Source organism: Struthio camelus, chromosome Z, assembly GCF_040807025.1.
Source record: "Struthio camelus isolate bStrCam1 chromosome Z, bStrCam1.hap1, whole genome shotgun sequence".
NCBI classification, from domain to species: Eukaryota; Metazoa; Chordata; class Aves; order Struthioniformes; family Struthionidae; genus Struthio; species Struthio camelus.
Window position 1 is genome coordinate 1388693 of NC_090982.1, and position 72089 is coordinate 1460781.

Genomic DNA, 72089 nt, shown 5'->3' on the forward strand with positions numbered 1-72089 from the left:
GGAACTGGTATCAACACATAGAAAGGTCACATGCAGAGTCTGGTAGGGCTTCATGTGAGTTGTCCCTTCAGGCCATGACAGTGGCATGAGCTGAAAAGATGGTACATCCACCCCAACCACTTGTCTGCTGCTCTACACAACCATGTAGCACTTCCCGTGCTGCCCAGCAAAACAGAAAAGTTTCCATTATTACAGTGAATGGTAGGTAAACTGTGATTTGTAGCTACAATAGGTCAGGCTGGTTATCAAGCACTTGGCTGAATAACTTCACTTACAAAGCTCAGTCTGCTGTGAACAAAGCTGCCCTACAGCCTCACCCAGGAAACGCCAGCCTCAGCTCTCCCACTGAGAAAATGAGACTACCCTTTGCCTGAAATACTTGCTCTCAAAGTTAACCTTTGGTATGTGTTTCATCACTGAGCTAGAGGGAAATCAGACGTCCCTCCTTCAGCCTTGAAGGGTGACAGAGCAGGAGCCTGATCAGAGGGAAAAATCAGGTTCTGGCCACTGTCCCTTTATTTCGCTGTCCCCTTGTGATAGTAGCTTATGACAGGCATCCTCAGACACAAAAGGAGGACCCAGAGCCTGATTTAGACTAAGGGTGGCTCCTGCAGGAGAAGTGCTTCAGTACTGGGGACATTCTAACGCCACATGTCTTATTATTATATTTTTGTGTTACCGTTTGCCCTGTAACAGGAATCACAGAATGTTTTAGGTTGGAAGTATGGAATTTAGAATGGAAGTATGACAGCCCTCATAGCAAGAGCACTAAGGTGGACTCCCTCTGCACTCCCCTTCTGCTGTCTGTAATGGCCTGCAAGAGTGTTGAGTGATTACAGTTAACAATACCACCTTTAACTTTGTGATTCTTCACTGAAAGCACCTCTGCAGCATCAAAACATTAATTTTTTTTTGCCAGCAAGCAGTGTGAAGCTTGCTACTCCACTTGTAGCCAAGGGTTCCTCCAAATTAGTGATGACTCATTTGCTAAAGCACACAAAGGTCTTGTTCATCTGTTGCTTTGCAGAAAAACATCAGTGTTTACTCAGTAGAGCTCCCCTCAACTTTGGATGCAAGCTGAAGGGATCTCCTAGGGAATATGCAAACAGCAGTTGTACTGCTCAGGCACAAATGTGCTTTACTGCACACTGATTGCACAGATGAGCCATGATTATAAAAGAAGAGCTGGACTAGGCCACTGCTTTACTGCATTACTGCATTACTGCATTACTGGTGTTTAAGACAGAAATATTCCTCTGAGTTTCTACAGAGTACTGATTACAATTCTATATTGTTATCAGAAGTAATATTGAGTTTTGTACTTCTTTTTATCTTAAAGCATTGCTTTAAGTAATTCTGAAAAAATCTGTGGAAGGTCCACAGACACTTCTCTATCTCCACTTCGCTCTCCCCACAGATGTGCATGTAGGAGCTACTCCCAGTACTAACCTGTCTTTCTGCGTCACGCCAGTCAGCTCCTGCAAAAAGATTTCCTGCAGTTTCCTTCTGTATGAATGACAGCATGTCCAGCTGATGATGTTCACTGACTGCACCTTCTTCATACCTGTGATAAATTGTGCCATTCAGAAATTACAAAGGGAAGCTAGCCTAGGATGAAATGTAGGCAACAATAGATTGGCGTAATATGTAGCCCAGGCACAGATGTGATATTGCTGCTAACGATGATGTCCTGAAGCCTGTCTAGCAGAGCCAATCCAGGCCTCTGAGCTGGGAGGAAGAGATTAGTCCCTCTAGCCCTGGCAACATAGCTTCTCTCCACTCTGTGGTGTTGAAATAATGCAGAAATGGCACAAAGCGTTATCTACTCTTTGCTTGGTGGAAGAGTTGATTTTATTTCTGGGTTCTGTCCAAACTATCCTTCTTGGGTGAAAGGGTGATGGAGGATGTTTTTCACATTGGAAATATCCATGTCACCAAATTCATTTTATCATTGCTGTGCCAGGCAACCTGTGAAGGAACGTGGACCATGAACTCTCACAGTTTAGCAAAAGAGTGGGGCACTTACAGACTTCAACAAATACACCTTTTTTTAACAAATGTTATTGGGCATTTGAAGTCATCACAAAGAAATGAAGAACAATTGCCAATTCACTTCTACCCACAGCCCTAGAAAGGGATCAGGGTTAACACTTCTCAAAGAGAGCCCTGGGAAAGCTTGGGTCTTCCAGGTGTAAAATCCTCGAGGCAGGAGAAGGAGGAAAAGAGTCTGGGCTTCTTTCCACTACAGCAGACCCACTCTGTAGAAGCACACAAGAAAGTAAAGGACATTTGTCTTCCAGATCAGACACAGCCTCACCAGCTGCAGCATGTATACCTAAGGGTTATGCAAAGAGCATCTACATGTCTCCCTCCTATTTATTAGTCTGAACTCTGATCCCTTCATTCATCCCACTACTCCAGATACTGAAGAGTTGCCTAGCATGAGAGAGCTTGCTTGAGGAAGTCTTCTTTGCATTGCACCTGGATGTAAAAAAAGAAAACAGAAAGACCAAATTCAGCCATTTTGTATTTCATTTTTTCCTATATGAAACTCTTAACACAAAATGTTAACAGTTTAACCTCTTTATTCAAGGAACTCTTTCTTTTATATTTCTCCAACTTAGTAGAAACCATCTTCAAAATGAGGCTGACCCAGCTTTGCCTGACTCAGCAGGGGTGGTAGGGTTTTTATTGCATACAAAACAAATAATAAAGCATCCAAAGTGGTTTTATCAGCTCTTTGTGATGATGTCCTTTTGCAGGCTTGGGTGAGGGGTCACATCATCGCCCTTTGCCCTGTGCTGGCTTTTACTTAATATTCCCTCAATCTTTCTTTTGCTGAGGGGGATGCTGCTTCAGGGCAGTGTGAAGGGAGAGGAGGAAGAGGTTCCAAGTCACCATACCTGCGGTCACCATACCTGACAGCAACACTGATGCAAACAACTTCTCTCTCATCTGGCAAACCAAGAACAAAACCTAGAAGCTGGAATTGGATACAGTGAAACCAGAGGCAAGGTGCATGTCTGTCACCTTGCAAGGGATTAATCCCGTGGGAGGACTTCATCAGGAATTGAAGTGTCATCCCCAACACATGTCGCTTCTGGATCTTGTTGTACCAGCTGTCAAAACTGGACAGCTGTAACCAGCTCTCTCACAACAGGAAGGCTGGTCATGGGTTTCAGCTTGTGCTATGCAAACAGGCCAACCAGGTGATCACAGCACACCATTTCTGGACTTCAGATCTGGAGGACGTGGCAGGAGGAGGGAATTACCAAGATCACAGGGAATTAGTGTTCCTAAGTTACACGTAAGAAAGATAAGAATGCACTGGGGTCAGAGCAAGTCCTCCCAGGCAAGGACCTACAAACAAATTAAAAGCACGAAAAACATTGGCCTTCCCCAGGCAAATACCATATAATCCTCCTCTTTGCCGACGATGTTTCTCCTTGGACATCAGCTCTCTGTAGTACAACAACTTCAATTCTTTCCTCTCAAAAGAAAAAAGTATTTGTCCCTAAACAGTATGTAAAGTTACAGCAGAGCTGCTTCAGTGCTCTAGCTAATAAATTCCAATTTTAGAGCAGGAAAAGTCATTTTATATTTCCTTGAACTTTTTCCACTAATGGTCTTTTGCCTCCTGCACAGCAATAAGAGATGATCTTTGCTGGGCAGGTGGGAGACAGAAAGAACTGTGGATCCAAATAAACCTAGAAATCAAGATTATTTCTTTGTTTCTACGTAGGTCTTTCCGCCCACCTCCACCCCACTAATTTCAAATACTGCTTCGCCATAGCCAAGTGGTTTTAAATCTGTACTGCCAGCTACACCACTGGTTATGTGTTTGTGCAGATCCTCTTCTTTGCTGGCGAGTTTTTGAATGCCATCCACTCTGCTGTTTCCTGCTTGATTGTTTGCTTTTACATCAGTATTTGTGCTGGGGTTTACCAGGTAGGGAAGGAGCTCATGTTGGAGCACTGGTGTTGGCCCTTTTGGAGTTTAAGTTCCTAAAGTTCCTCATGCATTTTAAAACTAACAGCCTATTGACACTAGAATGCAAAGGGTCAAGGTTTGAGCTAGCCAGAGAATTCCTGGGCTGCAAAAGGGAGGAGCGAGACTATCACTCCCCCCCCACTGCTTGAAGGGCGACCCTTCCGAGAGTGAGAAACAACAGACAGCACAGCAGCTCCTGCATGAATTCCTGAAATGAGGTTCTCTTACACGTAGGAATTTTCACACTCTATTTTTCATGCATCTTCAGAAAAAATCCTGTAACGTGCAACTCTAGCACTGCCCAGTGTTTTTGACTTTTTGGTGGAGCAAGACACACCTCCTGTGTTTTACATCTGTTCTGTCTGCACTGGACACTCGTAGCGCAGCTATGAGCATGGGAGTAACACCAGGAGAAGAGCAGATTAACACCCATACCCACACCAGGGGTCCTGGCGTTCATCACGTCTTGCTACCACCTCCCTGCATTTTGGTCTAAAGCCAGGGCTACAGGGTAATGCAAAAGGTGGGAGTACAGCAGTCACTTTGCATTCTTGTCCCACCTGGAGACCTCGTTCTGTTCCCCTTGAGAAGATGTAGCCCAGCCTGGGCACACTTTTTGAGTCACAGGCCTTTACTCCAGGAGTTTGGCACACCTTACATTAACTGCAAACTAGCCCATGGAAAGGGAACCACAGAATAGCTTTGTGACTGCCTCTTACAGAAAGGCACTGGGGGAAAGCAGTGATATGGCATTTAGACCAGGATGCAGGGACTAGCTAGAAACACTCCTAGACTGCTAATAGCATGACAGACTGGATAGCTGACCTAAATTTCAGTGGTGGAAACTCTGAGAAAAAAAAATGAATTAAAGGAAGTATTTCCAAGACGTTAAGGTTATGCTTAAATGACAGGAGGAGGAATATGTACAGTTTGGATCTGGTATACCTATTCTCTGTGCGTTTGCAATACAGAAAGAAGCATACTCATTTATAAGAGAAATTCATAGTGAGATACCTCTTAACAGATGAAGTCAGTGGAAGATGCTGCAAGTAGCAAATGCCTCCTTAGCAGAGTACATGCATTTTCCAAAAGGCATTGGTTAATAGTCCCTCTACTCTGTTGTGCTCTGGACGAGGAAGTTCTTACAGAAATAGCAGGTTTTCATTTTACATTGCCTTTTCTTCAAATTTAAAAACAAGAGACTACAATAAAAAGGAGAGAAGAGGTATAACTGAAGTGCAGCCAACAGGAATCCCAGATCACCACCTTTATTCAGACAATAAATCACTTTCACTTCTCCAACCTCTGATTCCCCCACCCTGTACAAGTAAAAGCAATGGTCAACCATAGAAAATGAAGGGCAGCCAAAATGCTTTCCCCTTGTCTTCAGGGGCTTTGGGCAAGACCTAGTACCATTTCATGGGCAGAATATGAGACTGAGTTCCTATATTTGCAAAAAAGCAATTATGCTGTAATCAGTTTGCCATGGCCTCCGGTACTCTGTCTCAAATGTGGGGCCAGGTTTGCACAGCAAGCCATAAAAAACACAAGTGTTTCAAATGGGACTGCTATCCAGGCTCAGAAGCTGGGAGATCAGGAGACATTCTGGCATCCTATTTTCATCTTCTTCTTTTAGAAAGAAATGTCTCCAATACCATCTCTGTAGCTGCCAGAAATCAGCAAAATATTCCAAGTAAAAAAAAAGTAATAATAAAGCAAGTCAATACCCAGCTGATATGAAAGAGCAGACTTCAGTCTGAATACATTGGGTAAACCACCTCACAGAGTGCCCTCCACAGCTGGTGACATTTATATTTCATCACACATGCACAAAGACTTATTGATTCTGAACAGATGAGATAGAAATGGACATGACTCCAGCGAAAGAGACAGGGAAGGGGGGAGAGCCTGATACTCCCTCAGGGACCTGATGGAGCAGAGACCTCTCCTTCGGAAAGAGTAAAGCAGAAGGGTGGCCGTGCAGAAAACCAGGCCTCCGTCAGTGCTGTCCTACACCAGTGACAGGACCTCCTGGGGGCCATTGAAGGAGCACTAGGAGATGCCCTGCTGATAAATCCCCATGAGGGAGGATACCTGCCTGTTCCACAGGACGCGCCTGCCTCCCAATCCCTAAGAGACCACAGGTCCTGCATGCACAAGAAAGCAGCTCCATAATACTGGAGGGAAAGGAGGGGAAATAAACAGCTTTAAGTTGTGGAGTTCCCTGCCCAGACAGTCTGCTGGTATACATTAGCAAGAAGTTTCCATTGGTCTGTCCTTCACCCATAAAGCAAGAAGCATATCAAGTAGTCAAGAGCAGCTTCCTCCTTTTAACAAGCTTCACCTCACTGGCCTTTATGCTCTCCCTTCTCTTCATTATAAGTTCTGCATTTCAGCTTGGGCACCTGGAACTGGATGCGATTTACATGCGTGTTATCCTCACAGCCAGGTACTGATGCAAGCAGCACAGCAGCCCTGGAGCTCTGTACAAAGCTAATCCCTCTACAGCCTGCAGGCAATTGTTGGGATGCTGCAGGATGAAGCATTAATTATCCTATTTCTATGGGCTAGAGCTCTGAGGCAAGACAGCCCTTCTAGGCATATGAAACAGCAATTTAGGATGCCGAAAGGGTCCAGACCAACAGCTTACTCCAAGAGAGTGATGTATGTCTTTGTCAGGCTGAGTCCATCAAAATATTCATATTTATCACTGAAGTTGCTAGGGACTCAGCTGCAGTAAACACCAAGCAAAGATAAAAAATGAGTCTAGTATTGGCATTTTCAGTGCTTTAGGGCTGACTTCAGACTCTCCCATGGCAATTGGAGCAGCCCCAAGGCTTTCCGCTGGCTTGCTGGGAGAGCAGAAAAAGTCCTCAGAAGCATGAAAATGTCCAATATGGCCCATGTTAGCAGCTACTGTGAAGAGTAACCAGGTTTATCAGCCCTCTTAATCTCAGGATAAATGTCTGCAGTAGAGTGTGACCTATTTCGGCAACTGAGGAAGAACAGAGGAAGCCACTGAACATGGATTAGGGCCCAAAATGATCTTTAGATGGGAATAAGAGGCTGGACAACTCTACACTACCACTCCAGACACTCTGCAGACTATGATCTGGGGATTACGAGGCTGCTGGAGAAAGGTGAACGTTGTAAGGAAGTGGATCTGCTGATGGGAAGAGGTGCGGGATAAAACCCTCTGCATTAGCAGGCCTTAACAACAAGAGCAAGGCATCAGAACTTGTTTGGAGCACAGGCTCTCAAAAAAGATGTAGCTCATTTGGTGAAAACCCATAAAAAGGTATCAAGCACAGTCCAATACGTCAGGAAAAGAGGAGACTAAAGAGGAGACTAAAGGGAGCAAGTAAAACAGACTGCAAGCTTGGCATAGAGGAACGGAATAACACTGTTTCTCTGCAGAGAGCTCAAGAAAACCTGCACTATGCCAGAAAAGATTCATACTACACAGGAGAAAAGCCTTTTCTAGCAGTGAGGATAGTCAAAGGCCAGAACAGTCTTCTTGCGGAGGATGCAGATACACCATCGTCACAAGTTTTCCCAAATGGGCTAGTCACACCTCTGTCATGGCTGGTTTACGTGCAGTAGGTCCTGCTCTGGGGCCGCAGGCGGTAAAGCCCTGCACATGGGGCAGAACCTGCACTGATGGAAGTGGTGTAGGAACCAGCTGCAGGCTCCTCTGGGGTTGCTCTGGGCTAATGCACCTTGGCTCTTTTGTTGTCCTGACTTCTCAGACTGCTTCTTACCCCTAAACAGCTCCTGACCTGTGTTCCATACAGAAAATATTGTAAGCAGACAAAAAGCAGCAAAAATAAGATACCTCTTATACAGAGATCTCCTTATAAATCCATGCCTAAAGATACTGCTACACAAAGGAGAGTTTGAAGACTGTAAGATGATAAAAACAGCCCTAGTCATTCTGTATCACAAAGCCTCTGAACTATAGGGTTTTACCAGTGGAGTTATCCTCACAGGACGAATCTTTTTGTGCTTTTCAGTCCATACCTCAGTACAAATAAGATGTGTCAACCATCTTCTGCGTTCTTTCAATTGCTGGAGTAGAGTGCTTAGGCTTTTTTTACACGAAGGCTCAAGATGAAACAATAACCCTTAACATTCCTCTTCCCTTCCAGCCAGGAGAAAGCTGATGCTTTGGGAGCCAGCTTACACTGGAGACCCACATAGCTCAGCTCCTTTGGCAAACCAGTGGGACCTTGCAGGCAGAACTGATCTCCCATCTAAGCCCTTGGTCTGATGAGCACACCCAGCGATGTCAGTCATAGGAACAGCAAAACCATCTGTCTCCACTCAGTTGCCCTCTCTGCTCTGAAATACACTCTTAAATATTTACCTGAAACAAATATTTACATGAGCAGCAAGCTCATGTAAGTAGGTTGCTTATTAACTTTTCAAAACAGTCTTGTCTGTCAGAAAAGAAAGGATTGGCGGAGAGGAACCTCCTGAAGTTCAACAAAGGCAAGTGCAGGGTCCTGCACCTAGGGAGAAATAATCCCATGCACCAGGACAGGCTGGGGGTTGACCTGCTGGAAAGTAGCTCTGCCGAGAAGGACCTGGGAGTGCTGGTGGACAACAAGTTGACCATGAGGCAGCAGTGTGCCCTTGTGGCCAAGAAGGCCAATGGTCTCCCGGGGTGCATTAGGCAGAGTGTTGCCAGCAGGTGGAGGGAGGTGATCCTGCCCCTCTGCTCAGCCCTGGGGAGGCCTCACCTGGAGCGCTGTGTCCAATTGTGGGCTCCCCAGTCCAAGAGAGATATGGCGCTACTGGGGAGAGTCCAGCGGAGGGCTACCAAGATGATTAGAGGGCTCGAGCACCTCTCCTATGAAGAAAGACTGCGAGAGCTGGGCCTGTTCAGCCTGGAGAAGAGAAGACTGAGAGAGGCGATCTCATTAATGTCTACAAGTATCTGAAGGGAGGGTTTCAAGAGGATGGGGTCAGTCTCTTCTCCGTGGTGCCCAGCAACAGGACAAGAGGCAACGGGCATAAACTGAACCACAGGAAGTTCCACCTAAACCTGAGAAAAAACTTCTTGACTGTGAGGGTGACAGAGCATTGGAACAGGTTGCCCAGAGAGGTAGTGGAGTCTCCTTCGCTGGAGATATTCAAAACCCTCCTGGATGTGATCCTGGGCAATATGTTTTAGGTGACCCTGCTTGAGCAGGGAGGTTGGACTAGATGATCTCCAGAGGTCCCCTCCAACCTAAACGATTCTGTGATTCTGTGATTCTGTGACTGGCCTCTAGAGATATTCAAATGCTGTTATGAGTAACTAACTCTCTTCATTGTCATTTTCTTATCTGATGAGCATCCAATAACGTTTTTCAGTCTCACTTTGATTTTTCAGTATTTTTACATTAAAAACATTAATTATTATTAACATCATATTCCCACAGTTTCAAAATTTTATCTTGGTCTGGATTACTTTTCTCACTTTCATAGCAACGTGCTACAGCCTACTAAGCAAGGAAAGCTGCACTGGAACAAGTAACTTGGATATATGACACTATCAGACTGCCGAACAGCTTCCAGCATGGATGATGCAATATTGGCAAAGGTGGTTACTCTCATATAATAAAATCACTCTTGAAATTAACTAAACTGAACTTATAAAAGTTTCACTTAATTCTGCAGCAGTGACTCCATGTTCAACTTATCAACAAGTCAAATTACCTATTCACATACGGACTTAACCCAGCTGTAGGCCAAGGTGTTTTAACCTGTCTGTTAATGCGTAAATTAAGAAAGATAACAGAAGGAACTTTCTAATCAAAATTAGGATACTGATCTAAACCCAGCATCTCCCTCTGTATTCACATGGCAAGGGAATCAAACTTATGTAAAAGTGCAGATTAGATAGAAAAGGTGTTAGTCTTCACAATGTATAAGATATGTACTCCAAGATGGGAAATATATTTCACTTTTACTTGTAATTTTTATTTCAATTAATTGATTACAATTATGATATCTACTATTTCAATTTTAATGAAAATGTATTTTTCCAAGTCATTGCATTTTTAAGACTATTTAAACTAGCATAAAATTTCTGACTTTTCTCTCTTACTCAGGGTATTTTTTTAATGTTGGCACTATTTATGAAATTGAAAGTGGCCATCATAGGTTGTGTCAGTGAACATTTAAGAGAAATCAGCTACTTACACAATAATAAGTCCAACAGCATAGTCAGTCTGTGGCAGGCAGCACAAAAAAGGACGAATCTGTATCAAGGATGTTCCTCAACTAGCATTTTTTAAATTCTTTTTGAACTTATAAATGCATTTAATTTAAAATTTGTGTTTGTTTGTAAATGGAAATGTCAGCCCTGAATCTCATTTTTTCACAAAAATAAAAACATTGAAAATCTGAAAAAAAAAAAATCTCTTTTTCACCACTTTTCCTCTCTTACAGGAAAAGGATAAAAGCACAGAGACATAAGAACCACTCAGAAAAAGTGCTCAAAGCAGAATACACCGAAAGGTGCCAGGGCAAAGCAACAAGCATTTTTATTATGTTCCTCAGAACTGTGCATGTTCTGGCCAGGAAGCATTCACAAAAAACCTTTGACCTATGATACAGCTAGTGTCATACGCTAGGTTCAAACGCTCTGGTCCTGCAGAGCTGTTTGAAGGCTCTCTCAGCTCTAAAGTCCATGACAGCTGGAGCAGGCTAGCAGTCTTCAGAGTTGACATAGGTGTGAGGACATGGAACAGCTCCATAGGAAAGTAAGCAGTCCTACAGCAGCTCACCACCACTTTGAGGAGGAACTGTGGTCCAGAAGAGGAAGGCAGCAAGACCCAAGACTGAAATGAGCATAAGGAGAAGGCTCTTCCTCTGGTTGAGCTGGTAGTACTTCTTACCAAAAGATACAGATGTTTGAAGTTTACCTGCTTAAAGTTTCAACTGGGAATAGACTGGAGAAGCACTTGGGAGAGAAGTTATTGAACAGGCAGAAACAATGCCTGGCTGAGAAAATCACCTAATCTGAAAGCTGCTGGAGGCTGGCAAGTTCTCAGGGAAACTACCATATCTGTTTACCCTGTTCTCATTCTTCTCCAGGCGATTTTATAGCCTCTGTGGGCTTTTTTTGTTGTCACTGTTTTTTAAACTTCAGAAATACTTCCTATTTGTCAACAGAACTGTCACAAACTGCTCCCATCGACCACATGTGCAAGGCTGAAGCCTCGGCACCTTGTTATGAAGCAGGGAGATTTCCAATGCACACACTACTGCTTGGAAAGGCTGAACTAAAGAAGACCTATACTGTCATTCCCAAGGCTTGAACAGGGGAGAGCTGGCAGATTCACACACTGTAGTTCAAGGGCAGCCCTTCGTATCAAAGGAAGGTGGAAAAGCAAGGCTAGCATTCAGGGCATCCTGGGAATATGCTGAGCAGCAGATAAGACCAAGACAACTCAGTACAGAGCTGCCAGTTAAGGGGGCTTAGCTAGGAACACACTATGGCAGAAAACAAAAAGCCTGATGGTGGCGTGCAGAACTGCACAGCAGAGAGGTTTGTTCCCTTTAGAAGCTTGGCATCCCCGTCTGTCCTGCAACCAAGGGTGTTCAGCAGCTGCCAATCAGACAACTCCCAAATCTAAGAGAGCTGCATCTCCCTCTGCACATGGTCAATATAATGTGTTCCTCTAAACACACAGAGGGTATGTTTTAAAAGTTGCTGGAGAAATGCAGGGCATTTAGCTGAGACATTAAATAATTTGGAAACATAGCACTGCATATGCGGTGACTGTCACAAAACAGCCCAGCCAGGCCAGTTCTATACAGTTAAACTGCTAAAGCTGCTGGCACCACACAGCTAAGCTGTACCATCCCATATTTCCTCTGCACTGAAGACTCTTCCAGCTCAGAACATCCTGTTTCTGTTTCCAGTCTTTGCTCTCCAGGTAAGTGAATGGTTAAAGTTCATTCCTAAGGACTTGTGAATCTCCTGTATATAACATTTGTCACTACTTTTTCTTCTGTGAATATAGCCAGAAAACTACTGAGCCCAGCAAGCTCCTTTGAGTATTTTAGAGACAGATATTTCTCACTTTTCTCTAGGCTTCCCAGTTATTCATATTTACTATTTTTGAAGCCCAGGTCTTCCATTACAATGCAATCTTCTCCTGAGAGGGTCCAGCACTGACTGTCTGCAAGTGACAAAATGAGTTGGGGAAGCAAAAAGAGCCAGCAGAAGCTTTGCAGTCAACAGAGAATGACCCTGGAAGACAATTGCTCATAAGCAGCTCAAGTAGCTGAAGAAAAAAATGCAGAATATTTCTGGAGCCTAGATCTGTCAATGAGTGCAGAAACCGCCAGGTGCAGGGGAAAGCTGTTGCAGTTCTGCACAACAGATCTAACCTAGCTCCAGATTCCCAGCTAATCAACCTGCAGAAGACGGGGTTTTAACCCTGACAAGGCTAAAAGGCAAAAGTTGAGTGCTAAAGAAGACAGACCAAACTGTCAGAAAATCAGCATATTTAAGGCACCTGAAAAGAGCTATTCCAGAATAGTAGTACGCAAAATCACTCATCCTCTCTGTAGAACACTATCGGCATATCCTGCTGATTTACGCCTATAGCTCCATGGAAAAAAAGGCAAGTGCTGAAGCTGTGAATGTAACCGTGTGATTCTGGTTTGCATTTCAGTAGATGTCTAAAGCCTTCTTTACAGGGCTCGGTGTTGTGCAGAGGAGGAGATGCTCTTGCCCAAAAGTGGTGACCTTTTAAAGGAATAAAACACAAAACGGAGGCAGAGAGAGGAGCACACAGGAAAAATATGCCATTACTGGACAGAAGGGCACATTCGTGAAACACTGATAAAAGCCATCACACTGCTGGATCAATGTTTGAACAAACCACACATTTTGCTGTTAAATTCAGGGGGAAAAGAGCAACCTACAAAATCTGCATGTGATATGAAGGACTTCACTGTGGTTGTAGCTGATTTACCATGATCATTAAAAGTCTAAATTCTGGGGCTCAGGAGACGCAGGCTCAGGTCACTGCTCTGCTACAGGTGCCAGTGTGTGACGCAGAAAGTCTGCTCACTCCTTCTAGCTCCTTCATCTGCAGCACCGAAAGAACACCTCTCCCCTCCTTCGCAAAGGCAATACGAGCAAAAATACTCTGTGGATCTCTATAGACAGCTGCAGTAATGCAAGGAAACTAAAGCAGGAGGAGAATGAAGCAGCAGTTACTTGTTCTTACATTGTGTTCCCATCCACTTTTTTTTCCTTTTTTTCTTTTTCCGAGGCTAGGATTGTGGATAACTCTCCAAGGACATAGACTTCAGACTGGTATTTCTAATGCAGCTTTATCAGCAGCTGACACACAAAACCATAGATTCAGTACAGGTTTTACTCTATAGCATTCTTCTCAGGCTATATTTTATTCAACAGCCATGCATTACTGGCCTGGTAGGGGTCAGATGAAGGAAGCGGTACTTGTGTTAAACACCCAGACCAGTCACTTATTAGCTATCGTGATGGAATTCCGGTAAAAAACACCTAAATAACTTTTTAACTAAAGATATTTAGAAGCTTACCACTAGTTAAAGCACAAGCACACACACCAGTGATGTCAGTTACTGAATAGAGCTTGAAGCCCAGTTAAAAAAAGTCACTGATGGAAAAAGCACTAGTTGATCAAGGGCAAAAAAGCAGACGTGTCTTCTGCAGAGCTAATCATTCACAGATGCAGGAAGATGGCACAGGTCTGACAGCACTGGAGAATATGGGAATGTCTGAGCAGGAAAACTCCCTGTTTGTGTTTGTTCCTTTTTTTTTTTTCATGGAAATAGGAATTGTATTCAAAAAATTAAAGGCACATGGATTAGACCCTGGCTCTTTCCACTAATTTCTGTGCAATCTGCAAGGGCTCTGTCACCAGCTGCTAGCTTAGGCCAAAGCAGAAATCTCACCTGGACTTCTGGCAGCAGGATAACCTCTTTCTCCCACAGGCTCACCAAGCATCCTCATACAGCTTGCCTATTTTCTGCAGACTTTCTATGAGTCATTTCTCACTCAGTTCTTGGTAGGCTCCCTGTTGGCCAGGGAGATTGTGTAGGCTACCTAAGGTTTATTGTTTATGCTTGAAAAATATCTGTGCAGCAACACTGCTCTGCAGAGCTTTGTACTTTCAGATAACGCAGGAATTCTCCTTATGACATTTCTTTGAATAAACAAATGCTGAATCATGGAAAAATAATCATGAAGGTTTTCCTTGACAAAAAAAATGAAAAGTCTCCACGAACTACAGGCATCCTTCCCTTCAATTTCTCTCTCTTTGGAGAAGGACAATAGTATGCTTGCCAACCTTTGGGAAATATATGATTTCCAGTTGTACTGTTATTGGTAGTTTATTTCTGAGACATCTGCAGTCCCAGTTAACATTAACTCATAGAACTGCTAGGTAGGCAAAACTACAAGGCCCTCGCAATCAGTTGATTATAACCTAAATTTATACTGTTAGCAGCATGTCATCTAGTTTACATCTAAACTGCAATGGGAACCAGCAAGTATCAATGACCATGCATTTGCTATCTATCTTACTCCATCTGCTGGGACATGCAGCTCTCTGCAGAAGCAAAGCAGAGGACGCAAAATTTAGACATACTTATGACATCACTGAACACTCGGCCACCTTTAAGCGAAGCCAAACAAGAAATCCTGTAGCCCTCATGAAGCTGTCAGACAGCAGATCAGTGCTGCAGCTGCCAAATGCCTCCACAATCCAGATGGGAAGCAAAGCCAGTCTTTTTGTAAGCACAAGGAAATGAGGCTGCAAGAGAGCAAGTGAGGTGAACAGATCTTAAGAAAAACAAGGCGAATGCTAACACTTGGGAAACTGCCAGAAACAGGTGGTAAACATTCAGTTTTGGCCTCTACTTGGAGAGTAACACTCACACAGCAACACACACATCCATCGGTACAGCATGGGAACACGGAATGCACTTTTCCACCACTCTTCAGATACCCAGCATCTTACAACGGGACCCAGGATCCTGTCTGAGACTGGGCTTTGTGTGGCAGAAGCTGTATTGGCACATACAGAGCTTGTCAGCTCTCTTCTCGCGACACTCCTCCTGCCCCTTCCCAGTCAAGGCAGCCACTATGCAAGAATAGTATAAGAGCTAACTGCTCCCCTGAGCTTGTGCAAGGTGCTGGTGTTGCAGGACATCCGGGGGTGTAGCTGAGGATATGTTTTGATATATCCTGTAATATAAAACAGATCCTGCTGTGAAGGGCTTTCAGTCTAAAATGTCAGAAGACGTGGAAGAAAGGAAGGTCACTGTCCTTATTTAGCAGACAGATAGCTGACCTTGGAGTCATACCTTCTGAATTCCGGAGTATAGAGATTCTGCACACACGCGCCTCACCAGGGCATCTGAAAGGCTGCCAAGAAAGCAGAAGGTATTATGACTCATAGTTGCCATTAATGCTGGAAATAGGGCACATCTTTGCACGCATCTTGCTAAATTGCTCTGCTCACAAGCTTGCCGTGTAACAACGCAAATAACAACATCTAGCACCACCATCAGGCTAGTGTGCCTTCTCCCTCCAAATTCACATCCAGGGGGGTGCCAAGTTCTGACAGAGCCTGTGCTTGTTTTTTCTTGTACCATTGCAAATACAGAAGCCATTCCAATACCACGCTCACACCAGGCCACAAGTCCTCTCAGACAGAGTACTAGAACTTTTCAGAAATATGGCATTACCTTTCAGATTCTGCTGTTTCATCCCATCTCATTCTAATCTACAGGAATTCTCTTTAGGGATCTGAAAAATCCTGATATTGTGTGGAAACAAACAAAGCAGACGTACAAACACATTCACAAACCGAAAGGTCAAGTTTTAGGCAATGTGTTCGACTGGTAGAGAATATAATCAGAAAATCACTGTTGAACAAGCCGCTTCCTAAATCTATCGAGTTATTATTCTCCTAAAGACTGCAGAGGAGTCTGCATGATTCAAAGGTGTTAAGGTATTTTGATGATATTTGCTAAATTATGAAATCTACAGAAAACAATCTAAATTCATGTCAAAGCAGCTTACCTGTAAAATCGCCCACACCCTGCCAAATATTCCACATAATTTCACAGACAGGCTTATTAGGCACTTTACAGCCATTTCCCTTATCTCAGAGATGGAAGAGGTCAAGGAAGGTTCATTTATTTTCTGTTTACAGAAACTTGTCCTCAGAACATCATGGAAATGAGTGACCCAGGAGAGAGAGATGGAAAAGTATTATCAAAATACTGCTTGCATAGTGATACAAGTAGGACAAAAATTGTCAGGCAACAGCTGCCATCTCAGTTTATGGCATACCCGGTGCTGGTTAGCAGAAGTAAGTTATCAAATAATTCCTCATCTGAAATTGCCCACTTTTTGTACCCCTTTACAAAAATCCACTATCAGCCACTTCTAAGAAAGAAGAATAACCCAAAAAAACAGGCCATTGGAATGATCTGCATTTGGGACTCTGTCATCCCTGCATTTGATGGAAAGGATAAGCAGGATTCTCCTTCTGTCGTAATGATTTGAGGCGCTTCAAGCCAAGCCTGGGATGTGGCACCAAACTGAAGTATAAGGAGACACAAATCAGCAACTTGGAAAGAGATGGGGACAACACAGGTTGGAATGCATTCCTTGCCTGGAAAAGTGGCTTGAACAGAAAAGTGTTTGATTTTTGCCATTGTGACAGAATCCAGAAAAAAATCACCTGCCCTGGTTTACTCCGGCCAGACACAGGCCAGCCCTGAGGAAGAGAGGAAGACCCTTCTTCCACAGGATCTTCCAGACTGCAGGAACTGAGCATCCTCAGAGAGCAGGCAAATATTCTTTGAGCATGAATGTTATAGCCCAGGTTCCTGACCCTGTGTGCCCACTTTGCTCTGAGCACTTCAACAGGACAGAAGACATAAATCAGCCAGGTAGTACACTACCGAGCACTGCAAGACAGCAAATATTATAAAAGAGGTTCTATCCATTACATTTCAAGTCATATGTCAAATATTTTAGCCATTGCACTAAGCAGACTGCAAGACGCCACAACCTCTGTAATGAAATATTTTTGTGTTACATGAAGCCTCCCACAACCAAAACAACAAATTCCACACTAGAAGCAGTTACTTTCAGCAGTAGCAATGGCACTGCTGCAGCTACAGTAACTCATCACAGCATAGTCCAGACTCCCTGAGAGAGAACAGCACAGACTCCACAGTCTGTGCTGTCTTCATATGCCCCAGGCAAGCTTGGCTCTACCTGCAAAGTCCCAGTGATAAATTACTCCCTCACTCACAGATCAAACGGATCAACCAGGCACTGCAGACCACCAGCCCTTTTTGATGAGGGACAGCTAATGCGCAGGAGTGTTGGTATCCCCTTCTAGGGCTAGCAGAGCTAGATACAGATGGCACGCATAAGAAAAACGCAGATCAGAGACAAATAAATGTATAACTATAAGAAAAGACTTCCTTACTCTCACGGTGGTTGAACAATGGAAGAGGTTGCCCAGAAAGGTTGTAGAGTCTCCACTCTTGAAGATATTCAGACCCTAAATGGATATGGCCCTGAGCAACCTGCTCTAGTTGATCCTGCTTTGAGCAGCGGTATTGGACTGGGTGATCTGCAGAAGTCCCTGCCAACCTCAGCCATTCTGGGATTCTGTGAAACAAGCATGTCTCAATGTCATAAGCCAATGTGGAGAGGGTACTATGTATCAGGTGCGGGCTGCACCATCATGCAGATTCCAGGCAGCCCTGCAACCATTACAGAGCCATGCAGATGCTAAATTGCACAAGGGACCTGTGTGGATTTCATAGCAGCTCAAGATCAAGGAGGGCACAAGTGTGAATTAAAGCTGCACAGAGGTGTCCATTGTGCCCTAAACCCCAGGAGGTGATTTCAGACCTCCCACGAGAATCTCCGCTGCACGCACTTTTCTAAAATCCTGGATTTAAGCCTAGCTTAAAAATGCTTTCAGATAAAATTTCCTGATATCACAGACGCTGGTTTCAGATCTTTCTGACTATCCTGAACCAGACCTTTACCTAGATATCTTGAAGAACAACCAAGCAAACATACTCTTCCATTGGAAGGTTCTCTAGGACACTCCAGCTAGAATCATTCTGCTAGCAAGCACTGAAGTACTGCATCTCTCCTGAACTCTGTGACTGATCCATTTTGCATTCAGTACCTGTAATCTGTGTGCTCTTACCACAGCACTAAAAGGATTTCCCTGGCTTTTCGTTCATGTAATTCTATGCCCAGAAGCAATTCAATTCCTCCCTGGTGCTGTGCAAGATGACTCACTCTCGTCTTTTAAGAATTCCATTACCAGCAAGTGGTGACTCATCACAAGCAGATTAGCAATGATGAGCTTTTGTGCTTCTGGCCGCTTCTCAGGGCTCATCTTCTGAATACCTGAAATCTTGCACGCTTACAGGGCATGGGGATTTGGAGCAGAGTGTTTGCACGTATGGAGCTGTTTGCTTTCACTTGCCAGTAAGCATAGGCACTTGCACTCATTATGTGGCTACCCAGCTCCTAACAAACACGCCTGAGCTAATCATTTCTAAGGGTGGAGAGGAACATCTGGCAGATAGCTGAGTGGGGCTAGAGGTTAATGCCCACCCATCCATCCATCTGTTCTACCCTCGCCACAGTTTGGACCCTACCACTCCTGTTAAATCTGCCAGCTGAGATATTTATATGGCTTCAGCCAAAATATGCCGGGTGAACTTAAACATTTTAAAACAGTATGCTTCCTCATGTGATCTGGCCCAAAAGCAGCAGAAAAGTAATCTCTTTCTGCAGCATAGCTTTCCTGTAAATGTGCTATACTGGTAATCTTGGAAGGAATATTGTTATTCCCGAAGATTTTCTCAGGATTTTTTAATCTCACTTGTCAAGAATAACTTCAGTGTTTGCTTTGTAAATCCTCAGGTTATTAGTATAGGATGTTTCATGCCACGCTACTAGAACAAATGTAGCATTAGCCATTTGGATGTAACTTCCTTCATGCAGGGTTGACATGAGGGAAAAAAGAGGACAAAGCCTGTGAGTGCTACTTCTTACAGCTGCTACACCTTCTCTACAGCAAAGCTGAGCACTGCCCATCCCGTTTACACACCCACTGAAAGAAAATTGGGCTTTTTATGAGACACAACACTTCAGCTCCAAACCTTTTGTTTCATGCCATAGCAATAAATCTGCTAAACAGACAGTTTTCAGAGGCTAAAGAGAGGTACTTTGGTGACCATCTGCCTTTTGCACATGCGTATTGGTTTCCCGAAGCAGGTCATTGCTGTTTGAGTAGCAGAGCACTTTGAACCACGCTCAGGATTTCAGTAATTGCTGACACACAGTGCTGAAGTGATGCAGTTGAACTGACCTGTACCTTTATCATTAATAGCATAACAACAAGGCACACAGAGCTAGGGAAAAAATAGGGGTTTTGTTTCCACAAGTAAAATGATTTTGGACTACTGGAAGATGTCTAACCTCATTTTTTAGGTTAATTAGCTCATATTATGCATACACTGTAACCAGAGGCAAGCAGGTAATTCTGGAACAGAATTGACGAGTTAAGATAGGATATGTGACCTTCCTAACGCCCTCTGGATTCAAATGTGAGGTCCTGAGGTCTTATTCATTTCTCAGCAGTGAGGACTCCTGGACCAACCCTACTAGCAACATTGAATAGCTAATCGCATCAAGATGAGATAAAAAAGTCAATCCTCTCTTTCTTAAAGAGAAACAGATTGAAATGAAAATAAGACAATTTCTAAGCAGCCATATGTGATGTGACTTTAGTCCCAGCTGCATTTCTAGATGAAAATCCGTTTTCAAGACAAAAGGGCAAAGGGAAGGGGATTTTTACTGCATTCTTATTATTTAAATGCAAAAGGCCCCTATGCTACAGTTTTTCACCATTTTGGCAAACTACTTTGGACTCCTGTTCAAAAGTGCTTTGGTTATTATATTAAGATGATGAGAAAATAAATTAGAATCTCTCTTTACTTTCATCTTTTGGCTGAAGTTTCCTGCCATTATGGTAGTTTATCTTTGCCCGTAGAGTAAGCAATGTTGTTAACGGTTATTTGTCTGTTTTATTCACAGTGCTCAAACAGAACATAAGTTATATACTAACTCCCAGCACCAATTTTTTTCTCCTCCAAAGGCAAGAGAACACCAATAGGACATCTCTGTAATCCTCTGAGGCTCAATCACCCCCGAGGACAGTGCTCAGCCAGTACTAACAGGACAGCACCTAGACACTAGGAGATAAGCTGAAACTGGAAAACAGAAATTTTTCTTTGGGAAGATTTTTTTCTTCTTTGCATATATTAAAATGTAAATCATTAAGACTTCAGTCTCCTCCTCAGGATTAAAATTACTTGGTAATTTTAGAGCTGTAACTAAACAGCCACATCTTTGTTCCTTCTCATTCAGTGCTACTACAATTCTTACTGCTCTCTCTGGTGGAAATTTTCATTTTAGAACAAAGCTGCCACTGTATTAGGCACAGAACTAGAGGACATACCCTGCCACCAAAACCTTACAGTAAGAAGAAACAAAGTAGCTTGAAATGGTGCCAAGCAAGTTACGCAGGGCATAATGTAAATCACTATGATAGATGACTTACAAAGCATCAGCAGCGTAATGCAGAAATCAAGTTTTGTGGGCGTCTTGGCAAAGCTGAACATTCAAGAGCGGTGTACAGAGGACAAATGAGATAGATAGATAGCTTTGAAGATGCTCACAAGGAATCCTTTATCCATCCTAGCACATGACCGGCTAGTAGAAAGCCCACCAGTGGCTGGACTGAAAAATCTATGCAGGCTGGTATTGCTGATGAAACAGAGGCTAAGTTGACCTCTTAATATTTAATAAAGAGGAATATGCCTTGGTAGGCCTTGAAGAGGTTGTAGGTAGCCCACGTTTACACTAGAGAGAAGGGAGGCTCAGTCCAGGTGCTGAAGTCGGTACAAGTGTATGCTTTTATACATGCTCAGCCTGATTCACTCATTCATACCCTGGGCCTAACAAATAACAACTGCTAGGCAATTAGAGACCTCTTACTGGTTCACAACACTCCACTGTCCAGAAGGCTACAATGGGAGTCTGGGCTTGTTTCTGCCAGGCAGTAGGATGTAATAATACCTTTCTAGCAAGATCATGAAAACTTTATCATGGTCTTTCCTGAGACAAATAGCTCCTGCTGTCGAGGACTTCAGGTATTATACTTGTCATTCCCCAGCAGCACTTGCTATTTTAAAAGAAACTGAACATGTTACCATATGTAATTAGTATTCCTTGGTGTTTGGTGTCTTCAGTTTTCTTGAATTTATTAAGAGAAAATGATGACCCAACTGTGTAGTTCTACAGATCACTTGTGCCTTTCAAATTGCCAGTCTTAGACAATATGACTTTCTTTTCGTTAGTAAATGCAAGCTAATAATTGAAAAATTTGTACCTGGGGGATTTTTTTAGTTGCCAGCATTATTTCCAACTTTACTTTCTGTTCTTCGTACATATCTTCTGCTTTTTTCATTGGATTTTCCTGTCTTGCTTCCTTTTCTAACGACACTTTGCAAAAAAATTCTGCTGTACGGTCAGAGCATTTCTTGAGATTATTAATTATGATTTATTTCCTTTTGTCATAGATCACTGGATGTTGTTATGATAATGCAGAACTTTCTGTAATTCTCAATGTTTTCTCACTCCTGGCCATTTGCACAATAAAGGAATCACATTTCATTTAAGCTCTAGCAAATTGCATGGCAATTTTCATTAAAATACACTTATATTTCTACCTCTTATTCCAGAAATGTTGTATTCTTACAGTCAAACGTGGCACATCAATGCTTATGCCATATTAATTAACTTCAGCAATTTTGCTGCAGAGCAGGAGGCTGAATAGCCAAAGGAAGGAACTAATTTAATTACTATAACTCAAACTGATTCAGGTGTGCTTGCAGTGAAACCAGTTTAAATTTAACAGTGAAAATCATTCTGCATTGATGGCTGTTTATCCAAAAGAATCAGAAATGGGGGGCAATTTGTTCAGGATCACAAAAGGATGTTTCCTCCCTAGTAAAGGGTAGAAATTAAAAAAAGGCTGAAAAGACCGGACCATGGTCAGCCTGCTAATGTAAGTACAGTCTGCTAAGAGGATACGGTATTAAGATAGGTGATAGAACACATCATGGAATACCACCAACACAACAACGCGGCTTTGGCTCCAGGGAACAATGCAAAGATCGTGATGGAGTGACATTTAACAGCTTGCTCTGACACGAAGCACTCTGGAAACGCAGCTCATGGTCACACAAAGTGAACATCCAGGGAAGGCGGACGCGTCTGAGCATCCGAGCATGTCCAGCTTGTGATACCAGCTGGACAGTGCTGCCAGGAACCAGCAGCTACATCTGCTCTGCAGCTTTCAGGGCCTGGAGGGCCAGCAGCCCTTGATGTTCCTGACCACCCCCCAAGTCCAGAACCATTGATTCCTGTCCTGCGACATTGTAGGGCCCTGCCCTGCTGGCACGGGAAGCCCCTGCTGTCTCCCACTCCCAGGATTCCTAGCCTTCGTGGTGCCCTGATAGTATATTTTGGGGCTCTCTTTTCACTGTTACTCTACTGTGATAGAGGGTGGGTTGCAACAAGATGGGCACACCTGCTGAGGGGCTCTGCCCTGTGATCTAGCTCACACAACCACAACAGCAGCAGCGAGGACATCCCCAGAAAAGACAGTGAACCCCAGGAGGCAGCAGGGCAAATACCTCTTCTCCTGGTGGGACATGGATATCTCACCTGGAGTAAAGATGTCAACTGCAACCCTGCACCTGGACCCCAGTGAAGAGAGGCCCCACTTGGAGAGGAAAGAACCCTAACCGACTGCACTGCTATCTGAGGCAGACTTATCTAACCCTAACTGGAACATGGCAAAGTCTGCTTAGTTCTTTGAGACACCACACTCTAAAGACAGCAAATTTGCCTAGTTCTAATGAAGTGAGATCTTGTTTTACACAGCTCCTGGGTCTCCCATATCTCCTCCAGAGTAGCCTCTGCCTATGGTAAAGAAGGGCTGAACAAGCACCTCTCACGTTTCTTCCCAACCAGGAAACTCCAAGAGGGTGAGATGAAGAGCATGAGCAACAATTCCTGGAAACTGACAGGGAAAGAATGAAGGTCTTGGACAGGGTATGGAAATGAACTTAACAGCTGTGATCCTTGAGCTTAGTAAATACAGCAGTTCCTCATGCCCTTGCAAAGGGCTAAGCAGGAGGTGGGGGAATCCATGTTTTCTTCTCATACTACCTACAAGCTCCCTTCTTAGCAAAGCAGTTGTTCTCTCTGCATTCCTACTTCCATCCAAGGTCAGCAAACCCAAGGCTAAGCTGATCTGGGTGTAGGATAGAGAAAGAAGCCAAAGATTCTTGACACTGCATGGATCCTGGCTCAAAACTGAGCTACTTGCCAGACAAAGCAACTGGTGAGCTCTTCCAAGACCGTAGCCAGGACAGCAGAAATGATGTTTCTCTACACAGAGCTTGGGAAGAACTAATAAAGGAGAGAAGACACATTGCAGGGAATCTGAGTCATAATTCGGTTATCAAGAAAGCTGAGATCCCAAACACAAAAGGCAGAAGAGTGGAAGAATAAAACCCTTTTTTTGACAAGTCTGTAAGGCAAGTGAGACGCTACACTAAAGCTACCCAGTTATTCATCTACTTTCTGGAGAACAGATAGAGTATAAGGACAGGTGGAACGACACTGAAGCACTTACCAAACAGACAGGGAGAAGTGGTCACTAAGGCAAAGTAAGAAGAAGATGAAAGAATATGTTTTTACATATTCCAGATTTCTCATTTCACTTTCAGAGGAGATAATCACACTTCCTTACTGTGCAAGAGATGAATTTAAATTTAAATCTAGCCTGAACTGTTTTGCTTGCACTATGGAAAGAATTTACCAAGCAAAGATGGAGAAGCAAGAAGGTTTTACTGACTCCATCAGGGTTAAAGTATTACAAGGCAAGTCAAAAACTGAATTAATTTTAGAGAACAATTCTCCTTGGATGGGTGGGTTATCTAGAAAGCGTACAATGGGCACATGCCAACAGAACATCGTATTTGATTTTTCTTGATTTAATCATAAGTGTGAAAAATACCCAGATTAAAACTGCAGCATCATGAAAAGCAGAGGGAATGCAATTGCATAAGTTGAAAAAGCAGAAGCAGCCATTCTGCCAGTAAATATAAAGTATGCATCACTCTATATATAGTGAAATAGCCTAACCTTACGATCTTGGACTGAAATTTGAAAAAGAAAACAACCAGACGCTGTTGAGAGCTTTGCAGAAGAAAATGAAAAAAAAAAAAAAAAAAAAGAAATGGTATCTAACAGAGAAGCACAATCAAAAGAGGTGCTTAAAGTAGGATGAAAGCTATGAGTGTGGCAAAAGCACAAGAAAAGCAGAAATATTGACCAGTTTCCTGCTGCCACATGGGTGTCATTCTGACCAGAATTTTTATCACTGTTAGACCAAGAAGAAAGAAGACCAAGGGCAGTCAAGGTAGGAGAAGGACTGTATGACTTTCCAGCTTCCTCCCTGCCCTGTTTTTTTTTTCCATACTCAGCTCAGATGGAGTTCAGGAGGGGTCTTCCAAGGAAAAGGCTTCAAAGGCAACCTTAGCACTCATGGAAACTATCAGCTGCGGCTTTAGGAGCCAGCCCATGGTTCTCCTCCTCTCTGACCTGTAGCAATCAGGATAGCACTGCTTAGGCACACCCTTTTTGTAATGGATCACTGGTACAGTGATTTTTTTTCCCTCATTCTTCAGTTTGTCTTTCAGGTACCACATATACCCCAACAATGAGGAGAAAGTGTGCTGAGCAGCAACATGCAGGTGGATAGGCAGAGTGGCAGGTACAGCTCTGCAGAGGACATTGGCATAGAGCTACATGCAGTCACTGTTCTTCGGAGGACTAATGGAAATATGCTTGGAGCTTGTTCACAGATGGTAGCTACCACCCCAGGCAGAAGCAGCAACAAGACGTTACTGCAGATGCCCCAGGAGCAGTGTCATGCCCAATAGCCTGTTGGACAGTAGCACAGCCAGCAGTGGAGGCAGATGAGAAGCAGGTTGTGGGCTGCATCAGCAGAGATGCAGTGGGTTGTCTTCTCTTTACAGACCATGCTGGAGGTTTGGTTTCCCAAAATCCTGTGGCACGCCTGCAGAGAGCCTGCAGGGAAGTCAGTCAGATTTGCTAAATAGGTAAACAGGCAAGCAACCAACTGAAAAAATAAAATGTGGCAACTTGCAAATCCCCTGTACCAGATCCCCACTGCTTCAGCCTGGCCTTACTGCAATAATATAACCCTGGTTTTGGGTGCAGAGGATAGCTCTTTTCCATCCACATGTGCCTAGTCTTGCCAGCATTGTTGCAGTCATCTCCTGGTGACGCACACAAACACACACAGACAGGAACACTGCAGCATTTACAAAAGCTTCTGTGAGTTTCTTTGCTGTGATAGAGCTCTACAGAGCAGCCAGGCTCCAGCTACAGACCCGATGCCGAGGGGGTACCCTGTGAATCAGTGTGCTGGGAAGTGCCCAGGAACAGCTGTTACTGACTGCAGTATTCCTCAGTCAGCGCAATGTACCAACAGGCAGGCACAAGGGAGGCAGGAGCAACAGCCCTGCTGGAAGCAGGATTAATCAGCAATGAAAAGAGGAGGAATCTAGTCCAGCGTTGCAGATCTTGCTTAAGTGCAAGATAGTTTGGCTTTGTAGAAGTTAGCTTCCTTTGGTGAGCCTCCCCGCTTGCAAAAACTGCAGAGCTCCAGGTTCATCTTAAGTTTTGGAGGCCTTATTTGTTTGTTTCTAAGAGAAACTGAAAAGACGCTTTTGTATTTCCACCGTCACTGCTTGGCTTTCTTGCTGGAAAGAAATTTATTGTTGAAATAGCCTCCTTCAGACTTGAATTTATCAAACTTCAGAGAGTAATTTCGGGATGTGCTGGCTCTCTAGCTGGCATTTTTGCAAAGAAAGAGATATTTGTGCTGAATCAGCAATGGGAGGGAGTCTGGGAGGGAGTCTGTGTGGGAATCACCAAGGAGGGTCACCTTGAAATCTGTCCTCTTTCTGATCAGTAGCTAAGTAAGCCATGGATGTAAGAGAACTGGGAAGCTACTAGAAAGTGAGGGAAGCCAGAGAGAGGATGTGTGCCTGTTGGTGCTGTTAATTATGAACATGAGCGAGTGCTCTGCAGAAACTACACTCAGCTCCTCCCCTCCACTCTGTGTGACACCAAACAAATTTGAAATGCTGCCCTCTTAAATAGCCTGGGAATAAAGTGCCCACTGAGAAATGAGGACACATTTAAGCCTATACACATTGACATTTAGGATCAGGCAGGCATGAAAAGATGTCAAAACATCATTTTTTTCTCCCGCCTCTGCAGCATGAGCTCCATGCAGAGTACTGAAGGATGCTACAGTTTAGAAGATACTTTAATTAAACAGAAGCCCCCACGAAACCCCCAATCTACTATCATGCAAATTAAAAGTGAAGATATTTCTTTTCCTTACTTTCATTCCCATTCTGAGAGGTGGGAGAGGTCTGTTTCAATTAACCGGACAAGACATTGAAGCTGCACTCTAACCGATGAAAGTAGCATAAAGCAGGCACAGAGAAAGGGTTAACGAAGAAGAAAACTGTTAAAGAGAAGCACTTTGCAGCAGGTGCTTCAGGAAGATGACACCATTCTCAGATGTGAAAATTGTTGCCGGGAGGCAGACTCTGCTGAACTTCGCCCGGCCCTCCATGGGCTGAGGACAGCTCGCTAGACTGTGCTCATGTTCTGGGGAGTGCTGCACATGTCTGATGCTTGGCTTTGTGCAAACAGCTGTCTGCATCCAGAGGAAAACAGCAAATAAATGCATGCCTGTCACCCAGGTGACCACATGGTATCTCTTGTCTGCACAGGGAAAGGGAAAAAGTGCAATAGAGTTTCAGGGACATTGGTGCACAGGAGTGGCTGTGGGCAACTGTGGACTCTGAGGGAGCCATGTTCACTCACCACCAGCTACCCGGGGACAAACAGGCAGGCGAGTCCTCCTGCTGCAGCAACTATAGGAGAACAGCTCCGGTCCTGTAGCCCAAGTACAGTAGAGAAGTCAGGTCTTCTCTTTTTCGCCTCTTGTTCTTCAGGCCACCACTGTCCTTTGCTGACTGCATTTCACTCCATCCATGGACTGTGCTAAGGTCCTGAAGTTAAAGGCATAAGCTGACCTCACTGCAATTCACTCCAGCCATCCCAGAAATGGCATGCTGGAGCCACCTGCTTTGCCTAACAGTGCAATCTAAAAACCTCTGCTTCCTCTTTCTTCCTCTGTTAGCACTGCAGAGAGGATCTCTGATCCTCTCACTGTACAGCTGGGGATCTTCTGACTCCTCTGTGACCCAGCTGATGGAGAGCAGCACCAGCGTGCAGGGGCAGAGCTGGCAGACTCTTCCTCTGCTTCCCCCTGGGCAGAAACTTGGAAAAATCTCTCCTAAGTAACGCACACCAAACCAGAGAAGAACTTCCTTATTTTACCTAGGATGCCCCTTAAGCAGCTTTGGAGATGTCGTGCAGCCGAAAGCAAGCAGCCTGCGTGTCCTCGTGAAAAGGCAGACAGGCAGAGCTTTTAGTCAGGCAGAGGGAAAACAGGCCCATTCCCTCATGGCCAAAAAGCATCAGTCTGCTGGAGGCACTTAAGGCCTGAATGGAAATGGGAGAGCAAAGGGATTACAATCCAGACAAGAAAGCACAGCTCAGTGAGGGGAGCACTGCATATGTCAGAGAAGTTGCAGATATAGCCAGAAAACTTGGAGGTGAAAGGGAAAGCAGTCCATTGTTATTTGCCATAGCAGTTCAGCAAAACGTTAAAGGCAACAGAAGCTGTTTTTTTGTTTGGGGTTTTTTTGTGGCTCTTTGAGGTTGCGGAAGACTCTGAGTCATGACAGGGCTTAACCTATAAAGCTTTCCTATTTCCAAAAGGTGCACCAGTCCCTCAGAATATGAAAAAAAGGAACATTGTGAAGGAACTTCAACCCAGACACAAATCCGCTACCCTGACTTAAGCCGAAGGGCAACAAAACAAAAGACAGACGGCTGAATGAGATAGAAGACATTAGTGAAATATTAGATCAGTTCCAGTGACAGAAGACATGTCTAGATGCTCCTGTGTACACCAGCAGAAGATCACGGTTTTCCCCGAGGGCCCTGTAGTTGCAGATCAAACAACAAAGTCCTCACGGTGGCAATGAGGCAGAGTGAGTCTGTGATTCTCCTTGACACCTTTGGCAGTGTTGAGTCTGCTCTGAGCATGAGAATGAAATAAATAATTTCATGAGACCTCCTGACTTCTCCATGTAACTCTGTCCTGACCTTCTCATTTTAATTACCTCTCTATGCTGTTAGCTCAGAGAAGCCTGGCATGAAGCTGTGCTTCTTGTTAGCGCTCCAGTTCCCTCGGCCTGAAACCGTCCAAAAGGACCACAGCACAATCAGGTCCTACTGAAAAGGCTGATGACTTTAAAAACAGGGAAAACCAGCCTCTGTTTGCTCATGCTCAGTGATTCAGGAGCAGACAAATACGGTCCTGTTTATCCAGTGCAACAGGTGACTCATTAAAGCCTGCCAAGCTCTGACTCGAGCCTGCACCCTCTTCAGCCTACCTCAAACAAAGCCCAACAACCCAAGGTAATCATGCTGAAAACCAGAGAATATTTCTTGACACCAAGTTAAAGTGCCTTTCAGGCTCGATCGAGACCTTGCAGTCATCAACCCACTACCCTCAGTTTAAGATCTCAAAGAGAAAAGGGAGAAAATGAGGAAAATCTTGGTTCAAATGCAGCATCTAAGATGCTTGCCGGAATTTTCCTATTCCTCTTTTATCCCTTAAGACTAAAATGCTTGCAAAAATTGACAGCAGCCCCAAATCTGGTTCAGCTAATTTTAAAACTATACCTAACCCCTGTAGGCAACACCCAGCTGCTATATTTAGAAAAGGATTTCCAACTATTATTAGAAATTGGACTAGTAGGCCTTGAGTAGTCACCTCATCCATCCTGCCTAAGATGAGAGAACTACATTGAAATTTAACTGTAACTCTTCTGAAATGAAGAGCCTAAACTAACCTGCATGCTTTTCTAGCTGGTCCCCTGCTGGGTTTAATTGAATAGGAACCATGCTGAAGACGCACTTAATTCTGAAAAATGCAGTCAATTCACAAATGAGTAAAGTTTTGAAGGGGTTAAGTGTTTCTTAAAGTCTTTGTATACACTCATTTAAAAAAAAAAAAATCACATTATAACATCTTAAATAATTTTTCCCTAGCAGCTAAATGTCAAGCCTGAACAGAACCAGGAAAGAATGATCACTGAAATACTACTGTAATTATCTAGAGGGAAACTGGCTGCTGGAAAGGTTTAGTTCTCTTCCTCCTACACTACATTTAAAATAAAAGCTTTTAAAGATATAAGTTTAGATTTAAAAAAAATTTTTGATCTTTAAAGTAAATGGTTTTCCTTTGTCTAAATGCAAAAGAGTTCAGTATTATGGAGTTAAAGTGGAATAAGGCTGCCCTGAATGCCACAGAAGTGTATTTTATCTTTTCTTTTCAGAATCATAGCTCTCACTTAGAAATCCTTTTCTGTTCCTGTGGACAACTGTCACGGGACAACTGACTACCTTACAGTCCAGGACCGTGTGGGTTTCGTGTGGGGCGAGGGAGGGGAGGAGGGGGAGAAGAAGATTTACTGCATGACTCCCCCACTTATTTCAAAAATCAAAATTTTCTCCACAATTTACAATGGTACAAAGCAACAGTTCTTATTAACAGAAACTTAGCTCAACTGGAGTACTTATTTTCTAGTTATACTAAAAATTATGCTAATGATAACTACTTAGTAAACAAAACTAGTTAATTTATACTGATTGTATTTGGGTAATTACCCAAACAAATGAACTAGGCAAGCCAATTCTGGTTGATCTTACCGACCGTTACCTCAGCGGCCAACGTACACTCAATGCCAGGGAAGTAACTGGGGAGGGCATCCCTGTCCCGAGGGGCTCCACAAGTTGGCAGACCCACTGTCACCCACAAAGAGCCAGAGGTGGACTCCAGGGCCAACCTGTTTATACCCTTCAGGAGAAGGTGGAGGTAGAGTCGCTAGGGCAGATGCAGTTCTCTTCACGCAGTCACAGTCCTTAGCTTTTGGCTCCTGAAGGGTTCAACTCTCCTCCATCTTTTTTGTGATGATTGCACCTATGGTCATGGTGGGGGTGGGGTGGCCGAGCACTCTTCAGGAATATGACTGACTGCAAATAACTGCTTTACTCTTACAGTGGTGAAGAAGTTTATTCCAGTCCACAACGATTAACGCTGCCCCAGCAGTGAAAGCAGGTGTTGTCTCTCAGGGTCCTGAGGAGGAGGAGATAACTCTAGAGCGTATTAATTCTCACTGCCACAGCAGTAATAGGAGGCTTTTTTTCTCAGCAGACCTTATCTCAAAGACTTGACATCCTCCCCTTTCCAGTGTGAGGAAAGGAGGAGTGCAGACTGCTTGTAACTGGCACCAGACTTGGGGGTGGGGGGAAGCTGGGAGCATCCCTCCACAGCAATAAAAAAGAATAAAGAAATGCACTCAGGTGATTTACACAGCACCAGAATGTCTAGCCAAATATGCCTGCCTAAATTCTCATCCACGCAATACACTTTACGGATATTTGAATAGAGCAAAAAAAGGCTACAGAACAACAGATTATTGGTTGCTGTTTAATAATTCACAAAGATTTGGATAAACTGAGTGGGCCAGAATACCAGATCCATGTGTCCTGTCCTTTTTAAGCCATGTTTCCACCTGCTGCTAAGCCATGTATTTTCCCAAATCATGTGGCAGGCTGTTGACCACTGCCTCTCCGCCTGGTAAAATTTAGTGAAAAAAGGTCAGGTACAGAAGATGCGTTCCCTGTTGCATTTCTGCATCCAAGCACAAAACAGGAACAAAAGCATACCTTCCTCTAGGATCTGGTCTGTTTTTAGCAGTGATGGGACTAACACTGCAGTGCCTTCACCTTGTTCTCCCAAACTGCAAGACTTAAAAAAGAGGAGAATCTAAGAATTAACAGGTATTCCAAGGACCTGAGTCAGACCGAATGGGAAAGAGAATGTGCAAAGAGCAGGAAAAGTAAAGAGATCTGATACAAAACCACAGCTAAGCAGGCTGGAAAAAGGATGCGGGTACTTCTGCTTGGGCCACTATATGTGGTAGGGAGGCATGTTGTTGTTTTATAAAGTAAATTAAGATGGGAAAGCCTAGAGCTTTTTTTCCCACCTAGGTTAATTGCAAGCTTCCACTGGGGAAAACAGTCCTTTTTCCCCAGCAAGCCTACTTCTGAATGAAATCAGCCTTCTTGTGGTGGTGCTCCACAAACACATTTTTAGCAAAGGCAGTTCACTGCATGTGAAGAAGAAGTGGCAGGTGGGGTAATTCCTACGCTCAGAGGCATGAACACTGGCACATGGAAAAGGGTTCCAGCACTGGCAACGTGGAGCCAGGGATGCAAATATGAAGTTGTGAAAGGTGACAAACCAGGCAGAAAGGTCAGTTGCTGCTTCCCAGGGCAGGCCTCTGGGATCATTGCTGGGCCTCTGGCCAGCTCTCTGTCAACTTTTCTGGACCTTCCTGCAGTTTTGTTTTACTTAGTTTTGCTTTGACAGCAATGTCTCTAATTGACCAGATGTCTCTGGCTAATCTGTTTTACTTTTGATTATCTTTGTGTGGCACAACCACAGTTTTTTACAGCTGGCTGTAACAAGCAGCTGTTCTATGCAGAACAAACCTGGGCGTTGTTAGCAGTAACAAAGAGGACAAAGAAATACTATCTGACATATAGGAAAGGCATTGTCTCTAGTAAATCTGTAGGCAACGTGGAGCTGTAGACCAATGAAGAAAGAGAAGGGTGTAAAAGTATGTCAGAAAATATATGAAAATTACTCCAAGGGGATCCTAGAGGAAGAGAGAAGAAGTTAGCAACACGGTCATTCCTTATGGTGAAGGACTCCAGATGCTGATGAGTTGCTGTGACATCCCCTCGTTACCTCCACCAGAGTGACACCACTATCCCTCAGAGCAGGGGAAGGGTGAGCATCACTGGAAAAAGGGGGTGGAAACTAAGAAATGTGCATAGAACAATCTAAACTACATTATTAGTCTCTCATTTTTCTGTAACAGTTAGATCTGGATTAATAATGATTATACTCTTAAGATTTCAGTTATGCTAACAATAAATTTCTGGCTTTACTTACACTTAAGGTGTGCTCCCTCCTTGCTCATAAACAAGATTTTGAGTGTAACACCTGACAAAAAGCAGTGCAGAAGCCATCAGTGTCCTGCCCACGCACAAGGCCTTGCAAGGGGCTGTGCCCTGTTGATCCTTGTCTCAGCAGTGAGGAAAAAGAGGAGGTCTGACTTTTTTCACTACATCCTATTGGTCCTGCTGTCCTGTCAATGCACTGGCAGTTCTGCCTGTCCTGGGTTGATGTTTGCCCAAGCAGAAAAATGTACCTGGAGATAGTTCTGTTATCCATTTGATACCTTTCTTAGATGAGATTTTCTGAAAACAGCAAAATGTTACTCTCCTGCCGACAAAAAAAGCAAAGACACAAGAAGGGCTTTGTGATATCAAGCATGCAACTGCTTCGTTATTTTCATGGTCTGTAAAACAGAGATTATCTCTGTTTTAGACTGCCAATTATTCTCAATATATGCATTGCTAGGTCCATTTATAGGTTTTCAGATCCCTGCTGAGCGTTTAGGGGACATTTTCAGAGAGGAAGCACCAGCTACAGATGTGCTTACAGTCACAAGCCACAGGAATGGCTTGAAGCTGCCTTATCCCTCCCCTCTTCCCTTTCGCTGAACTGCACATAGCACTGCAGTGAACTTCAACTTTATGCAACGCAAAGCAACTTGCTTGCACAGGTAAGTCACCCACCAGCTAGCTGTCCCTGCCGCCCTATCAGAAGCAGTTCTCCCTGCAAAACGTGCTGCCAGGGAAATTTTCCAAGAAGCCTGGAAATTACAATGTCCCTTCCCAATCTAACTTCAGAAATCCTGACAGATAGTTGAGTTTCTCCATCTTCCTTCTTCTCCTAGTGCCTCCTGCTATCCTGATAGGTGCTTCCAGCAGGGAAAAAGATTAGCCCCGGGGGAGGACTAATACTTCAAAACAAGACATAAGACCCATCTTGACAACGGTGAGTTACCAGCCCTGGATACAGAGGGGAGATGAGGAGAAGGAGAGAAGCAAATTCTTCTGCTGCCTTTACAAATTCCACAAACTTAGTCTTCTTTCAAAAGTCAATAAGCATTAGGTCTCCATGAGGGACTGTGCAATGTAGATAGGGAATAAGCCTAATTTCACAATTAAAAAAAAAAAAAAGAAATCACCTCAAAACACATCTTCATCACTTCTGTCATTCCCCTGCTCTCTACACTGCGCTGCTACCTATCAGACTGTCAGCAGAGATCAGAGGAGCTTTTTGGACTTGGTTGAAAGTACAGCAGGAATGAATTTATATGATAAGCACATTGTTTATAGACTGGTAGGTCTGGAGATAAAATTTTGCTTCCAAATAGGAACAACTACCCTTCATGTGTCTTTACTCACAGACAGAGAGCAGTATGGAGGCAGCACAGCCCGAGTACCGCCAGAACAACAGGGGACTCTCTCTGGAAGTCTTTCTCCAAAGAAGTAGTGACATCTCACTAGTAGTTCCTCAAAATTTCCCCCTAGGGTTTTCATTTTAATCTCCTGTGAATAAGTCATAGTTTTACATCAATTTGTCAGCTTAGTTTTTCCTTCACTAAAACTATGGCAAAAGTGCTACCGTGCCCTCATCAATCCCTGCAAAAAGAAGGCCCTGCTTAAATCTCAGTAGGTTACATTTACATCATGTCACGTCCCACTAGGCCATTTATGGTGAGTGTTGCCATTACAAAACTTTGCTGTCCCATCTCATAGCATCATAGCCACTCATGATGCAGCATGACGTAATGTCGCACAGCCTCTGGTAATGATGCCCCCATAAATCAAACTGCTATCTGGGCAACAATCAGAGCAGAGAGTTCTTTTCTGTGAGCCTTAATATTCCCACAAGTGAGTCAGATAAATCATTCTCCCAGATAAAGACATACACCTCCTACATAGCACAATCAATCAATGGAAAAGAGTTTCACAGATGCAAGATTACCCTGCCCCTCACTCTGTATTTCCATGTCAGTCTGATGGTGTTTTCCCTCTGCCGTTGAGGCATTCACCTGTGCCTACAGCAGTTACAACCAAACAGATGGGAATTGCTTGAGATTATATGGCTAGGACAAACAAAGCTCAAATGCAAACTGTCCCCCTGATGGGTCATGCTATGCATTACGTAGGACACTAAGCACCCGCACACCTCTTTAGCGTGCACTAGGACCTCAAAGGGAAAGGGCTACCCTATCACAGCCTAAATCACTGCTGAATTCAAGAAGAAGCAAAAAAAAGAGAGAGGTTTTGGTGGAGAACTGGAAAGAGAAGGAGCCACTCCAGCTGCACAGTCAGGCCCCCATGGGACGCTGCTGGCCATCTAATAAAAGCCATCTACCTTACAGAAACTCAACACAGTTGTATAAGCAAACAAACAAACATATATAAGGATCACTCATCACAAGAAATGTCCTCAGCATCATGAATTTGGCTATATATAGGTACCTGAATCATCAGCCAAGTTGGAGAGATACTGTTGTATCTGTATCTCATGTAACATTCAGGCAGTGGTTTCATCTCCAACGCTCTACCTGTAAGTGTGTGTGTGTGTGTGTCCCTACCTGCAGTTTACTGTTTATTTTGCATTTAAATATCAATGATGTGGTACAGGTGGAGCTTCCACTGTGGCATCATTCTGTCCTGCAGAAATACGCTCCAGCTCCTCCTGAAGGGTTGCTATGGCTCTCCTGGGCAGACCCTGTGGAAAGAATGCATGGCAGGCACATTGCTGGAACAGCAATAGGAAAGTAAGAGCTGCCAGCAGCACTTCCTGCTTCACCACAAATCTGACATCACTCATTTGCCAAAATTTTCTCTTGCAGCAGCTGTGCCAAAACACTCGTACATCATCCCTCCCCAAAATCTGCTGTTCCTGGATGTCAGCAAAAAACTATTCTGAGAGGACTCCCAGAAGTCTGTCACAGACAGCGCTCCCAACGTGAATGTGCCATGCCAGTGTCCCCCGAGGTGACAAGGCGTCAGGGCAAGTGGAGTTTCCATTACTGCCAGGTTAGCAGCTCAGCACAGGTTCCCTGATAACCCAGTAATGCCAGTTCCCAGAGCCTTAGAGATACTCCTTCACACCAGCCTGCGGAGGAGCTTGGAGTGAGTCATAGCTGGAAGAGTTGTGGTAGGACCCAGCTTTCTGAGCATAGTGCCACATCCCAGCAGCAAGCTCTAACATAACCATAAAGTACCCACTTTACTGCTTGCACATCCTTCTCTCTTTAGCCAGTGATGAAGAGCATTACTAGGCTGGCAGTGACATTCAATTAGCAGAAACCTTTCAAACAAGCCATATTAAGCCTTTTGTATCTCTCTGAGTAGAACGGATTAAAACTGCAGTAAACAGCAACTGCCTACCCACACACATTTTTCCTCTTAATTAAGTAGAAAGATTAATTTTTCAATCATTTCAGTCTTTGTTGGACTGCTCTAGCTTAAATTCCAGGCTTGATTATTTCATTGTGAACTCTTCATGTATGAACACAAAGTGGAAAAAGTAGCACAAAGGAGAACCTGTAGGGCGAATGAAACACAGTGTGCAGCAGGGCCATCAAACTATTTCAGGGAACATGCAAGAGGTTTAATGAGGTTAAGCGTACTACTTTGTAGACCATAGGATGGGAAAGAAACATGAAAACACTGAGCAGGACAACATGCTCCTGCCCCTTCTCATCACCCAAACTGGAATACATTCACCTTGATGTGTTTCAATATCGAATACCTATATGTCTTAGGCAATATCTGTCTGCAGATGCTGTTCGTGTCTGTAGATGGGATTAAGGCCAGAGGAATTGTAAAAAAGTAGGCAGATAGAGGCTAACAGGAAGAATTATCCTTATCGTTAAAATTTTGAACCACTGTCACTAAAGAGTTATGTCCAGCATAAGAAGGGCGAGGAAAAATTGTCAGGTGGTGCTGCCTGTCCCCCAGATGGCCCCTCATTTCCTTAGAAATGCAGGATTTTAAAAAGCACAGACAAATCTCACAGCCACACTTGTGCTTTTCCAAGACTTTTCTGGATATGCTCGACATGCAGGTGCCAGCCTGTATTTGAAAACAGTCCATTTCGAAAGCTTCACAGGGGTTACCTAAGAGTCAGGTTTTACTCTGTGTGACTTGGCCATCTGCTCATTGAAGAAACACCTCCAGCATACACAGCCTACACACAATTGCAGTGTCAGCCTTCATTGCTGCTTCTGCATCTCCACACCCTTGGAAAGGGTACTTGTCTTCTCCCCGCTGTGCCTTGCTTGTCCCCACACCAGCCGGCCTGGTTTCTCTACCTGTCTTGAGACTAGACCATTTTTTATCTTGTATCTACACAGCACCAAGTGAAATAGGGCCCTGACTGTATCACAGGCTCTCAGAGCAGACATAATGACCACATACAGAAGACTGAAGTAAGTCCACCTGTAGCTAGCTCCTGTTAACTTCAGCTTCCAGGGGTTGTCTCAACTTTAAATTTAGCATCCAACAAAAAACTACCTCTGAAGAATGGGTGGTTCAGGCCTCTGGTTTGCACAAAGCGATTCTCCCAGAGGAGCTACTCACATTACACAGTGTAATTTCCTGCCAGACGTTGCCCTCAACTTTTTTGAGAGCAAAGAGAGGAGCGGTGCACTGCTCTGCACTGAAATGCAGACCAGTTCAATCCTCACTGAACAGTCCCAGCCTCATCGTCTCCTAGCTCTGCCCTGAGGCGTGTCTGCCCAAGTCAGAGAACTAGTTTAATCCGGTTTGCCTGCAAAAGCTGATATTGAGGCACTCTTTGGGCACTTCATGATGCTCCCTCAGAGCCATAAGAGGGAAACATTGCAATCAAGCATTCGTTAAAGGAAACTTCAGCTACAAGCAGCTTTTATCACTGATTGTACTCCAGTTGCAGCACGAACTAAAGTGCTTTTCATTATTGTCAGGTCAAGTCTGGACACAGCTGGCTCCATGCCCAAACAGAAGCAGAGCTACTGTGTTTATGCCACCCCCCTTTGTAAACACAGAGAAGGAGCAAAAGAAGAGAAACTCTCCAGAGAGCAGAAGATAGCACTTGCTTTATTCTTGTAACAGTTGCATACCACTTCCTAAAAGAAATAGATCAGATCAAACTGCCAGTGAACGCATTGCATCTTGCGCTGTGCTTATGCAGAAAAACATGGAGAGGTGAAACAGTAAGTTGTAAACACAGTCGTAAATATATCTCTGCCAGCAAGGCCTGTCTCCTTCCAGACACCAGATCAACCTTGCTCAGATTGCAAGCCTTCCTCAAAGCACCTTCCATAGTGCCATCATACCCTGATCAAGCACTGGTGACTTCAGGCGTCACCTGGCTGTTGTTGCCCTGAAGATAATAAATTTTGAAGTTTCCTCAAATGCAGGCTTATAGAGGGTTAATATTTTATTCTGTTTTCAAAAGGTTACATATTAACCATTTATTATAACATATATCCATAATTTAATAATGCTGGAGAAACAACACTTTTTAAATAGCAAAAGGCCCAGGGAAAGCTCGCTTAGTTAAATATGTATAAAATACAGATGCATGTCTTCCCCTCAGCTGAGTACACATAAGGTTTTGTCAACAGATGCCTGTGAGCTGAACTGCTGGCATTCCTTGAGTGTATTTATCATCGGGAACATACTATGAGACACTTTGCCTTTTGGGCTCAGTACACTACTGTCATCAAACGTTTGTGCTGTGAATCACTAAGACACAAATATGCAGGCGTCTGTAGAAGATCGGAGAATAGCAGTTTGGCTGAGACAGGCAAGTACCACAGAGGGGAAAGGACGATGACTGAAAGAAACAGCGTAGATAAAGACAGAAACACTGTTTGGCTAAAAACTACCATCCTAGGAAGGAGAATTTTCATTTGTAGCACCACCAAACACTAGGGTATCACTACAGTTGGTGCTACATAAGAAAACATCCACCATTTTTAGACATCCACCTTTTTTAGACATCCACCTCAAAATGAGAAAATTCCCGTCCTCACAGTGCCTGCTTCTCTCTGCCCTCCAGAAGAAGGCTGGGTGGAGACGTATGCATCCAGTCACATGAGTCCCACCTGGGATTTCTCACACCATGGAGTTTGGGATAAGGAGAGGTCTGGATCACCCATGATAACATTGGAAGTCATCTACTTTCATTGGGGCATATCTAAAACACAGCACCAAGGTGCTCTCTGAGAATTAAGAAGAGAAAAGTCATCTATTTCTGATAGGACTTTCATTTTGTTTGGTGGGGGGGGGGGTGTTTGTGACACAATTAATCTCCTATATTTGGAAATAGTGACATGGCTAATTTCAGGGATGAGAAAGGAAGCAGAGAAAAGGATCTATTTTGTTCTCAAGCCCATTTGCATTTTCCAGTATTTGTTTGTATGGGTGGGAACAGCTGAAATGGGATGATGCAGGACTGTAATACTAATGGACACACTAATGAGATGTATTAATGGGGAAGGATGCTAATTGGAAAAGTGAAATTAGGCAAATCCACATGTTGTGGGGGAGAGCTGCAGGTTCAGGGGAATATGTCAACAACTCTGAGAGAAGCTCAGGAGAAAACACGCTGCAGAGAGATGTCACCGCACACGGAGGTTGGCCGTCAATTCATATAGCTGCCAAAAATCCTCTAGGAGAAGAGCAGCTCCAAAGAAGAGGGAGAAGCAGAGACACTTGTCACAAACTGGGGGCGGGGGGGGGGAGAGCTTTCTGGAGTAAGGATCTTTCTGTACCTCTGTTTCTTTGCCTAAGTGTCTACAGTTACTGTCAGAAAGAGGATGACTGACTGATGGACCTCCAGGCTAAGGTGGAAAAGGCTTTCTACCAGAGTCCTTGATGCCCAGGTGCAGTGATGTTTCAAGGTGTTGTGTCTGATGACAGAGAAACAAGAAACCGTGCAGTCTCCTTAATAGGAGACAACTGGCACAGGAAGCAGAAAAGATTTTGAACAAACTTGTCAGATCAGGAGCTGTACCAAACCTCTGGAGTACAGCAAGCTCAGCACTGCGTATAGAAAAAGAAAAAGAAAAAAAAGACAACTACAGATCCATTAAACTAGCCAATAGTAAACACGGCTTAGAGCACACTGAAGGAAATAATACTTCTAAAGTGGAAAAGGGAACAATGCGGAATCTGTGCTTTTATCATAGATACTTTATCTCTAACTAAATTAGTATCTTTCCTTAATAACATATTTTCCAGACAAAGGAAATATGGTAGTATTCCTTTGTCTGGATTTCAATGAAGCATTGATCAGCTGCCAAATGTGAAATTTTATTTTGGGGATGAAGAGAAAGGGAATTAGGGAAAGAAGCTGGAGTTAAGTAGACAACTGGCAAAAAGACAGACAAGAATGAATAGCATTGAAAGTGTAGAGCTGAAGAGAGACTAAAGACCTCAAGTGATTTCAGGGAAATTGCATCCACCGCTCTGAAAAGAGAAATGTGATGATAGTGGCAACCTTGTGTTTCCAGGGGCAACAAGAAAGCGCGGACGCGGAGGTGCAGGACTGCACCAGGAGCATGGCTGTGCCCAGGCAGGATGGATTCGCATGGGGATCTGTGCAGAGGAGGACTGAAAGGAAACCCAGGCCTGACTTTTGGTCTGAAGTAGACTTCTGGATACAATCTTCCCTTATTAAGCGCTAGAGCACGCACAATGAAGTCAGGACTGAGCAGGACATTGTGTGGTCTCTATAAACCTGAAGAAAATTTCCCCCAGGACTTGTGGGTAAAAAAGGTAAAGGGGAGGATAACTCTCTTGTGTGGTTTCTCTGCTGTCTAATCAAAGGTTGACGGCAGACTGAGGCTTTTCTATTGGCCATAGCTCAAATTTGCATGTCTTGCCCACTTCTAACACAGCCAAACATTTTATCAAAACTTAAAAGCACTCTGTTATCGAGACCTTCTGCTAACTTTTTTGAAATCAGCAGGAAAACTCTAAAGTTTTGGAAGGAACAGAGACACAGGCTTATGTACCACACAGAGCATTATTCCATAGTGTTTTCCCTCTAGAAAGCCTATCTTAAAATATTTATTAATTAATATTTAAATAATATATTAAATTATTTATGATGTAGTACATTTAATTATAATTAAATATTAATTGTAATATTAAAAAGAAGCAAACTAAAAAGAATATCTGAGGGACTGAAATTATAAGGCATTAAACAAAGATGTCATGAAGGGACATTTTATGTTGCTGCTGGAGTTCTCAGATGTTAACCCCCAAAGCTAACAAGCTTTTTGGGTGATACAAAGAATGGGAATTCTGCTTTCTGGAGGGCAGTGAAAAAGCAGCGTGAGTTGGCCTGGAAACCTTCTCTCCTGCTGTTGCTCACAGTTGACTTCATTTCTTTGGAAGATAAAACAAGGCAAACATACGCAAGAAAGAGGAAAGCCAAGCTACAGCGGAAAATGCAGCTTCTGCGGCTCAGCGCCAAGTGCCCGACTTTGCAGATTGCCCGTGATGGAGAAGGACAGGACCAATGCCTGTCCCCTTAGTGGGTTCAGCTTGGCCCAAACTTTGCCATTGTTGAAAGGCGTAAGGATGCTCTGGATGCATTTTTGGCAATGGGCTCACAACATAGGCCAGCTCAGTCAGAAGATATTTAAGCAGTGGGTGAAAAGAAAAGTAAAGCTGGTAAGGAAAACAGCCACATGGAAGGGCAGAGAGACAGCAGAAGACAAGTCCCTGTGCCAAGTGACGTTCAGGACCCTGCGGACTCCAGCGGAGGTGAGCATGCTGTCTGGGCCATGTCTCTTTCTTTGGCTTGATCAGGCTGATAAGACACCCAAAGTGTCAAAATACACCCCAGGAAATGGAGGCTTTATGTAGAGTGTCTAATTAACATCTGTAGCACACAGGCAACCTGGGCAGCCATTACCAAAAAGCTCATATCTTCCTATCCTTGCTTCTACCTCAGGTAAAGGTCAAATGACATTTCCTTTTGGGACATTTCCACATGGAGATGGAGAAGTTCATGTTCTCTGTAATTTATGGACCAAGTAAGGCCAATTTTCCGGGAAACAATTTTGGTTTACTGCTTCTCAGAATAGAATGTCCCTCTCTCTTTTTTCCTTTTGTTTCAACTTACCAATCATTTTCTCAATGCATTCCTCCAGCTTCATCAGTAGGTCTTTCTGGGATTAGTCTGACACATATTTAGATTTTCTGACTTTTATAAACAGCTTTATGTGAGACGCTCAGCAGGGCTTTTGCTATTTGGAATAATTTGAAGCGTGGAAGACTACATGCTTTGATGAAAATTCAAGACAGAACTGGCCTGAAAGAAGCTAAGGTATTCCCCAAGCTGGTAGCTGCATTATTCCTTCTTTTTTACTTTCTGTGGGGTAAATAATTTCACAGAAAACTCTAATAAGATCACTTTGATGCTACAACTGCAGCTAGAAAAATCAAGGCTGTTTAACAAGAAAACCTTATATGCCCTCATAGGTGTTTCTGTCGCGATACAGACTTTAATTATGTACTATTATGCAAAGGCTACTCTTTTTCTGACGCGGCACACTTCTTCAAGCTTAAAATTACACTTATCCTTTTAGCAAACATTTTCGCGATCACTGAGTTTGGTATGACAACATCTCTTCCTCTTGTATTCCAACGGTACATATTTTTCTCTTCCAGATGCTGCACTTTTTCATTTCAATTATCATCACAACAGCCACCATCACACGCAGTTCTAAAGATAATTAAGATAACTACAAACTTAGCTGGGCACCACATGTGCTGGTAGCACAGGTGGTATCTTGGGGAGAACACAAGCTGCATGGAGTTTTGCCAGTAGACACAAGCTCTCTGCTCCTGCAGTTTGAGGGAGCTGCAAACGAGGTTTTATCAAAGAGCAGTGCAATCACATGGCCACAGTCCTAGGCTCAAGCCAATAGGCTCTGCAGCTGGGCACAGCATCTACAGCTCAGATGCCACTGAGAGTAGAGAGGGAAAATGGAGGTGGAGATGGCAGGCAGCCTGAAGCCGCTTCTCATTTCCTCTTAGAAGTTCAGTCTGGGATCATTGCTCCACTGCACCTTCTGAAATCAGATAAAACATTTTGGGAGGCACCTTCTCTAATCACAGAATCACAGAATCACAGAATCACAGAATCGTTTAGGTTGGAGGGGACCTCTGGAGATCATCTAGTCCAACCTCCCTGCTCAAGCAGCGACCTCTACAGCATATTGCCCAGGATCACATCCAGGCGGGTTTTGAATATCTCCAGCGAAGGAGACTCCACTACCTCTCTGGGCAACCTGGTCCAATGCTCTGTCACCCTCACAGTCAAGAAGTTTTTTCTCAGGTTTAGGTGGAACTTCCTGTGGTTCAGTTTCTGCCCGTTGCCTCTTGTCCTGTTGCTGGGCACCACGGAGAAGAGACTGACCCCATCCTCTTGAAACCCTCCCTTCAGATACTTGTAGACATTAATGAGATCGCCTCTCTCAGTCTTCTCTTCTCCAGGCTGAACAGGCCCAGCTCTCGCAGTCTTTCTTCATAGGAGAGGTGCTCGAGCCCTCTAATCATCTTGGTAGCCCTCCGCTGGACTCTCCCCAGTAGCGCCATATCTCTCTTGGACTGGGGAGCCCACAATTGGACACAGCGCTCCAGGTGAGGCCTCCCCAGGGCTGAGCAGAGGGGCAGGATCACCTCCCTCCACCTGCTGCCAACACTCTGCCTAATGCAGCCCAGCACACCCTTGGCCTTCTTGGCCACAAGGGCACACTGCTGCCTCATGGTTAACTTGTTGTCCACCAGCACTCCCAGGTCCTTCCCTGCAGAGCTGCTTTCCAGCAGGTCAACCCCCAGCCTGTACTGCTGCATGGGATTATTCCTGCCTAGGTGCAGGACCCTGCACTTGCCTTTGTTGAACTTCATGAGGTTCCTCTCTGCCCAGCTCTCCAGCCTGTCCAGGTCCCTCGGAATGGCAGCACAGTCTTCTGCTGTGTCAGCCTCTCCCCCCAGTTTAGTATCATCAGCAAACTTGCTGCGGGTGCACTCTGTCCCTTCCTCCAGGTCATTGATGAATATATTGAACAAGACTGGACCCAGGACTGACCCCTGGGGGACACCGCTAGCTACAGGCCTCCAACTTGACTCTGTGCCATTCACCACAACCCTCGGAGCTCGGCCATCCAGCCAGTTCTCAATCCACCCCACCGTCCACTCATCTAGCCCACACTTCCTGAGCTTACCTACAAGGATGTGATGGGAGACAGTGTCCAAAGCCTTGCTGAAGTCCAGGTATGATACATAATCATATATCATGATTTTGACAGGAGGGGAAGAAGGGAGGAAAAAACCCCCAGAACTCTGGTGGTCTTACCTCCACTGAATGAGCAAACTCCTAATGACATATCCTGTAACACTGGAGCTTCAGAAGTTGCCCTAGTGCAGTGGGTAACCAGAGGACCTTGTTGTCCAGGTGAGGACAAGGGTGCTTTGCTCAGCTGAAAACTCTCAGCACGTTGTCAGACTAACTCAGCAAGGGTTAAACGGCACTGTGTCATGGGAATCAAAGGCTGTAGGAAGAATCTGCATTGCTTGTGAAGCAATTTACTGAAAACATGCTCAGATACAGTGTAGATATTGTGCACGGCTTTTGGCTTCACCTGGAGGCCTGACTTCTCTTCCTGATCTACTCTCCTACTCTCTTCAGGGGTTGGTTCTTTCATCTTACAATCTTTCTCCTGTCCCTTCAGCTTTGGGCTTTTCAGAGGAGGAACTAGTTTTCAGTCTAGCTCAATGGGATCCTCATCTTAATAGGAGCTTTTAAGGAGCTGTGTAAGGTCAATAATTAATAAATAATAGTTACACACACAGCACAGAGCCACGGTGGTGTTTGCAGCGTTCACCTATCGTTTCCTGTCTTTCAAGTGCCCACCCATGCAATATTTATATCCTTTTAACATAGGTTTTCTGGCAGAGTTCAGAATTATTTGTGAAGTACTTTGCACATGAAAAGCCTCTGTTTAAATGTCATGTATTTATTATTAATAATAATAATAATAGAGAGGCAACAGCAGGCAAGAATGATTACCTTCTTGATGGTCACAGACACTTCCCGCAAATAGGAAGGAAAAGACATTTCAAGCTTCGGCTTCATCAGGAACATATATAACCCCTTTCGTTACTCTTGGCTCAACATTAAAATGTGAGGAAGCCAGAGTGTCACGAGGAATAGTTATGCAGAGAGGAGCTGCTGTCCTGTACATCTGGGACACTCACTGGTCCATGAAAAAGAAAGCCTCTTAGCACTTGAATGGGAAGCAGTGTTTCTAGGTCCCTGGGCACTGCAAAATAGGGGAGATGATTGTCGAAGGTGCACTATTGCATCTGGCACATCTAGGAGCAGCAATGAAGCAGCAGCAGCATGGTCTGGGTCATGGGGTTGCAACAGTGCCCGTCAACAGGCAGCAGATAGCCTGGTCCCCTTCCAGAGGGCTGGGGATCAGATCTTTGACCTCATGGCTTCATTTAGCAAGTCTTAGCTAGGCGAGCACTCACAACCTGCGGAGGAATTTCTTTCATCTAGCCTCATTTTAGTTGCAGGCCATGTTCCGTCCTGGCATGTTAGCCTCCTTCAGAAATCACTCCTGCAGGATACGGTCTCCAGACTTTCATTAAGGAGAGCATGTGTCTAGCTGCTGAAGACAGAGGAGCGAATATTAAACAGCACTCATCCCTGTGTTAGTGGTTAGTTTCCTAAACCTGCAGTTGTCTGAATTAATCTTCAAATTAGAAACATATTCACATTTCCCTTTCTTTCCCTCCCCTGAGTCTAAACTCAGAGTCATGGGCAGATGCCTCCTCCTTCCTCCATGGGCAGAGATGCCGATGTGGCTGCTGGCAGGTTGATGGCAAGTTGCATAGTGCACCTACTCCTGGCTCTAGCCAAGAGCCACCGGCAATATTCACTTCCAGGGCTGCCAAGTGAAAAACTGAAAGGCATTTGTGGTAAAATGGTAAAATGCATGACAAATCTCCTTCCAGGACTTTGAAAAATAGCTTTTGCGGGTGCCTTGGCAGGAAAAGCTCCCCTACAACCATGCTTGAAGACAGCAAGTATTCAGTGAAGGAACGTGGCCAAAGCTGTGCATGCATCATAAGCCCTGATGACTTCTCTGCCTAGATGGACTTAAGTGGTGAAGTTTCTTCCCGGTTTTGGAAGAGAAACCTATAATTATCTCACCAAAAAATGCTAACTCAAATCATCTTAGTCGTGAACATTGTCGCATAAATTTCTGCTACATGAAGAACTATTAACATACAAAGGGCAGTGTTAAACAGCAATGAATTAAGTAGGATGGTAATGTATGTCAAAAGAATCGGGTTGTTGGGCAGATGTCTTCTAGTACTTTTATTAATGAGCTGGAAGACAAGGGTCAACTGCATGGTAATTAATTTCACAGATAAAACTAAATTTGGAAGTGTGATTAACATCCTTGAGGACTGAGAAGTGGTATGAAACACAGGTAGGAAAAAATATATATATATGATTTGCTTGGGAAATAGCATATTCCTGCACCTAAGGAAAAAAATCACCTCCTCTGTAGAAAGCAGTTATTTCCTTGGGGATATGTAACCAATAATTAGTAGTTTGGCTTCTCTACAGACTGAACTTGGTTTTACAACCAAGCTGGGGTTTTAACACCTTTATTGTGCCTAACTTGCACCTAGAGCACACTTAACTTATTTTTTCTTTTCACTTTCCTTTGTTTTTAAAGGTGTAACTAACCTCTCTCACAACGGCCAAACAGCCAAAGCCAGCTCACTTTCCCTGTCAGTGGGACAACAATCCAGCAATCCAGAGCTTGGTGTGTTCTGCCTCAAGCTATCCGGCTCAACAATCAGGGTTATTATGAACATTTGGACATTTGGCCTCCACAAGCCAATTATCCCAAGTATCAGTAAGTTTCCTGATACCTCCTGCTTCCCAAACAAATAAAAGTCGGAAGGACTGAGAAGCCCCCTTTTCACAGCCTGGATTGTACTGAAAATCAAGATCAAGGGAGCTTTCACTCTTCTGCTCCACAGATATCTGCAAGCACCTTCAGAGGCTACATTATGGTTTAATAGGTATACTGTCTTCATCCAGCTCCCCATCCAATGCTGATCCCGGCTGGCCGTGACCTCCCAGAGTCCCATCCTCCATAGGCTTGCTCTCCTGGAGTTATGTGGGGAATTGCTACCAAATGGATTTGTCAGCACATCACCCAGGAAGACATCTCTCAAAGGCCCTGTGTCACACCAAAACACAGCAGTGCCATTATGGACACTACAGACCAGGGCAGTCTTCGCATGCCTTTTGTGAACTCAAAAGAGGGTCATCCTGCCACCTAAGGGGTAATGGTAGCCTTTGAGGGAGAACACAGCTTTTGGTGGAGGCTCAACACCATAGCGCTTTTCTTTGCCTTCCAGAACTGCTGTAAGCATTCTTGGATGAACATCCAGGACCATGTTAGTCCCTTCCACCAGGGATTTGCCTCCAGGGGCTTCAGACCTCTCATCCTGCAGAAGCATTCCTCCATCTGCCCTTGCCATGCTCTAGCCTCTGACGGTCTATTTGAGCCCTTGGCCCTTCAGCAACAGCTTCTGCAGGGCAGAGTGTGGAAACAGAGGCTGTCCATATACTCTGCAGAGCTCTTTCCCTCAGCAACCTGCTTCTTGCTGCAGCAGCCCTATTCTCTCATCCTGCCTTCATTTCCCCTTCCACTTGCTGCCTCAAGAATGGTTTTCTCCTCCTCCTCCTTGGGCACTCAGATATGTTCCCCAGTCCAAGAGACAGCTTTGTGCTGATTTCCGTACACATCTTACCGGTATTAGCCTCCCCCACACCTTCGCTTGCTCTCCAGTGCCCTCCTCCAATCTGGTTGCCACCTGCTGGCCTTCATCCCCAAGTGGTTCTCATGAGGTGTCCAACATCCTCCTCCTTTTGCAGAGGAGAGACCTCCTGGGTCTCTTATACCCAGTCTCCTAGTTTCTCAGACTGTCTTCACCGATTGTCTCTTCTGTAAGTGTGGCTGTCTGTCCCTGGTCCTCCTGCTCACATCAAACTGCTCTTTCACTCATCCTGATCCCACCTTCCTTACGTCACTCCTGCCTAGGCACAAACTGAGTACACCCATGTATCATGTGAAACAAGTCACTTTAAACCCATGAGGCTTGGCCCTGCTTTGTCTGAATGTATTGACAATAGCCAAAACCAGCAGAGGTCCACCTATGAAACCCATGACACAGTTGCTGCCATCAACAGTACAATAAAAATATTTACAAACTAACTAGCGAGTCAGACTGGTTCATGGGGTAACCGGGGATGAATCTAGCACATTAAGATAACTGAATCTACACTTAGATCCTAACAGCACTGAAGCAACATTGCATTAAGTCTGAACAGCAACTGCCACAGCAGTGGACATCTGCTACCAAGGGCTTATATCCACAGATCTGTTGCAAGGAGAATTCCAACTTGTCAGCGAGATTCAGGCTCGTGGCACAACCATCTGCCTCCCCCTCCAGCAGAGTGAACACAACTGGGGCAACTCTCACCATTGACAATAGTGCGTTCAGACAGGCAGACCAGGTGAGCAGACAGCGCCTATACTTTGCACTTCACATCTAAGAAGGATATGTGGATACTGATCAGGCGTTACAAGGGATCCAGATTCTGCGTCACCCTCTCTTTGCACAGCCTCAGGGATTTTCTTTTAAACTTATAATTGCTAACCATTCCCCGGAACAGTTTAACAAATCCGTAAGGTGGAAACATGAAAAAACTGCTTTCCCACATGTGTTGAAGTTGGCAAGACACAAGCCACCACAAGCAGTTAAAAAAACATTTAAACACATCAGCATAGATATATTAGTTCGGGAGGATGTCTTAGATCAAACAGTGCAGTGGTATACAGTCAAACATGGTAGGGTTAACTTGTCCCCTTTGTCTAATACCCCCAGCAGAGATTTGAGGATGTTTCTCCATCACACGAGCTGCTACTCCATCCTCACAACAGATAAACTATGTCATCAGCTCCCTGGTACTGAAAAGTTTGCCTTGCTAAACCTTCCCAGTTGAGGCAGGGAGGAGGCATGAGGCCTGATGTCCATATTTTTCACATATAATATCTGTTACTTATAAATGAGCACTTCCTGTTTGCTCTCAGCTAAGATTATTACAGAATTTATTTTTTTACAACAGGCAATGATATTTCATTTACCCTAGTCATTCCCACAGGCCAATTATTAAAAACCTCACAATTTTAAGTGGATGTATGGCAATTAAAATAGGACCTCACGACCAGGACCTGAAAGATTTGTATCCGTACGTATTTGTTCATGCTGATCTCTGGCAGCTGCACACTCAGCTTCAGCTAAGATCTCCTTGCAGTTGCTACATAAAAGGATGAAATTCAGAGCAACTCAGCTGGTCCCACTCCCTCCTTCCGTCTCTGTTCCAAGTCCAATGACCAAGTACAATCTGTTAGTGGCCTGGCATCCTTCAGGTAGTCACAGGAAAGCATATTCACACAGAGCTGCAACACCAGAGGTGCTGCTTAGCAAAAGGGAGCTCAGGCCAAGCAGAAAGGGGCAAGCACTCACTCTGCTCTTTGTTCTTCTGTACCTCCAGATCGTTTACTTTGGTAACCCAGTTTGCACTAAGAATCACTCTGCTGCCACGTTTCCAGTTCAGTGTGATATCCACTTCCTATTAAAACCCCAGAAATCTCCATAACAAACTGTACTATTTATTCCAAGAAAGGAAACAATCGATGCAGACGTATTATTGGTTCCACTGTATTTTAAGTCAAAGTGGATTTATGATTTATTATCGACTCTTTAGAGTTTGGTGAGTTGCTTGTTCCACAGGTAGCAAATAAAAGCTTGGTCAGCCTGAAATCAGTAAAGTGAAATATGACTAAAGATTTAGACAAGCAGAACTATTCAATTGAATCTACATTTAGGTCAAAAAATTATTTTTGTACAACACTGTGTGAATTAATCAAAGAAGTATAATCTGGTTCTTATCTCATTCCCTTTCCCTGAAATACATTTATTAGGTTTACTTTTTATTTATTTCCATTTCTTTCCTAAGAACTAACCTTTATAATGGAGGTTAGTGGGTCTGAAAGGATGTTGGATGCAGATATCGGAGGGAATTGGAATTTGAAGAAAACCTCAGCAGCACGGAAAACACTAACATTTTTGTAGTTCACTGGAATTACAGGTCTGTGAATAAAACGTGTGCTGTTGTCTAAAATACATTTTATAAGGAAAGACTGAACAGGTTGCTCCTCTCAACTGTACACCAGTTTATAACTCCTTAATAAGTAGGCAGCTAAATGATTAGAGAGGACATCCAACAGGTAAGTCTAGTTTGCAACAGAGCATAGACCCACTCTTACGACAGTCATGCTGTTAGGTAAAGCTACTAAAGTTCTGGTCCGGAACGGTCCCTGGGACGTCCAACTGGTCTGCAATGGAGATGTTAAAACAGGATAAACAGAACAGTTTCCATCTCTGCATGAAAAATGTCCTGTGTTCTAGTAGAAGTCCAGGAGCTGTAATAGATGAGCAGGGATAACTGTTTTGGATGTTGAAGTAGTTTGCCAAGGCCATCCAAGCCACCTTAACAAAACTATAAGGCTTAAAATTGTCCCAATCTGCCCATGCTACAGGACAGACACCTTCCTTCACTGAGCCAAGTAGTCCACAGTTAGCCACGGGTGCCCAGGGGAAGACCCGTGGTCCACCCCACCACGTCACGGCAGCCCTCACCCCAGGGCAACCTACGGTAACGGCATGGCATGTTGCCGCATTGGTCAAGATCTTCACACACTCCACAGTCCTACTGATTGGACAGTGGCTATTGATGGCCCAAAATTTTAGAGAGACAAGCTGCTGATGACAAGACAAGCTCAAGTTTTTGCCTGTTGTTTGTGAACTTTGGTGAAAAGGATAAGCATAACAAGCACTTCACTTCATGTGGCTCAAGGTGGGAATGGAAAAGGAGGTGAATCACTGCTTAAATTAGGAGATCCTTTTAGTGTGTCAATGTAAAAAAGTTTCCATTTCATTGGATCTCCTTCCATTTAAAAGCATGATTTTGTTCCAGGTCAGTCTCAATGAGTAAAACATGAAATAATTCAAGTGCTAACAATAAAACACAAAGAAGTATTTAAAAGTATTTGAAAATAAATTATTGGGAAAATTAGATCTGCACTGCCACTTCTCAAGCTGGCTTCTCAAATCAACAAGCTAACCTGGACACTTGCATTTTGTCTCATTACTATTCAAAGGATTTCAAGTTAAATAAAGCTGTCGGAAAGCAGAGTGGGCTTCCCATATTAAAGTTATCAGTCAACTGTTAAATTTTACTGCTTCATTACGTAGTATAACTGCTTCAGGTTGCCTAAACTGATGCAATAAAAAGTGATAGAACTGTTGAAATGACAAGAATAATGTATTACCTGAGAACAGGTTTGAGGCTCTGTCTGCAAATAGCTGTAACCAAGAGCTGCGGCTGTGGAACCGTCGTTTGGTGGAGTTTCCACAGGACACAGAGTAATTTGGATTAAGTCTCTTTTTCAGCAACAGATACTCATACAAACTCACTCAGCTCCTACCAGTTATTCATGTGAACTGAGCCAAGGGATTTCAGGTCCTTCTTATGAATTTCTGCGGTGAGCTTTTCCACTGATGTAGCACTGATTTACTGCTTTTCAGGTCTTAACATTGGCCGTTCATTAAATCAAGCAACCTCTGACGGTAAGAAGATTTGGAGATATCATTCAACCAGGTGATAAAACAAAAACAAATACAAATTTTCTTCTTATACCCAAATATGCAACTTTTCCAGAGGACTTACTTACATGCTTTTTATTCTCTGAGTCCACTGTTGATTCTACAAATACAAGAGTATCTTTTCTATTAATCCAAGAAGGCAATTGTGTAATTGTATTGATACTTGATTAAAACTTAAAAATAATGTTGATGACTGTAAAGGTTTACTTTTGCTTTTCTAGCCTGATCTGTTCTCCAAAGCTCTGCCACGGGATTGCCCTGGCTATAAACAACAGAGAAAGTCAAAACTGTGTATAAAGAAAGCTTCCTAGTACACTACCATAATGAGGCTACAGTGATCAAAGCAGACATAATATATAGTCCAAAACTAATTAGGATAATGCTGTAATTATGTTCTGGGAAGACCCAGGGTGACCATTCAGTTCTTACTACAAAACTATCCAGAGGCAAATGCAAATTATCTTGCTTTAGCAACACCCACAGCATTCAGAAGCAACATGCAGTGACCAGCTCTTACACCCAATAAAATTGTTACAACTGCAGAGCCATTCAACTTGAATAGTCAAGTGGGCACAGTAGACTGAATTAACAGGAGTATACCTGAAACCTTCACCAGATCTGTCTCATGAGCCAGCTCTGATTCAGCAGAACCGCTACCATTGCTGCTCACTGTGGTTTGAGAACACAGCAGAAAGGAGCAAGGCAGATACACTACAGACACCAAATATATACAGCTTTCTAGAGGCCTGAGCACCTGCTCTGCTGCTCTCAGCAAACGTCCAGCTTCCCCTAAAGTGGAGGAGGACAAGAGTCTCTCCCTTTTTTATGAGACAGGTTTCTCTCTGCATTAGCCTTACCTGCTATTCACGGGGACCTTTGCCTCTGCTCTGCAAAAACCCCTTGCCTCTCACTGACATTCACTCCCTGTCATTTGGTATATACCACATCAGGATCCACAGAGGACTTCATCCCAAAAAAGGGCTGACTCACCTGTGAAGAAAGCTGCTGTGGGTCTGTCAAGACCGCAGAGCACTGCAGAGTCTTCAGAAGCTCGATGACAACTTAGGGGACATCTCCACTAACTCTTAGGAAAAAGAAAAGGGCAGTCTTGCGTACAGTAAAGGCCATTCTTACACCTGCCTTCAATTCCCTTGTTCATACGTGCAAACCTTACAGAATTTGCATAGTCCTTCCCTAACACCCTCTTTCATCAGTCAAACGCAATTGTATGCTTCCCTTACAGAACTAATACAGCTAGTTAGGTTGCACGTGCAAACTCATCTCCCTCCATGTCTGAAAAACTCTGGGATGGCAGTGAGGTGGTCAAAGGGAAGATAATTTGTCAAAGGCAAACCTGGGCAGAAAGAGGAAAACACAGAACAGTGGCCTGCACTGGTAGAAATATCCCACATAAAGCTTCCTCATGAACTCTCAATTTGGCCCTGAAATTCAGATCCTGAAGGTCAGCAGAGAAATGCTCTCATTCTTCACCAACTGTTAGATCCTCTCACAGGCCTGATGCCTGTCCTAGGCTTGGACAGGCCCAAGTGCATTCCGTGCTGGAGCAGAAATACAAAGTGAGTCCAGATCATTTTATACTGCTGGAAAGCTATGGGCATCACCCAGCACAGTAGGCTACCCAAAACTAAAGAACTGAGATAAATTAGCATGTTACCTTTCATTGCAGACATGTTTATCATGAACAAGCATATGGCATACATGCTCAAAGCACCAGCTGTGCTAAGTGACACTACTGAAACCACCAAAGCTGAACAGTCGAGAGTTTCAGTGCAGCTCCAAGGGACTTAAAATAGATAAATAGGATCACCAGTCTTCTAAAGCTCCTCTAAAAGCATAATGACTAGAAAATAAAGGCCCAGCCACCAAGAACATGGGAACTTAATTCCCAGCAAGCTATTTGAGGAAGCATAAGCTTCGCAGGACTCAGTGCTGCCAGTAAAAAAATTTAAAAATTCAAAACTCAAATACTTTTCATCCAGACTGTCCCTGGAAAAGGGAATGAAGAAAGTCAAAAATAAAACATGAGTATGAGATTCACCTTGAAAGCCAACCTGCTGCACAACATCCAATTGTGACAACAGGGTCTGGGTAACAAATGCCACCTGGTGAAAGGCCTGGAGGCTAGCTGGCCCATGAGCTTTTGCTCATCACTAATGGGGGAAAAAAAAAAAAAAAAGCACCCAACGGCAAACAGCAAAATGATTTTCCAGGCATTTTCAAGGCATGGGTTAGGAGGTACTCGGCTTGCATCTAAACCAAAAAGCATTACTTCCACAGCACACACTGTTAATTGAAGTCAATGGCACAGTGGCTGCCTAGATTCTAGGCAATGATGTAATGCATACCACATAGCATGGAGCATACAGGACTTCAAGCAGACAGAGAAGATGTCTGATGTGGTCTGGACAATCCATTCCTCCTTCCAGCCTTACCCTGCTCAAGCGCGTAATCACTTTTCCCCATCTAACAGTGACGTATTGCTCCCTGATCGCCCTTCCTGACTCCACGCTCCTCCAAGACTAGATCTAGGCTGTAGATGATTTGGTCCTGACCTGGTGTAAACAGCTCTTAAGGTTCATATTTCTCTCTGTCTTACTGCCACTCTCTCATCTTCTAAGTAGCCCAAGAGTGGCCCTTCCTCCCCTTTCCATCGGCTCAGATCTAGAAGCACTTCTTGTTAGTGTGCCATCTCCATCCCTTGTCTAAGGCATTGTTCACAGCTTTCACGTACCCTCACCAGGCTAGAGTGGAGCTGGAAGCCCTAACATACATGCAGGGAAGGAATCCACATACTGAAATTTCAGTCCTTGAAACTGGACAAATTCCCTCAGAGCTCTTACCTGTCTGAAGAGGCTGTGGTAAAACGCACATCAGGGCCAGTCTATCCTGAGGTCCTTTTTGAAGAGAAAGTAACTGCCAGCATCCCCACGTAGAGCTGCTCTCCACTACGTGACTCAGAGATAGCAGGGCAGACATTCTATCTCCATCAGCCCCACAACAGTCCTTCCCCACTTGCTCTCGGACACCCAGGAATGTGGGTAAGGCGGAATTGCCCCAACAGCCAGAGATTTTGGAACTTTTAAGGATCTAAATAGTATTTTCTAGTTAAGGGAGACCTAGAACTATTCAAACTGCTGAGGAATTTGCTCTCTGTCCAAGCAGGGCAGCAGCTGGGAGGTGTCCCCTTTCCATCCTCCCCCTGTCGGAGCCCTTCCTGGTAACTCTGCATCAGGTCATGCCCAGCATGCTCAAGGTCAGTGGCAATGACTTTTTCCTGCTGGCTGGAGAAGGGGGTTTATGATGGCAGTTTCCCCCCGCTAATAACCTGGTGCCTTGATATGCAGCTAACTCCATCATGGTGCTGCATTAAAAAGCCATAGCAGACCAGTATGAAACTTTTACTGGGACCAGGCCTCACTTCCAGAGACATAATGCCAAGGTCAGATTCCCAGACCTTCTGCTGTAACATTTCTGACTACATTTCTGACTACAGTCCCTTGCTTGAGTCAGGTTGCATTTGAAAATAAGTTGTTATCTGAAAACAATATTAATAATTCTCCCGTCTCTTTGCTAGGATGCCACTGAAGAAAGAAAAGAGCATATACTCACTAAGAAGCTTCTCTGTTGGACCTTCACTTTGGAGACTTTGGGGGAACTAGTGAGATCAGGCTTTTAAATTCAAGTTACTCAGATAACTGGGGCTAATTCCACAGTTCTCCATTTGTTTCATGTCACATTTACTGTGAGATGTGAGTACTCTGGGAAAAGCCAAAAAAATTCTGCTGCGTTATCAGTAAACACTGGCATCTGTACAATGTCTTTATTGCCAGCGCAAGTAAGAATGAACAGTCAACAGCATCTGCTGAGATGCTAAAATGGATCGATGTTAGAGATAACCCTAATTAACATATTTATTAGTTATACGGAAGAAAAAAGTCAACATTTTGTGACATTCACAGATGACACAGAAGAGGCACAAATATCAGTAAGGAATCAAAGTATAGTGCAGAGGGATTGAGGTAACACACACTATAGGCAGAAAACAATAGGAGCTAATCTGGAAAAAACTATCTAATACACAGTGGGGAAAGCTGTGCAGACAGCAATGGGAGAAGCCAAAGGGAGGTATAATGACTTCACCAACAACACACGTCTCAGTTTCCGCTCTGCTAGCAAACTGCTGCCTCCTGAGTTGAGCACTTATAATGTCATCTCCAGGCTTCTGGGAGCAAGGTATGGATGAACACTGCTAGGCTGGGTGCACAGCCTACTGCCACAGAGTAGATGGAACCTTCTCCAAAAGGGAAGGAGAGGGACGAGAGAGAGATGACTTCCAGGAGCCACGGGAGGTCCAGCACCACTCCAGCTAACAACTGTAGCCGTGAAGTCCCAGAGAACTTGCACTTGGCAGATCACCCTCAGCTTCCAAACAACCCATCACAGAGAAAAACCAGCACATCGCCCAGCACATAGTGACAGCGGTTACCACAGTCCTCCTCTACACGGCTCCCGCAAGGTTTCCCCTAACACGTGCTCTCCAGTTTGTCACTGTAGTGAAGCCAGAAAGAACCATTTAGGACTGAAAGTAGAGAAATGAACTGTGACAAGGTCATAGCACAAGTGGACAAAGAATATAGTGCTCTACAACATATAACTGAAGGACTATCTTTCCTATGAAGAAAGGCTGAGAGAGCTGGGCCTGTTCAGCCTGGAGAAGAGAAAACTGAGGGGCAATCTCATCAATGTGTTACAGTATCTGAAGGGGGGGTGTCAAGAGGACGGAGCCAGATTCTTCTCCATGGTGCCCAGTGACAGGACAAGAGGTAATGGGCAGAAACTGAAACACAGGCAGTTCCATCTGAACATGAGGAAAAACTTTCCTGCGAGGGTGACCGAGCACTGGCACAGGTTGCCCAGAGAAGCTGTGGAGTCTCCTTGCCTGGAGATATTAAAAACCTGCCTGGACGCGATTCTGGGCAATGTGCTCTAGAGGACCCTGCTCGAGCAGGGGAGTTGGACTAGATGATCTCCAGAGGTCCCTTCCACTCTTGGCCATTGTGTGATTCTGTAATTCTGTGACTAATTACCTCATAGGAAGGTAATTAAGGAACCTTTAGCAAAACAAAGAAACGGAAAAAAAGAGAAATTTTTTCAAGAAGATTTACGCTGGTTGTCAGTAATGTCTGCAAAATCTGCCAGCCAGTTCATACAAGAAGTATGTATGAAAGACTGCACTGAGACACCTGACACACAGCTGAGCTGGATCCGGGAAATACAGCAGTATTAACCATTATGTCTTAAACAAGCAGGGGACTGAAAGATTCACTCATCACCTCTTACATGTGCAGTCCTAGTCATGTCTACATCTTTATTGTCTGCTAGGAGATCACGAAGAGAAATTCGCTGGCCTCTAGTAGGTAGTAACTATGGGAGCTACAGAGTTCAGCAAATGCCTCCGAAAAAGAAATTCCTGTGCCAACTTGTGACAATTTTGCAAATTCTTTAGAAGGATTCCAAGGAAGGGTGAGCTGACCTGTTTGTTATGTATCAGTACATATACTGCTGGATCTCTCAGGGAGTTTTCTTACCAAACTTTGACACAGAACCGGAACCAACTTCATTCTCAAGGTGTTGCCAAGACCAGCCCCAAAAAAGAAGACTAGATTTCCGAGGCTCTTCAATAATCTTATTCATTCTGGCCTCGTTGAGAAAAAAATATTTACAAAAAAAAAAAGACAGTTAAATACCTCTGAAGGCAGTAACTTAAAGGAATAAGTGAGATTACAAACCCAGTCCTTTAGTCATTTTCTGTGCGTAACTCACGTTTAGGTACTGCAGAGGGAGCTTTCCGTATACCCCACCCCTCATCCCGGACATGTGGAAACCTGCAGTGCTTGTGTTGTAATATACGAATGCAGGAGTTGGTTGCTGCCTCCAGGTGGGATAAAGGTGTGGGACCAGTTGTAGAACAGTACATACAGGAATGCCAAAGCAATTTTCTGATAACCTGAAAAGTGAGAAGACCAAAGCATCCCACAATGTGAGTTTGCCAGGGTCTCCCTTAAATGATGTACTGCACCTAACAGGTATTCAGCCTGTGTAGGAAATTCCACGGACAAACACATCTGGAATTACTGATCTGCAGCCATAGCATCCAACTGCCATGTTCCCACAGAAACATGACAGGCTTGGGACTGACCGGTGTGGGATGGTGTGAGAGTCTCCAGGAAAGTGCCCTTATCCTTTGGCTGGCAGCTGCACAAGAGATACTCAGATTTGTTTAAAAGGCAAACAAAACTCACATATTTCTGTTTCTGGGGGATTTTCTTTTTCTTTTTCTTCTTCTTTTTCTTTTTCTTCTGTTTTGATGCAAGCAAGTAAGTTCGGTGGATCTCGGCAGATATGCTCATCGGGACAGAGGTGCCTCCTCCAAAAGACACTACATGGTAATTAAAGAAAACCCTCTGATAAGGATTCCTTAGTCTTAACACTGTCAGCTTAGTCCAGGACAGAGGCCTGGGAGCTGACTGCTGTCTCTCAGCTCAGCGGAAAAGGTCTGTAACTCTGGCAGCAAAGACTCCTCGTTTGGGATCCGTGCATATCCTAGTCCATGGTGCTAGGACTCCCATCAGAGGACTCTGTCCCAATGAGCTGGAAAGGGCCCACACTGAGCAGTACCAAGAAAAATCCGTACAGCCAAAAATGCAGGGTCTCTCAGACATGCGCAGTCCTACCTCATCTCTCCCAGTCAAGAGTGGAAGCTCTGCAGGGGGAAAAGAAGAGGCATGACTGGAGTGGAAAACCCACAGTAGCCAGTAGTTCAAGGGCTAAACAGCCGGGGACTGCTTTAGCCTACCACTTCCAGCACCCTATCACCTGAGATACACTGTCAGCTCAGGTGACTCTAAAATGCTCCCTAACACCCCTGAAGCTAGCTGAACCAGAGAAAAGGGAAAGTAGCTTCTTCAGAAAAGAGCTTCCTCCACTACTCCCCATGAATCTGTTTTGTAATCTCAGCTGGAGAAAGTGCTACTAATCACCACTGCTTGCCAATTTAGTTTGAAGGGGTGTGGAAAAAAAGACACTATCTATTAGCTGAGCAGTTAACAAATCCTCAGACCCTTTGCCGGTCAAGGTGCAAAGCTCATAACTCAAGATATAGTAAGCAGTAATCTTTCTAATACACTTTGCACGTTAAGAAGCTAAGGAACAAAGCACAGCCTGGAATAAGAGTGCATGGTAGCTGCCATCAGTACTTTTGGTTAGATAATGATCCAGAACTACAGAGAAAGACTTGCTGTCCATGCAAAGTGTTTCCTAAACGTACAGATAAGAGAACTTCTCACCTCTTCCTAAACTTTTCAGAAAATATATTTCCATTTGATCCAATGAGGAGCAAGAGAATAGCACCCTCAGAAAGCCACTTTGTACAACCCAAGCGGCACAGGGGGATGTCGTTGTTCTCTTGGCACCAGATGGTGGTTAACAGTAAGAATAAACTGACAATAAGAAGGGATGTGCAATGTCTCTGGCAAGCGATGTCACAGTGGGCAAGACCACTGGCAAAGGTAAAATACCTCTGTCCCTGAGAACGGAAGACTCATTTTTTGTGTTTCTGTTTTCAATGCCATTCCATGTGTGAACATACAGGCTTAAAAGTAAACAAACAGGAATAAGCTGATGGTCAAAGAACCCCAAAGTTTTCCAGAATACAGCTCCTGAAGAGCGTCTTCTGATGATTCCAACAAGAGCTTAATTTAATCTTGACAATCAATGATCATCTGTCTGCCTGCCTGCCTGCCTGCTGTTGTGCAGGCCTGTGAAAGAAGGTTTCTCTCCCCTTTAATTAGATCTCAGCTGGCCTTTAGAGGAGATGTCTTCCTCTCTTCCTCTTGCAAAATAGATCTAATAATGCCTGCTGGGCTTGTGCGCTATTTATTTGCACTCAAAAAATAATTATCTTGCAGCTGCTTCCAAACACAACTGAGCTCTGAAACATGCATGTACTCTGTCAAATCCTCTTGCAACTGTTGATCACAGGACAAAGAGCATCTTTCAGAGAGGCTAATCTTCTCCCAAAGGGAAACTCATTCCCAAACACATAGCAAAGGAACTCTCTTAAAAAGCAGGTGCAGAGGAGACCAGGGAGATCTTGGTACATCAACACATAAACTGTTTATCAAGCTGCTTGAGAACCAAGGTATGATATATTCAGAGAATTACAGAGCGGTTAAGGTTGGAAGAGGTTTGTGGAGGTCTCTAGTCCAACTCCTTGTCAAAATTAAGGTCAAGTCCAAAGTTAAATCAGGTTGCCCAAGGTCCTTTTCTAGATGAGGATTGAATATCTCCAAGAATGGGGATTTCCCACCGCTTTTCTAGCCCCCATCCCAGGGCTGCATCATTCTCATGGGAAAGTAACTTTTCCTTACATCCAAAAATCATTTCTCTTATTGCCACTTGTGCCTGGTGCCTCTTATCCTTTCACTGAGAAGAGTTTGACTCTGTTTTCTCAAGTCGCTTTGGGTGGCAGAAGGCACAATTAAGATCGTCCTTTGCTGCCTCTTCACCAGCCTGAATAAACTCATTTCTCTCAGCCTTTACATGAACACCACATGCTCCAGCCTGCTCATCGTTTGATGACGGACTGGGCTGGACTCCTTCCATTTTCCCTATAACTGTCTTGTAACAGAGAGCCCGAATTGGGACACAGTGCTCTAGATGCAGCCTCATAAGTGCTAAACAGAAGAGAACAGTCATCTCCCTTGATCTGCTGCTTATACTTTTGCTAATGCAGCCCACCACAGAGTGGGCCTTCGTTGCTTTAAGGACACGCAGCTGACTCACAAATTACTGCACTGTTAGTGATTGCAGCTCTTGAGAAGACTCGCAGGTAGGACGTGCATAGCTGAGCAAACTGAAAATATGTTGTTGATGGGCAAAAAAGATGGGGCTTTGGTTAAAAGCAGGTTGGAGGTTTCCCCACCCTGATAAGCACACATTCTGTGAATCACTGAGAGGAAGTGCTCTGTCATATTTTAAAGACAATCACAGCCTGTGCATGGGAGGACTGAAAGTGAACATCGAATAGCTCGTATATTTGAGCAACATTTCCTGCAAGGTGCGATCTCACTAAAGTCCACAAGAGATACCCTGCCTGCCCCAGTAGCGCAGGGACAGGTAAACCTGTGCTGCTGCTTCTCCAAAAGCAAAAGAAAATTGACTTACTTTGCAGTAATTTCACCTAAGAAGCCAATACAAGAAAAAAGAGACCTATTGAGACCTCATTTATGCTTCACAGTGACGCATAGTCTATAATAGGCTCAGGATTACAATTTCCAGGCAACTCCCCATTCTGAACTAGGAAAAGAATGAACTCCAATACGCCAGTCAAGATCCGTACCAAAAAAGGTAAGGAAGGAGAACGGGAGGCTCTTTTCTTGACTGTCAGGGATGAACTAAACTTGCCTCACAAGGAGAAGAAACTAAAAGAGAAATCCTCTGGATCCGGAAGAAAAAACATTTCCCATAAGCATCTGCATCCTATGTTCTTTGGAGAAAGGACAGCATTTGTGCTAATGCCAGAGAGGAGCCTCCAGAGAAGGACTGCATTATGGTGATCGCCGATAACAACAGCAGACAGCAGAACTGGGCCTCCAGGAATATTTCTATGAGAGGTAATCTTTCTCTGGAGGCTTATTCTGTACTCTCTGGACTTACTCTGTCCACCACACTCTGATTCTCCTCAGACCAACTGGATGACAATTCTGAACTGGTTCTTCATTTAGCCAAGCAGGACTAATCTCCTTAGCTGATCTAGACACTTGAACAGTGAGTACAATGACCACAGATATTCCTCACATACCTGCAAATCTGTAAGAAGCCAAAGCAATCCCCAGAAAATGTTATTTGTTTGTTTGTTTGTTTTTGTCTCATCAGCTATAATGCAGCCAAGGGAGAGTAGCAAGACCACATGCATAGAGAAAAAGTAGAGACAGATTCTGCACGTTCCCACAATCCCCTTAAGAGATCACCTAATAAGTTTTGTACAGTCCCATAAGCCCCCTCAAGCACCCCATAATAAATTTGTTTATTCCCATGAGACCCAAGAGAGCCTTATTTCCCTGCCTGCTTTTGCATCAGTTACAAAGCTCTGGTTGAAACTCTCCAAGGCTATGCTTGGTTCCTGAAAGGGCCTGTCCATCATGAACCTCAGAGCTCTGCCCCATGTCTCTGTTTAATGTTTCGCTTGTTACGATTTGTGTGTCCATGTGTTTAATGTATTACTTTTCCTATCTATCTCTTGTATTTGTCTCTTATGCTTACTAGCCTTAATCAGATGTTTTTACAAACCATACACCCTTCCATTCCACATGGTCCAGTTAGAATGCGGGGGCGGATAATTTTGATGTACTTCTGTGAATTGGTCAGATGATCCTGAAAAACCATTGAAAGATGGGAATTTTTATACTTTAGCGTAAAAGGTAAGGCTAACAAATCTGTATCTAACATTTCATTTTTCAGTTTAATCCCAATGGATTAGAACTATATACAGAGCAATCACTGAACCTCCCTTTCTATTCTGGGGGGGGAAAAGTGTGAGTTTGATCTCTTGTTTATAGGAGAACAGTATTTCACTCCCCAGTCATTCCCTGGCTGGAATTTCTCATTAGCTATATTAAATTAGGCCCCATAAATTGTTTCCCACATACTGATACTACCACAAATCAAAATTCAGCTAGCAATATCTTTTTAAAACTCATTTGCAAATTTGGCTTTTTTCCTGAAAATCCTATTATTAAAATACTGCTCAGATGCTGAAAAGAACCTGGCTAACGTTGATTAGCCCACACCAACTGAATTTTTAAAAGTTAAATTAAAAGTTAAATTAAAGTTAAAGTTAAAAAAAAGTTAAGTAGTTAAACGGTAGTTTAAAAGTTAAATTAAAAACAGAAACTTGAAGCGTGATGTAAAGATAAAAGCAGAAAGAGTATTAAAATAAAATTTCCTCAAGTCCACAGCTCAGTAGTTAAAATCAGGTGAAATGCAATTTATTGATTCAAAGTTTAACACTTTTTCCAAAACACTAAAATTCATTCCAAAAATTGGAATTTTCATCCTAGTGATTTCACCTTCAAAGATTCAACAAATAGTGCTTACAACAAAAATAAGATGAGGAAAGGTGCATCTTAGGGGGTTAAAAACAGCAAGCATATTTATTTTACCAGATGAAGCAAGTGTTTTGCTAACCGGCAGACCAATCTGCTACACTTCATGATTTAATCGTGCACAAAAAAAAATCAGGAAAAAGCAGAACGGACTCACTGGGATTACTGCTGAATAGTTCTCCACAGTTCTTACAGTGGTGCAGGTCCAAACAGGTGTTGGTAGGGCAACAGGAATAAAAACGTCTAAACCAGAGCTTGGAGTTTTGGATGACTGACTTCGGAAACACTACCTTCACAACATTACTGAACTTCTTTATAAGAACATCTAGAGTCATGAAGAGCCACAGAAAGTAAGGGTTGATGGATCTGCTCCAGATGGATTTTTCTGACGGCATATTCTTAGGACGCTGTCCTACAGCAAGCCAGAACTACCATCCAAATTCTCATCAGCCCTGAAAACCCTGTTTCCAAATGGCTCCCATCTTTCATTGCCACCCATCAAGGCCTGGTATGTTATGGCGAAGAACCTCACTGTGCCCCAGCTGCACAGAGTGCTTGACGATGAGCTGTAGAGGTTACTCACCCACCGTAAGTATAGGTGGACTAGCAGTTTTTCCTGTAGGATCCCTCTATCCACCCTCCAACCTCCAATCCTGAGCCCCTGGTAAGAAGTAAAACTCTGCATCAGCAGAGGATGGCAGTTCACTTGAGAACAGCAGATGCCACAGCATCACAGCTGGCTGCTAGTGGTGAGCAGTTCCCCAGGACCATTGCTATATAAACAGCCCAGACTGCCAGAAGGTTTCTGAAGACAAAGCTTGTTGCTAGAAACAGTTCCGTATCGATACAGAGCCAGGTTTTCTCTGTTTCTTTGAACTTAATTCATAATTTCATCATAAAAAGTTACAAAAAAAGTAAATAGATGCAATTACAGAATTTCAAAACGCATCCAGAAATAGGAAGGGTACAAGCCCACAATTAGTGCAATCCTTAATGCTATTTCATAAAGCCAGTAGCAATTAAGTTGCAAAGTACCATAATTTACATAAGCAAACAAAAACAGGGGAGGGTTTTGATATGTTTCCTTTGGAAAAATTAGATGTCACAAGTAGCTCTAATACAAGACTGTACAACAAGCTACAGCACTGGTAGCACTGCTTGGCAATTCAGGCTGCTGCATGTGTAGAATCGGCTCCCTTCCAGATGGGACAGCATCTGAGAAAGAAAGGCTGGAAAAGACTAGCTTTGTCAGAGCTCCCCACTCTAGACACAAGAGCTAAAGTATGCCAAAGAGACATTGAACCGCTAGGAACAAACTGCTTCCGTGTCAGCATCTGGCCCCAGGAAGAGCACAAGAGAAATGAGAACTACAAAAGGATAATGTCATCCCAGCATTTTGATGGACAGTCGGTGACTCAGATCACAGCATTTACACACTTTGCTGGACAGCAAACCATCACTACAAAAGTGAGCTCACAGGTGTCATGCAGATGGTAGGACTGCCTCTGCCACAGTAAGTTCCTGGGACGCAAAAAGAGAGGGATTCAGAAGTCACCCTCTCAAGCTCTCCTTGAGGAATAACGATCTTTAGTTTGCTTGGCAAAAGCAACTCTGCACTCTCACCAAATATCCCATCACCTGCGTGGATAGCGCTGTTGTTGCTAAAGACAGTGCCCCTCTTTCCCTAGGAACCAATTCATCCCAAAGCTTCCTCACAGCCTTTGGGCCGTAAGGTCTGAATTGAACATGTTGGGGTCAGTCATGAACCCCGTGGGCTAAAGTATAGCTATCAACACCTGGCATTTCAGGAGCCGGACGGAACGTGCCAGCCCTCTGGACTGGTTTTTCAGTGAACTACCTAGCAGGTAGGGGCACCACGGCACCCAGCTTGCTGCCAAAGACCAAGGCAGGCTGCTGCAAATGGCACAAGAAACTTGCGCTAAAAGTACTTCAGTAGCCTTGCAAGATAGCCTGCAAGGGAATGGTGTGGTTTTTCCTTTAAATAAGAGTGAAAAGTTTTTGAAAACGTGACAATATCCCCACAGGATAGAAAGCCCATATTTAATCAGCTCTGCTTTGAAGTCCATCAGCTTTCTGGGGCTTTCACTGCTATTTCAGACGAAGAGAGTACAGCTCATCTTTCCCATCTGCACATGCAAGCCACAACAGCTGAGGTCAGAGAGAGAGAACAAGAAGGGATGCCAACTCCTGTCTCCTCAGCCTTTTCTCATTAAAGCTTTAGCAGATCATAAGGAGAGTATAACTTCACCAACCACTAGGAAGGCTTTTACCAGTGAAGAAGTGTGAATACGTGGCATTTCAAAACCCTCACCTTTAGAAAAATGAAATTCCCCAACAACTGCACAGCCTGAAAACTGAAACAAATTCAGTTCTGACTAAAACTCCGTAAATGGCATGTCAGCAATTTCAAAATAAATGTTTTCCAGCTTTTTTCCTCACAGAAGTGTAACTAGCTTACATTTAATATTATGCAGACAAAGGCCTGAAACACTTGCAGATGTTATGATTCCCCATAAGGGCAAAAATATTCCAGGGAAATGGTTTAACTGTTTTTTAAGTTCTCTATAATTTCTCAACAATTTTCAGAAATGTATATTGCAAGTGGGAGATGACAGAAAACATGCCCAGGCAGCTCCCCTATTGTGCTGCTGCCAACCATTTCACATTGCGATCATTGGCCACTGTGAAAAAGCCTTTCTGACTGAGGAAGAAGCCTGAATCCTTTCAGCATGGTGATGCAGAATTGCACTGTCGTGTCTCATCTCCAGACATCAGTCCTGCTGCTTGAGTCCGGGATAGAGAAGGGACTCTACTTTAAATAACAGTCTTTAAGATACCAAGCACTTTGGCCAAGATGTTCTGTGCTCAGGGGATTGTTTGTAGCTAACTCTGTTGGCCCACACATTAGAAAGGTGGGGTATGTACTTGCCGTGGGTTTCATATTTTCTGCTTGTACGCAGAGCCTGAATATCTGTGCTAATGCAGGCCCATAGCCGTGTCCTTTGAAGATGAAGTTCCACTAAGAGGATGAGAGAGAGGGAGCCCTTCTTTATACTATCCCAGAAGTTTTAACTGCAGGAACCACCGCTCTAGGTCTCCTGCCACCGCTGACTGGAATGCTGATGTCAAAGGGACAGTCTGTCCAGGGTGTGAGCACCGGGGCCGCTGCATAATGGGAAGGATCTGGATCACCAGACACGTTTGTTTCAGCATGGCTAAAGGTCCCAAATGGTCACACACATTCAGTCTTTCATAAGGGAATGATGAGAGTTACCCACAGCTTCCCCTGGAGAAAACCATGAACTGCAAAACACAGGCCTGCTTTGCTGCTAAGTCTGCCAGGTTATTTTAACTCTTCTGCATCTATCTTTCCTCTCTCAGCCCATGTGGGAAGCACAACTGATAACCTCATGTTGCCCCCACACCACAGAAGCCAGCAGCAGCCACATTCCTCCATCCCTGTCTTGCTAGTGCTGGTGACCACCATGGGTCAGGGCATACCTGCCTTTACAGCGCCATCAGCTCCATCCTCACCCAAAACGAGGACATACAGACCATATACCTCTTCCCTACCCCAGACAACATCCGCCAGTGTAGTCTTCCCCCATTAGACACCTGAGGACTCTCCAAGGAGACATCAGACTGATTCTCTAGATACGAAAATTTGACCTGCCTGGGATCACCACAGTAGGTTCCCCCTTGCTCTCTATTTTTTAGCCATGGTGCCTCTCAAGGGAGATGGCACGGATGCTGTCCCTACTCAGCCAACTAGCCAAAGGCATGGGGTGCTGCATGGCCTCCAGGGCCACTTTCACCTTTCTGCAGCCAGGAGCCATCACTGCCCCAGCTGCATTGGTCCCACAGCAACCCTCCCACTCCCTGGGATGCATCTACAACACCACAGTCATGGAACCACAGAACAGTTGGGACGGGATGGGACCTCTGCAAACCGTGCATACCCCTCCACCAAACTCTGCTAGGGGCAGGGAGTAGCCAAGAGCTGATTCTTTAGGGGTGTTTGTCTAGGATCTTACTCCCCTGGAAGTCAGTCGGCATTTAGAAAGTTAGGAACCATTTGGGATCTGGCCACAGATGTCTTCCTCACAGATCTTTACACATCAGCACCTGCATAAATCCTCTCCAAGAAGCAGCTGAACTATGACTGTTTCCAGGCTGACATTAACAGGCACAAATTCCCATCCTGTTCCTGGCATGACCATCTGCTGAGTAGGTAGGAAGGTACTATGCCACTGCACACTGACCTGCACTGTTCCCAGCCAAGAACAGCGTGCCAGTACTGATCTTCTAAAGCCTTTGAATTTTTTTCCTCTCTCTTCCCGTGCACTGGATGGGAGCTATGGTAAAAATATAATCCTCTGAAATCCTAGGAAAGGTCAAAATAATTTAAAACACACTATAAAACCCTCCTGCTTGTGACTGACAAGTCTCACAAAAAGCACAGTTATGGTCCTCACAATTTTGCAGGCCATAACAAGTGAAGACTGAAATAAATATTTAGTACTTTCATCTTCAAAGCACGTTTCAAGCATCAAAAAAACACTTAGGAAATCAAATCTGTTAGGCAAGCTTATATCTCCCCATTCTGCATAGTTAGTGCAAATGTAGTGGCACAAGAATTATCCCTTCAGTGTTAAGACTTCAGTGGTAAGAGTTCTGTTCCTTATTATGAGAGAGGTACAGTTCCTCCCAAATCAAGCAGTGCATGGACATTCCTGTAGGTTTTGATTTGCTGTCGACATAGACTGAGCAGACTGAGACTTCAGCAGTACCACTTTTTGAACAGTTCTACTGAAGCAGCTGTATTCCAACTTGTGGAACTCCCTGCTGCAAAATTCCACACATTTCCAGGGATGCGATAGCTCCCATGACAATCCACATCACCGGCAACCATCAAATTATCTGCACTCACACTTAGTGTCTATGCTCTTTCCCTCCTCAGTGTGGATTAGAAATTTTTCACCAAGACTTAACTAGACTTGAGAAGATTCACAGCCCTCAAAGTACAGAGTATCTTGAGCACAAACTGAAATCTCATCTCCATGGCACTGCAATATTTCCAGGTGGTTACTTACTTGCTAGCAAACTTCCTGTTGGAAAAACTCCTTGGACACAGACTTGGTTAAGTGTTCACTTGCGCTTTTACAATCTTTAAAAGCACACTTACAGGTAGACGTAGGAGTTCATAGTCTCATCCTCCTACAGTCCTATTCAATTGGAGCTATACTGTAGCTCTAGCGGAAAGTTTCAAGCCATTTGAGAGTTGTGCTTTGTATTTAACTGCAACACTCAGGGTTGCACAATGTAGCAACTCAAGTACTAGTACCACACACTGGTTTGTTCGGGGTTTTTTAACTCCTCATATTTATCTATCACATCTTGGACTGAAGTTTTCTGAAACATGTTTAATTTGCCAGGAGATCAGAGAAATCAGGTCATAGTTGTTTCTGGGTTCTGCTTGCATGGAAGACACCATCTCTTCGTACGTTTCAGCTGCAAATTGGTAACTCAATACCTAAAACGTTAAGTACTGTTTACTTTCTAATTCTCCTATATGCAGTGGACCAAGCTAAGGTCCGTCAACTGAAAGTGGGAGGTTATATACAGGGAATTTGTATAATGGAATATATTTTCCACCATTTGAAGCTGATTGAACAGAAAGCTTGCTAACTGCCGCTAATGTCACCTGTCCAACTCCATATGAGACCTCTATATGAAAATTTTGAGGTCTGGCTTGCTTTGTAACCTCCAGCTCTCTCCTGTTTTGATCACCCAGTCTGTGGTCATTAGGGTATACTGAAAAGTTCGTAACACCTCATGTGGGGACAGCTGACAATGTGGGACCCCTTGGGTATGAGAAACCTTGGTTAGGAACACTGCTGCTTCACTACTTGAGGGAGGAGAGTGCTTATGGACTTATATTTCTACTCTTTTTAAGCAATTTCTATTCAAAACTCTTATTTGAAAGATCTTGTCAAATATGAAGTTAAAAAAACAGGAAAAGCATCGTTAGAAGATAAAGATTTGGATGAAATGAACAACCTTAATATATGGCACCTGTCTTTATTCATATCCTCTAAATTTGGCAATAGACTCCAGAAAAGAGAAACAGACAGGGAATGAGTACTGAGGATGTGAAGTTTAGCAAAAGCTTTCTTTCTAATGTCTCTGAAGCAGAGACTCTGCCTTCACATATAATAAGAGAGAAATAAAAAACAAAGCCACGGAGTAGCTTCTCTTTTCCACACCAGCTTAATTTGGACAACAGGAAATAAACAGTAGCTTTAAGAGTCACATCAGAAAGGTCAGCGTTATTTAGGTCTGAGCACATTTAGGCCCCTGACATCCTGAGGATGCTCTCTGCCTTCCACATGAGCAGGTCAGCCTGGCCCGGGGCAAGGACAGCCACCGTGGGGGCTTCAGCAGTGAGAGGAGCCTTTGATCTCCAATAAACTGAGGACTCGGGGGCGGGGGGGGGGGCAGATAGTTCTGTTATGCCCTGTGTCATTGAGCAACCTATTCTTAAATTCTATTTCATATTTCAAAACTAGGATAAGATTTCCTTTTTTTTCTAGCTTTCTTTGTTTCACAAAATACGTTTTTCTCCTTGAGAGGTTTTTCCTCACCACAGTAATATCTTTCTCTGGAGCAGCACCTCAGTTGCTGCATTTGCCCTACTGAATTCTGTGGTTTTGGATCCCTGTCCTTCACTAGAAGTCCACTACAGAGGTCAGACCTTTCAGCAGACACAGGTAGCTTTAGCATTGTTCGGCTGGGCACCCACCATGACCATGCCTGCTGCCGTGGGGAACTCACTGCTGGTGCCCAGTCATGGCACCCTCTGGCAGATCCCACAGCGAAAATGAGCCTGGGAACCAGGAGAGAACATAAGCTACCAGACTTCATGGAGGCACCCTCTCCTTCACTAAATTCACGGGGGAGGCCATCGCAGGGCCACATGAATCAGCCTCCAGAAGGCACAGAAATCACGCATTCACCTCTATTCCTCTATCCTGTGCAAATGAGGCAGCAGCTTGGACCCTTCACACCCCCAACATACTGTCCCTTGTTCAGGAAAAGATCACACTTATGACTGCACAGAGATTTAAGTATCTTTATACAACAGTGTTTTAAAAAGCTAGTCAGATGAACACAGGTCAGGTAGGTAGGAAATTACTCAGAGACCAGCTTAACCATCAAGTCAAAGATTCTGCCTCTGTTCTCATGCTATGAATGATTTTTCAGGTTGAGAAAAAGCCTCCAGTGGTAGGGCTGCTCTCTGCAATGAGTATCAGCAGTTTCATAAGACACAGAGATATGATGAGGCTTTTCACAGGTCCAGTAGTAGAAAGGCAGGTGGTATGGTCTTCCGTAGCCTACTCCCCCTCCCCCATCCTCTCCTTGCAAGACATGACACCTAGCTGATCCCACTGAAAAGCACTGAGCACCAGGCAAGGAAACACTGGCTTTAACATCCTCAGGAAAACATTTGTGTCTGATGCAATGGTGTACTCACATGAGAATTGCACAAGTCAGCCCATGTGCTGCATGGATCAGGAGACACAAATAGTGTTCGTATATTGCAGATCAGACTGGCGCCATCCTTTCTCAAAGATTTGACTGCTTAGAGGAACATTTCCCATTCTAAATAGAGCCAGACCATCACCTTCACCCACTTCACCAGTGCAAGTATTCACAATTGTCAGCAGCTCTGTCTGTGCTTGATTCTGGATTAGAAAAATGCTGTTTCAAACCTCTGCTTTCAGATACAAACTTAGTGTGAAACCAGGTTCAGCTCTCTCTCTGCTCTACAAACACCAAATGCAATCTATTCTACCTGACACCCAAAATAGCGTACTGAACCAGAGGAAGACTAAGAGTTCTTCCCATCTTCTGGTTTGCCTGAATCTTCTTTCATCAAAGCAGCTCCTACCATTTTTACAGTGCAATCACTCGTGACACTGACAGTGAAACACAAACACCTATGCAAGGCTCAGAAGAGAGAACACAGAGCCATTATCGATTATTTATTTTCTCTCTTCAGTTTCCAGAAGTTTTCTCCTTGGACCAATCGTGCACATCCTGCTTGCTTTCTTCATGACACTGCTTTGCCTATAACAGCAATGTTGTTTCTGACACGCTTGTTACATTTTATCCTCAAATTTAAGGGCTGCATCTCACAGGCTGTCAAGTAATGAGCACAAGCGCTGGCATAAATTTTACTACAACATAAAACAGACTACATGAGCAAAGAACATAAGTTTATACATCAGATAGTACTCAGAGACTCACATCAGCTTTAAATTACACTAGTTGCATTGGTAAACACTGCAATAAGCAATAGACAATATAATTATGCTTACCAAGATGGCCTAAATTGCTGAAATCTTCTCTAGCTGTGCATAAAATGGCATAGCCTTTGCTTTAGGTTATATCAAATTTCATCTAGCAGGAACCCACTGAGACAATTCAGTTTCACGGATCACTTGTGGGAAAGCAGGCAGAACTCTATTCTTCCACTCCCTTATTTCTAGGAATTAAAGATTATTATTTGGGGAAGCATAGTATTTTTTCAAATGTTCCTCAGCAGAGAAATTGCAAGACCAAAGAAACATATATCCTTTACCAAGAAGAGAGCAAAGGAAATTAGAACACAACATAATGTTTATGCTCTCCTGTATAAAACTTGAGCTACTATGGCACATATCCATGGCTGTTCTCTGCCTGGCCTGTTCCCAGATATCAAACTCCAGGACTTCTTCATTCTAGTCGAATGGGACTACTACACGTGCTCCAAGTTCCCTCTTGAATCCTTAAAATTCCACAAGTTCTGAGGAAAACGTATGGGGAATTCCCTGGGGACATCTCTGCAGAATCCCTTTACCTTCTAAGCCTTTTTTGTACGCAGTACACGCTGGAAGACAGTCCAGGTGTTCACAGGTATTATCTTGTATGCTGTCTTGTCTTTTTGTATATATACGTACAACATTTAAAATAAAACATCTTCAAAAAAGAAAGGTGAGAGAGTGGTTGAGAAGCACCAGTTGCTAGCAGGGAGTGCCGTAGAGCAGTAAGCTGCAAGGTGGTTGAACCAGGAGGGACAGAATTAGCTGATACAAAGCAGGAAGTGCTTCACCGGGGTAAGCTGACTCAGAAACCTAGCTGTGGAAACAGGGACTACGTGATCAAATGTAACATCTCTTTCATAGCTTCTTACCTCAAAGCCATCTGCCTGTTTGAGGGGGGGGTTGGAGAGGACAACTACTACCCTGAGCCTCTTTGTTAAAAATGGTGGAAACTCCTGTAAAGGCATATCCATCCTATTCATAAAATTCTAGGAAAAAGAGTAAATGGGTCATCACCAGGGGTTGGGGGATCTCCACTGATCTTGGTTAGGACACAGGAAAGTGGTGCAAGTCTCGAGGAAGACTGATGGTAGATTAAAGGACAATTGCTCTGGCCACTATCAAACAAAAGGTAACTATTTGGAAGAAATGTTATTAGAGAAGTAGTCCCATGAGAACAGTTGCCCAGACACATGGACCAGAATGAGCTGTGGATCCCAGAGCAGGAGAAATAACACCCAGAAAAGGCTGTCAGCACGCCGACCTCAGATTCACCAGCTCTGTCCAACAGGCAGTGCATCCACGGCAGTACACTGT